This window comes from Helicoverpa armigera, chromosome 1, assembly GCF_030705265.1.
Source record: "Helicoverpa armigera isolate CAAS_96S chromosome 1, ASM3070526v1, whole genome shotgun sequence".
Taxonomy (NCBI): Eukaryota; Metazoa; Arthropoda; class Insecta; order Lepidoptera; family Noctuidae; genus Helicoverpa; species Helicoverpa armigera.
Window position 1 is genome coordinate 14417053 of NC_087120.1, and position 60204 is coordinate 14477256.

General features: G+C 37.9%; 4 protein-coding genes across 12 annotated transcripts; 3 read left to right on the forward strand and 1 right to left on the reverse strand.

Annotated features, from left to right (window-relative positions):
- Nucleotides 1–1322: 1322 nt before the first annotated feature.
- Nucleotides 1323–29164, reverse strand: LOC110373862 (uncharacterized). 6 transcript variants are annotated; one of them, XM_049836307.2, is made up of 12 exons: nucleotides 28923–29164; nucleotides 28628–28756; nucleotides 24901–25117; nucleotides 19664–19779; nucleotides 7647–7821; nucleotides 7500–7568; nucleotides 7166–7281; nucleotides 5786–5914; nucleotides 4761–4868; nucleotides 2952–3158; nucleotides 1989–2081; nucleotides 1323–1736 (listed from the first exon to the last, which is right to left on the reverse strand). In XM_049836307.2, the coding sequence occupies exons 1-12, from the start codon at nucleotides 28989–28991 to the stop codon at nucleotides 1593–1595; spliced, it is 1572 nt and encodes a 523-aa protein (XP_049692264.2). In that variant the 5' UTR covers nucleotides 28992–29164; the 3' UTR covers nucleotides 1323–1592. The 6 variants fall into 6 exon arrangements, with proteins under 6 accessions (XP_049692264.2, XP_063892049.1, XP_063892048.1 ...); XM_064035979.1 differs by having other exon boundaries at nucleotides 28628–28777; XM_064035978.1 differs by having other exon boundaries at nucleotides 28881–29164.
- Nucleotides 29165–34443: 5279 nt separating this feature from the next.
- On the forward strand, nucleotides 34444–39204 carry LOC110373870 (uncharacterized). The gene is made up of 6 exons (XM_021331293.3): nucleotides 34444–34621; nucleotides 36418–36555; nucleotides 36869–37017; nucleotides 37441–37550; nucleotides 38204–38367; nucleotides 39024–39204. Exons 1-6 carry the CDS (start codon nucleotides 34554–34556, stop codon nucleotides 39118–39120), a joined length of 726 nt encoding a protein of 241 aa, XP_021186968.2. The 5' UTR covers nucleotides 34444–34553; the 3' UTR covers nucleotides 39121–39204.
- Nucleotides 39205–40711: 1507 nt separating this feature from the next.
- On the forward strand, nucleotides 40712–46414 carry LOC110373892 (uncharacterized). 4 transcript variants are annotated; one of them, XM_021331330.3, is made up of 4 exons: nucleotides 40712–41593; nucleotides 41670–41801; nucleotides 43265–44437; nucleotides 45351–45487. In XM_021331330.3, coding segments are annotated over exons 1-4 (2040 nt in total). In that variant the 5' UTR covers nucleotides 40712–40860; the 3' UTR covers nucleotides 45353–45487. The 4 variants fall into 4 exon arrangements, with proteins under 4 accessions (XP_021187005.2, XP_063892037.1, XP_021187006.1 ...); XM_064035967.1 differs by lacking the exon at nucleotides 43265–44437 and having other exon boundaries at nucleotides 45351–46414; XM_021331331.3 differs by lacking the exons at nucleotides 43265–44437; nucleotides 45351–45487 and adding an exon at nucleotides 42021–42695.
- A 7857-nt stretch (nucleotides 46415–54271) lies between these two features.
- Nucleotides 54272–57948, forward strand: LOC110373872 (uncharacterized). The gene is made up of 4 exons (XM_021331295.3): nucleotides 54272–54498; nucleotides 55406–55573; nucleotides 55888–56115; nucleotides 57656–57948. The coding sequence occupies exons 1-4, from the start codon at nucleotides 54415–54417 to the stop codon at nucleotides 57824–57826; spliced, it is 651 nt and encodes a 216-aa protein (XP_021186970.1). The 5' UTR covers nucleotides 54272–54414; the 3' UTR covers nucleotides 57827–57948.
- Nucleotides 57949–60204: the final 2256 nt, after the last annotated feature.

Below are 60204 nucleotides of genomic sequence, written 5' to 3' on the forward strand. Positions count from 1 at the left end.
CTATTATAGATTAGAAACAGCAGGTAACATTAACTATTATACTCATTATCACGTTCGATCACATTCATGGACTCACAGTTTAAGGCTCTCAAATTGTACATACATGTAATAAGAGTATAAATACTATAGACATAGACTAGTAGAGATAACTGTTTTAGAATCGCTTGATTTATATGGTCACTGGTATATTGATTGCAGACAATAATGTTATATTTATCCCGTTATTGTATAAAACCGTTTTTTTTTTTTAAGATTTTGGAATTTCTGTTGATTTTCAGTGATATCTTTATATAAACAGTTTTCAAAAATTTCATATCAATCAAGCTATTCTGAAATACTGTAAATATTTAAGAATTATTTTGTAAACGACATAAAAATGTGCATACATTTAAAAGATGCATAATACTACCAAAACGGATGTTCTAAAAACACTACTCTACTAATCGTGGTAAAGTGATATTAATTTACGTACTTTAATACTGTTTAACAGTTTGCTTAATATTCTAATAAAATTACATTCTAACATTAAAATACACAAATATTTTTTTTAATTGAATCTCATATAATATGATAAAAGCGGTGAGCGCGCTTGTCGCTCTGTCGGTACATAGAAGCAAGAATAAGAAATCTTAAGAATCGTCATGAATATATTGCATTAATAATCATATTTTGTTATCTAACTCTAAGATGACATGTTTTCTAATGACGCACAAATGAGATATTCCATACCATAGATATGAAAGACGAAAGAATATTAACGTTTTTTTTTTCTACATTAATGTAAACACATGTCACTTATAAGTAAGGATATCAATCCTGAAGACTCTTATATAAACTATATATTTTCATTGAAATATATTTTTAAATAGATGGAGTACATAGAAGAATGTTCAATTAAATATCTATTATTTCTTAAAATCTATTTACAACATGAAATACAAAGCAGGCTTGCTTATAATAAAATTAATCATATTGGTAACAAAATTGAATAAAGGCTATAAGTAGTTCTGTCATGCATTGTAACGCAAAACGTATTAGTTCACGCTATTAAGTACACAAAACACAATACTTCAACGTTTATCTGTAAACCGAAAGTCTCTTACTATAAATAAGTTTAATATACAGACAAATCCAGCTTGTCAACCATATCATGAAAACACTGAGAGGAAGTAATCATTCATATTTACGCATATCAGAGATTATCAGAAATCTATGACATAATTACACGCATACTTGAAATGCGTTTGGAAATATTTATGGAGCTTAAACATTCAGGTTTACATTAGCCATATCATTAGTTTATCCATCCATAAGCATTGTTTTATCCATCTACAATAACTGTGAAAGCACAAATTAAAAACGTAGCAACATCCAAACCCTAACATTCAATACTTTTAAAGCTCCCGTAAACACTTTTAAAGCTTTCATAGTCTTTCTAAAATTTAAATGCCACGTCACTGGAAAATAGGATAGAGAAAGAAAATAATTCTGTTTTTGGAATTTTTGAGGCCCGTTGGTAACACGTGTCGTGTTTAGCGGCGAAACAAGGAGCTGGCGGACCTCGACCGGTCGCTCCTCGCTTGGGCTATTTGCTAGTGTTGGCAATTTCTCGAAGCCTCAGCATCCTGGCGGGTGATGTTGAAAGCCTCCGTCTTCAGGAAATCAACTGTTTTGTACGCATTTGTGTCTACTGAAGACATCGACTTACCATGAGCGATCTCAACCGGCTTGCGTGCCTAAACAAAAAGTAAGTACAGTATATTCACATGTATGTATAATCCAATAAAAAACATCTTCCCACTCGATTTTGTTTATAGGAAGTCAAAAGTATCAAGTCATAGTGTAGACTTTATAAAAATCTGTTCAGTTGATTTCGAGTTAAGCCGTTCTATACAAAAAAAAATCTAGGGTTTTGGTTGATAACATAATCCTCTTCAAAAAAAGAAGAACAACCGACCACGTATATAATATGGACTTATTTAATGTACCTGCTGTCCCTGTGGTGGCTTCGACGTGTGAAGGTCCAAATCAAGATATTGAAGAACATCTGGCTTCATCTCATCGGCTAGTTTGAGTCCGCCCTGAAGCATAACACATTGGAAATGTTAGCACAGAGGCTAAGAGACCGCCAGAATAAAAGAGACTGTGAACAGATGTATAATAACGATACTTCAGATTTTCATCAGCACTTCGCTCTTTTATTCTGACGCTGTTTCCACATACATACAAACAATAACAAATAAACTACTAATAAATAAAAACATTGATGAAAACAATGCCTATAAGTTAACATGTTTAAATCAAAATAAATGCACATCAGCTGAAATTCGAATTCCGTGCTTACATAACACTGAAAAACTAAGAGATTGTTTACCAGAGTATACAATAAATATACATGTAGTCAGTGGAATAACAAAAAGAATTCGCAAAATAATTGTATATTCTTTCGAAAAATTAAAACGCAAATCAAAATACGATAATAGCTGTAGTAGTACATCGAGGGGCATTGCAAAGAAATGTGATTTAAATACATGATACGAAAGTAGGTACGTCAAAGAAAAAACATAAATTCCCGGACTTATATTTCCTCATATTTCCATTTAACACAGCTAGAGTCGAGTTATCATGCAGCCAGAACAAACAATGTTTGAACAAGCCACGATTAAATACTAAAGTAAATGTTGCTCTCTAATAACGCAAAGAATAAATAATCAGTTAAACCAACATCAAAGTAAACGTAATAAATAGAAATAAAAACATAGATCGCAATCAATTTTGCATTCCAAACAAATAACACTGAGTTGTTTTACGTTTTATACTTCATTCTACAAACAAGACGTAGCGTAACAATTACTGCGCCACAGTACGGTAACTAATAGTGTGGTTCTTAGTAAGGGATAGGTGGTCAAGCTCAATTCTACCGTACAACCATAGCAACCGCAGATGCGTACCCGCCGCGGTTTGAGCGACCGAGATGGAACTTCCGGGGGCACCAACTGTTCGTTCTTAGGTGGCAGTTGAGGTGCCTCGTTCTCAATAATGACAGATAGTGTGGACAACTCAAGCGGCACTCTGCGACTTTTGCAAGTGCAGTGTTTGCAATGGTGTTCGGGTGATCTGTCTGTGGGTGATCTTTCTTTGGGTAGTCTTTCCGTGTACTAAAATACAACACAAAATGATAATGTTTCTGCATGTACAATGACTTATTCACAATTTGTACTTCGTGTTGGTACAACTCAATACTTCCTAGCATCAAATAGTTGTGATAAACTATATTACTCGGGAAGAGTGTACGCTTTCCTACAGTGAAAGAATTTTTCAAATCGGTTCAGCAGTTTCAGAGCCTTTAGGGTACAAACAAATAAAATTACACACTTTACTGTTAGATCTTAGTAAGTACGATACGATACGATATACCTACTGCGGATTTCTATAACCTATCTATACATGCTTGGGCTTTTTACAGATTTAGTTTTTTATCATTCACAAGCAGCTAATTCAATCATCATCTGCCTAGCCTATTCGGCTTCTATTCTAACCCGATGCAGCTGAGTACCAGTACTTCACAAGGAGCGACTGCCTACCTGCCATCCTCAACCCAGTAATCCTAGCAACAACATACCCCTACGTAAGACTGGTTGTCAGAATTACTGGCTTCTAACTACCGATAACGACTGGCAAAGATTTTCTATGAAAGCCGGAACCTACAGTTTATCGTGCCCTCCGAAACACGATCTAATATGCACTGGTACTTGACCTGGTATCGAACCCACACTCATAATTGAGCGGAAGGTTCTTTACCCACCAAGTCAACACGACAACTAATTCAATCTCTAACATCAAATCAACGGAAGGATAGGTTATAGAAATCCATAGATAGGCAACCTTTGTCTCGCTTTATCGATTAGTCTAGTCTAGAATAATCCGTTATTGAAGCTATGACACTCAATTTTGACGAAGTACGTCCAGTCGCCTCATGCGTGTTTGTTACACGTAGCAATACCGTCCCTCAGGAAATAATTCTAGCGAGGAACAAAGGCAACTACATGTTCACAACACAATAGAATGCATATTATGTTGTAGGTATTTCAGGAAATTTATGAAATCAGGAGTTCTATATATGTCCAGATACGAGATGGAAGCAACAACCAGCTTCCAACTCGCAGCTTAAAATTCCCACTAAATGCATTCAAATTCGAATATCGATCAGAATATACACATTACGTATTCATACGTTACACGGCAATACCTGAAACCTGTATTACATAAATACAATACAAGCATCTGAATAATACACAATGTACACGGTGTTCACTAATAACTTGATGGTTGAAGTGCAAGGAACATTCTAGCGCCCCTTACTTGAGCAGATCGATCGTAAAGCCGTGATTATTTTGTATGTACGTAAATGAGGTGAGTTAAAAGCTCCATTGTATTGCACGTATTGTGTGACACAACATAAAAGTCGCATTATAGTGTAACTGATCTAGTATCTCACTGCACAAAAGGTTTTTGATGCCCATCACAACACATTGAACTTAAGGGGTTAAAGTATGCAACTGCGCAGCAACCTTTTGCGAAATTATTTCTTATGCAACAAAGTAATTTTCAAAAAGACAATACAGGTCATCTTATTTACACATGATTATAAACCCTATTTGTAACGAAGTAAAGTTTTTGAACTGCTGTATTCGCATATTATTACTTAGAATATGAGTTCAGTTCTTCGTAGGTTCCAAAAAATAAGTAAAAGATTGTACCTGTGCCATAATAGAATTAATATGGCCGATGCTGTGGCTTGAATGGCGTGGCTTCAGAGCTCGGTCTACCGCCGGCGGTAAGGATGGCAGGTTGCAATACTGCAGCGACTGTGAAAAATAATTAGCTGTTACACATAGAAACTAGGATGGGTAACAAAAAGTGGCCAGAGTTGGCTGAAACTCAATTTGACGGCTGGTTACTATGGTAGGGGTTTCGTGGTAAAACATTAAAATTTAAACATCAGTTTTATATGGCTGGAAAATAAATATCACACAAGTGAAATTATATTTTAGCCATGCTGTTTTCAGAAAAAAGCAATTCATCAGGTTATAATCTTTGATGACGATATGTAACAAATGATTCAAGAATTTCCTTGGAAATATTGATAATGACTCTTTCCTTATCGACTAGCGGGTGCTTATATCAAATTAGCACTTCAACAATCTTCTATTTCTAGGAGTAAGTATTTTAATCATTTATTCATAAACAATTCCTGTGTTACTAAACGAACAAAGTTACTTGTAAAAAAACAATTAACGATAATATTTTATTAGTTCGTCATTTCAGCAGTTATAAGAATTTATTCGTAATTGTCAAGTTTTCACTCTGTTTATCAGTTTATGTTGTTGGTCGCAACTCTTTTCCGTGACGTCAATCGTCCACGCAGACAAGCTACGCGACTCATTCGACAAGTTTGTACCGAACAATACACTTTATTCGAGACTTCTAAGTTTAATTTAGCCGAAGCCATTAAACTACCTTAGACGTTAGGAGTTCAGACTAGCTGAGAGACGAAGGCTTGTAACAGTGAAGATTTTTTATAAGGTACTGAACCTGTGCTGAAATTAGCTAGCACGAATCTATAAGTGTCTGATGAATCATCACTCATAATTTATGAAAAGTGCGGCTAATACTTCAAATATCAAATCTGCCAAATAAGTCAAATTCTTAAAAAGAATATTCAGAAAAAACAACACGATAAATCCTAAATTAGTGGACACTGATACAATAGTTTGACACTTACCGCATGACCAGGTGAGAATTCCTCCTCCTCTTCAGGGCATCGTATAACGGGTATGACAAGCGGGCGCGGGGAGGCGGGCGCTCCCTGGGACATGCGGCGCTGCGTTCGCCGAATCTGACCTTGTTGGGCCTGAAAAATATACCCGTATAGGCCTTGTGTCCACGTCAACCATGGGCCATGCGCACGCTGCACTCACAGCGGGGGAAATCATTTGATGACTTCCAGACCAGAAAGACCATGCGCAAGCTATGGTCATTTGAGGTCAAAGACTCAATCAATAAACAACATTTAAAATTATAATGAGTTAGTTTTATTATTATTTATTATCTGTTAGTTAAATTTTGGAGCACCTTTATATTAGATCAACAAACAATTGAACTAATCGCGCCTAAATATAATTAAAAACATCCATGATACTGTAACGTTGCATCGGTCTTACATAAGTTGAAACTTTCTATAACTGAGTTGCATAAATTCGTAGAATGAAATGGCCGTGGACAGCAGCTCCTACAAATAGCTATAACATGCGACGTACGTCGGAACTACACGAGTCCGCCGATTGAATTACTTACATTGCAAAATAAATTAATCCTATTGGGAGATTTTCCGTTTGGATCTCCGAGGAAATGCTTGTTAGGCTGATTGAATCATGACTAGACATCGGATTATATGCATTTGCATGTTCGTATTTGCAAATGTGTAAAGCGCTTCTTGTACAATGTTACTGCATTTTGGCATTTGAAGGTCAGCTCCAGTTTTTGAGATTCAGAAAAAATCGTCCATAAACATTTTATTGCAGTGCTTATTTTGTTTATATCTCGCCCCATTTTAGTGCATTAGACATTTTGACAGTGTATTGTAATCTGATGTCTTATCATGTCACATTATATCTGCAGTACATTAGATGTTTTGGTTAAACTCGTATACTGGAGGTAGATGAAACAGCGGGGAACAGCTAGTGATTTATAAATTCATGATTCTCCTTAAGACATTTTCCTTCAAAACTTAAAGTTTGACGTAAATGACAGACTTGTGTAGTTTACTGTATTATTTCTTCGCGTTGGGTTTTCCAATTGATAGCAAATAAAACAATAAATACCAGAACCACGATAAGCAATTAGTAATGTTTATGAAGGAACAACATAATTCTGCAGTCCTGGATATCGGATTCCTATCACAATCCGATGTCGAATCACAAACTAATGCAACAGATCCCCTTGAATGAGTCCGATGACTTTATTTTTTAATGTATTTATTTTTAAGACGCAATTTTACAAACGGCAATTAGAAAAGAAAGTATGTAAACTCTGTGACTAGCCCATACACCTGCAGTTCACCGGATTAGAAGAATATTATGTAGTATAAAAAAACTAAACTTACATTGTCTGGGAACTCGACAGGCTCTTGTATCTTTGGGCCTTGGAAGATTTCCTTTGGAACGACTTCCCTAGGTCTAGTGGCAAACGTTTTAGGCGGTCTCGGTGGGACAGGTGGTCCTATAAAGAAATAATTGAATTACAGACATAGTTACGAGAAATTTTATTTCCACTATTTATCTGTCGCAATGTAGTTACAAGTTACAAGGTTCTTAGCGCCAGGAACTCTCAAGTTTTAATTCACTTGAATGGACTGATGCCGCTTATTAACGTTAACAGGAGATGTAACGAAGCTCCAATAATATGCACTCGGATGCATTTTAAAAATAATTACATACCGTCTTCGGAACCATTCTTTTTGGGTGACACAGCGAGCTTGGTAAAGGATTTGGTTACAGCCCACTCTGCTGAAAGAGAAAGGGTTATCATTTTCAATGATCTAAGGAAAGAAATGATTGTTGGTGATTTTGGAATGCACATCTTACTTAAGTTCTGGTGACTAGCGTGCAGGGAGCCATCGTCCTCGTCACTCATGTTGGAGTCGTTCTCCGAAAGCTCCGAGTTGATCCGAATGTGTGGCTGACTGGTGTACTGCTGCCCTTCGGGACGAGTGCTCACCACTATATTCTTCGTATCAAAGGTGAAAGCTCTCTGTTCGTCCTATAACAAAGAATCAATCACTACAGAACACTGTTTAAGGCATACCATAAGAAACACTTTTGTATTATATTTCATACTTTTAATACCATTCAGATCAGTCAGTCAGTTACTTAACAAACTGGATAATAAACAAATGTTACTTTGAAAGGACTTTTTTTCTCATTTTAATTCCTATTAAAGCACAAACAACATTTCTCCGAACTCCGTGTACCGCAGCGGCGACGTAACTCGGTATAAATTCTAGGATTTTCACATTTCTCATTTTTTCCTGAGGTTTGATATATCGCATTTCTTTTTAAAACCGCTTATTAATTTGCCTTATTCACACAAATAAACACTAGGGACTAGACAACAGTGAATTCCAGAAGAGCCGTAATCAATTCTGCGAGCAACTAGAACTATTTTTACATCAAACGAGACAAAACACATCGGACTTGAACCTCAACCTTTCACATTTTCTGCTAACAATGTTGAGATTCGTAAACACTAATTATACTTTAAAAGTACGCACACAGAAGTTGTAAACATAATATCTAGCATAAACAACATTATCCAGCATAAACAACGCAAGTATCTCAAGAAGAACATTCTAGACTAAGTAGTGCGATACCTATCTGCTAGGAAAACAGGCGCCCTTCGCAGAATTGCATAAAACATCACGTCTAATATCAGTTTCATGATTGAAAACAAGACATTCTTTGTTTAATCACCAAGAGATATTATGCGTTTCAATAGCTTTCGAGCCCTTTATCAACAATAAACATTGATTTAGAAATCTTTTTTTTTGTAATAATGAAGATGTAGAGACAATTAATAACTCCTTTTGTTTTTCAGTACTTTCGCAATCGGGAATTTATAATGTACTGATATTGGTTGAATGAAACCCTAATTCTCTGTGTTACCTTCCAGCCTAGCCAAACGTGCCTCAGTACCAGTGTTTTAAATGAAGTTACTTCCCATCCGACATCTCAACCGAGTTACCCGGGCTACCAGACACCCCTTGGTGAGTCTGGCTGTCGCACTTTCAGGCTTCTGACTACACCTAACAGCTGACAAAGATGTTCAACCAATTTATCGTGTTTTCGGATTCACGAAGAACACGTCATTGCCAGATGGTCACCCATCTACGGTCCGACCACGCCAAACGTTGCTTAACCTTATGAACGATCGATCCGGTCCAAGCCGCGCAACTTCAGCTTGTTAATAAATAAACTCTTGTTAATTGAATTTATTCATCCGATAGATAAAGGTAATGGCTGCATTGCAAAAAAAAACTTTATTAAAATTGCAATTCCAATTAAATCATGTTCGTCGAAATTTTTATTGAAATCAAAGCCCACGTACGTAACTGTTACGCCTCAATGCCTCATATTCACAAAGGTACCTACATTAATATCTCTGTAACATTGGAAGTGCATAGGTGCTCTTTTTATTCAATTTTAAAGGAAAATGTGATTCGTACCGAGAATTCCCAGGCCCGAAGGTCGCTCTGATACTGAATTTCAAAAGGAGTTTGAAATAGGAGTCACTAAGAAAATTACCATTCCAGCTAACAGCTACCTACATAGTATTCGTCTATTTCTTTATTATTTTAGAATTCTACTTCGCAAATAAACCTTTATAAATGTTAAGACTTCAGACATTCGAATGTAAGAATAAATACGGTAGTCTCCAACGAGTCAAATTCTTTACTTTTATCTCTATGAAATATGTATGAAAACGAGCTATTACGTCGTTTTTCATGTCAAACTGTATACTTATTTAGCTTATAATTCAATAAAAAAATGAAACAAATTATTTCATCGAAAAGATAATTGAAAGTGAGATTACTTTTAGATTTAGATTTTTAGGATTACCAAATGAATATGACAACGTAATTTATTTTTGACCTAGTCAACTACCCAATTATACTATACTATTCGTTTAAAATGTATACCTATCCACAATGGTTCATTTTCCTTGCGTGTGAGCAAGTTAGCAATTTAAAATAATACGTAGGTATAATAACTAATAATCTAATTGAGAAAAATCGAGTTTAGCTAGAGCAATACCTACATAATATTGAACATAATCATTTCTGAATGCTATATCCGGATATGCACAGATTTCCAGGGAAATGTGTCTAATTTCACACAATTAATCTCTATGATTCTAAGATCTCACAATTGCTGAGCCATCTTAGGAATTATATTCATTTCTAAGGCATCGCGTACACGTGCAGGTTACATCCATTTTCGCTGGCATCGCATTTAATCAATAATTGACAGCCTCTGTATATTAATTTTTGGATGTAAGCCTCTTCCATACTCTTCCACTTCTGTCACGACATCGAATGTCGACCTGCGTGTCTTTTGATGTCATCCTTCAACATCAACAATGGTCTACCGGATCGATTATCATTTTTACTTGCTGGATTTCTCTCATTACAGAATAGCAAAATGAATATGAAAAACAATGGACGCCGACAAAGTCTACTTTGTAGTGTTAGATTACCTTACTGTCATGTGATGTGTTAATGTTTCAGGAGTTTCTTAGTAAACTAAGTAAGGCTAAACTTGAGTAATGTAAAACTTTAAGAACCGTAAGGGGCTGGTCACCCATAAACACCCATAAAGATCAGCTGCGTACAGTGACACACCGTACGCAGTGCCAATGTTCACGGTGAATTGTAATATTTAACTACAAGATAACCAAACCATGGTTATGGTTATACTATACGTGTAACTCACCCTTAGAAATGCACCTACGCTCGTTGCGGTCTCTGACACATGTTGTCGCCGGCCGGCCGACGACATGTTGAAGTCGTAGCATTTAGACATATGAGCCACATCTCCAGTAATTTCGGACAATTGTAGCATGAAAACATTTTTGTTAAAAGAATACATTTAGCTGTTCAGTGTTTTAGCACTGAGAAAAGTATCGAATTTATTTTTTGTTTGTATAGCCCGTATTGTTTATCTACTGCTTTTGCACGCAACGCCATAGTACGCGTGAGAAGTAGACCGCTGACGTTTATATCCTAACTTTATAATGATGACGTCGATCGGAGAGTATAGACTGAAGCCGCCTAGCTTTTAATAGGAGACCGTAGTCTCACAAAAGCGGCCCGGCGTCTGATAGCCGGCAGTGCCATACCCCTGTGCCTGGGAGGACATGATAAGCCATTATCCCCCACTTCCAACAGAGCAGGAATCGTTGAATTGTCCGAGGCCGTCTTTACGACCGTCAATCGGATTTGAGGAAACTCTGACAACTACTAAGATGATGATAAGCACTGGCCTCTGAAGAACTGTCAGACTGTGCTGGTGCTATTTCAAGTTAGAGAAGTTGAATTGAAATTTTAACTGTACCTAAGTTATGTTTGCAACCTATGTATATTTTCTAAACCATCTACAAGTAAGTGAAATCGGAAATCCACTTTGAGCGAATATTGGTTAACGCTCACTTCTCATTCTCCGTACAAGTAGAGCCAGTATGCTCGGGTAATAGGATTATAAATGCAGATTTGTATCAAGAAAACCATAGAATAAAGTGCATTACTAAAGTAATCATGTACGCAATTAACTGCAATGTTGTTATTTCGAAAATGTTTATATGAAGCAAAGCTTACTGCAGTGGCATATCAAAACCACAACTCATTTATTGGTTTATCTATGTTTGATACGCATGTTCCATGATTCGGTCATAATTTGACATTGTGAACGCTTCACTAATTTGATTACATTTGATATTCACTTTGTATGTATCTGGTTTTATCAATTTTATTAATCAAGTTCATAATTATCTTTGATCTCTGATGGATAATAATTAGTTTAGCTGTCGCCAACAGCTCTGACGCAAGGTTTTAAGCACAAGGTCAATTTTTTCAAGGTTAGTCCTGGTATTGCATATGTTACTAGCAGGGACGATATTTCATAGGAATTTAAATTATAGGACCTTATCTAATGCGACATAAATTCCAATATGGACCCCGTGGTGGGTTGCCGGTGCTCGTCGCGGTATGTTGTAGCGAAGTACTTTCGAAGGTGATCTTCCAACTTTCCAATGACGTAATATCGCGGGCCGAAGAACGTGTAATGCCTAATTAAATTAGCAAACTTTCATGGCAGAAATGTCAAAAGGACCCAATAACGCCCCCTTTTACCACTTCCTTTCATTATGACTGCAAAGAAGAAGCTGTGACGAAAAAAACTTCCCAATTGTAGTCAGTCTTAAGTCTTTAATATTCGTTTTATGTATAATACGTACATATCAATCACTGCACGATTAATAAAAAACCGGCCAAGTGCGAGTCGGACTCGCGCACGAAGGGTTCCGTACCGATTTGTAAAACGGACAAAAAAATCACGTTTGTTGTATGGGGGCCCCCCGAAATATTTAATTAATTCTAGTTTTCAGTATTTGTTGTTATAGCGGCAACAATAATACATTATCTGTGAAAATTTCAGCTCTCTAACTATCACGGTTCATGAGATATAGCCTGGTGACAGACGGACGGACGGACGGACGGGCGGAGAAGCGAAAACAATAGGGTCCCGTTTTACCCTTTGGGTACGGAACCCTAAAAAAAAACAAAAATGCCCCATTGGCCCTGTGATCGTGAACCATAACTGCCGTGCATGAGTTGCTTCGACTCCCGGGTCGGTAAGAAAAACGCCCGACAATTTTTGCCAACCTTAGGGTCTGTTCAGACAGACCAGCTCGGAGAGCATTGGCGCGCATTTTCTTTTCACACAGACCGGAATCGGCTCCGATCGGCTGCGTGAGATGCAATCGAAGCCAAACGTCTGCAAGACCGAGAAAAAGCACGCGATCGGAGCCGGTCGGCTCCTCTAATTATTTCACCCCGAGCGCCTTCGGCAATTCTTAATGACAAAAGCAGTGCACATGCAAAAATAAACCTTACTTCGAATACTAAGTACCCAATTTTCAACGTGTTAAGAATTTGCTCTCCTCTCCGAGCCGGTCTGTCTGAACGGACCCTTAGTTGCATGTCATGTTCTAAGCATAATAATCTCCATGTTCGTAAGTCCTGAAGGTAATATAAAATTCATGCTATTTTTCGTTGAAAAGCTTCCTTACCAAAAAGACAAGAAGCTTGGCTTAAAGCCTTATTAAACGAACAAGTCTCTTTCAGTTTGGAACATTTTCTGGAGTACATACCTTTAACAGAAAAGAACAGTACACACGATTAAGGGCTCGTCCACACTTGCGTGTTGGACAGCCGGCGGCGCCGGTCGGCGTTCGGTCAAAGTTGCCGTCAAGTTTTAACACTGCGCGAGACGACAGTGCACGGTGGTCGTCGTCGGCGAAGTTGTTATGATGGTATTAAAGAAAATTAAGATAGACAAGTGAAAACTCTAATTGCGCGCCAGGATATGTGTGTCCGCGATTGCAGCGAGGAACGCACTGAACGGAACAAGGGACGGCGGGGAGAGGGTTGCCGGACCCGGCATCGAACAAATGTAAATAGCGTAATAACACGTGGACCAACAAGATACGAAGTACATAGTATTGATGTAGAAGACGAACAAAATAAAATCAGATGAGATCAGATTTATTTCCACGGTCACATAATATGCTCTGCCACTGAACCCCCATTAAAAATACGGATTCCAAACCGAAACAAAAAAGAACTCGCGGACGCATCGCGAGATGTTTAAGGGAATCAGGTTTTTAGAAATATCTCACTTTCCACGCTGTAGCAAAATTCTCTTTACAAAAAGAGTAAAATACATTTTTCGAAGTTTTTCCGATCATGAGATAGAAACTGAAGAACACCATGTCGGCTGAATGGTTTAGGGGCGGTTTTCAATGCTGACTGCCGACTGCAACTACCGACCGCACTTGCATAAAATCGGTCGATATCTGACTGCTGCTGCTGCCGCTTCGATCCAAAACGGTTTGATGTAAGTATATACAAACCAAGTCCAGCATAAACGTAAGTTTTTTAAACCAAGTGTTTTGCAATGGGTTCTTGGGTTCAATTTTCAAAATGAACGGTTGTTTGAAAAAAGCGTGTTAAAAATCTAGTGTTTATGTTGCCGGTCAAGTTGAGCTTTCGTTGTTAATTAACGACTTAAGCAACAATCAAATTGACTTTTGTGACCTTTTACCATCAATCACTGACCACACAGCCATCATCACTTAGAATTTTGAAGGAAGAAAAACTCAAGACGAAGGTTAGTACTAGGCTTTACTAAGTTCATTTCACTACTGGACTACTAAACTACCTTTTATAAGTAAGAATAAAACGCGCGAGCGTATTCGTGGGCGCAACTCAATTATAACATCGGTAAAAATGTTTTCATATTAATTCAATTCGCATTCAGCATTTTTTATTGGATTTTAATATTGCGTACATAAATTGCATAAATTATTCCCCAAATAGTTTCGAGTACTGTACTTCATAATTTATTCTAAATGCCCTTGATATGAATTCAATTTGTATCCGAATGTTATGAAACCAATCACACAAAATTTTATTGAAGCGAAAGTATGTAGGTATGTTTGTTACATTATACAAATTTTTATCCGGGTGCGGTTAATAGTTATTTCAGAGAAACGTGAATGTTTCAGTATTTTATTAACAATAGAGATAATACTAAAATTCAAACAAAACACAAACTAGAATGTAAAGCCGAATAAGTTCTGTTAACAATGGAATTAAAACTACAATTCGTAGCACACTGTTAAAGCGAAATATGTCACAATTAACATACACGTGTAACCGCACTCCATGCCAAGGTATTTACAGGACTGAAAACGTGAACAAAGAGGACGCTCGGTAGGAAAATGCATATCAGTGAATGTATTTTTTGATTGGACCGCAACTGTGAATCAATACGACCCAGTTGCCAGATTTTCAGGTGTTTTTTGTAGACCTGCCTGGTACGTCGTTATGTAAACTGGGATGTTTTTCTACTCCTGAACATAGTCATCTGCATAGCCTTTTCACAACTATGTGGGGGTCGATTTCTAACCGGATGCAGCTGAGTACCAGTGCTATACAAGGAACGACTTCCTATCTGACCTCCTCAACGACAACGACTGCCACATGTTCAACTGACAGGATACATCCTTTTTTCTGCTTTAGTAGCACAAAGCATTTTCTTAAAATCCGTAGTAGATTTTCAACTTTTAAACGTGCTGTTCGAAGCTCGGAAGAGTTTCGTTATGACAGGTGCACCTTTTCACAGACCGACTACGGTAAGCACAGATTTACCTAATCGATGGAAACGTGTGGCTTTAACTTAGCTTAGCAGAGCAATTCGTTATCGCTTAAATGACGCCTTTGTAGCTATAAGTTAGTCCCGTAATAGTTAGTATTTCTTGCAGTTACTGCAATGAAAGATGCTGCAGTATCATTATAGAAATAGTTGGTTATCAATATTTGAGAGAAAAAATAGAAGGAAGAAGACCTCCAATAAAATTTGAAGAATGATGATGAAATAAAACTTCAATTATCAATACCTGATTATGGTGAGTTCTTAGACATGGTAGTTTTCACACACGAGTTTGATACAAGGCCTTAATATGCACAACAGATAAATCCGCGGAAGCCGGATCTAGCCGATTCCAATAATCTACCGAACATAATATTTCCTCGAATTCAGTTAGGATACAAAGCGCATTGCAATCACTATGAGTGCGGTTAGTTCGAATCATCCGTGTTTTGATCAGGATTAGCCCTATTGGGATTATAGGTATTCTGTCGAGGCTTAATTCCTGATCTTCTATCATTAGTTCTCGATAGTAATTTTGGTGAAATGTAATTTGTCGATGGCAACTCAGTTGATCCTTGCTAATAAATCAGCTTTGAAACACATATATTTTAAGGCGTTATTATTGACTTCACAATTTTAACAAATTGCACTTATAATGGAGTACATACTTTAAGCCTTGAAATTATAATAAATTATTTCGCGGAACTACTAATTGCCTTTTCAACGTTAATGCCATGATTGAGTGGCAAGAAAATTTATTTTCGTAGCTACTCGAAAGTATAGTAAAATTATTAAATTTAATAGCAACTTTTAATTGGACCCTTTGCATGAAACGTTGTAGCACGGTATTGGTTTATTGTTCTAAAAATTCTGAAATAGAACTTCAAATATGTGTGGTTCAAGCAAAATGTAAAACAAAGCCGGAACTGAAGTTACCAAATTGCTATGCTCGAGTTTTTGTCGGCCTAACAAGTTTTCTATTCAGTTGACAACAATGTTCGTTTCATCAATACCTGGCAGCAGTCTACTAGATTTGGAGTATTTGTCAAAGTAAAGTTTGGCTAGCCATTTTGTTGCTAACAACATATTTCAATCATTAAAACCTTTTGAAACATACATAAAGTTCTTTAGGATTCATACTCAGATTTCCGTTAGGTGCTCGCTGTTTTTGCAAAAGAGTGTATTTGATAAGTGCATTAGAATACTAACAACCTCAAATTGCAGCACGTGTAAGGATTAATTGTTTCTGCTTTTATGAAAAATAAAACTGAAACAGAGGTAAAGCAGTTAGCTGTGTTAATTAAAAAGTAACTGCTGCATCAAGGTCTACGTCAGATGCATTTATTGTATAAAAGGGAAGCAAATTAAATTTCACGTGAGAACCGATGAACTAATCTGAAACTAATCCGCCGAACCACCCGCGCTCTGGTTAGGGAGGCGGGCGTGGGTGGTGCACCCAGCAATCCTGCAACTTCCGTTACATTGTGTCGCACTATACATTGTCGAATATCATTAAATCTATGCAATTATAGCCAACAAATTAATTCAGTGGAAATTACCGTTTTCCATTAAAACGACAATAGCGAAGCTTATCAGGGTCAGTATTAGTAGGCCTCATAGTTTCGTGTAATTTCGTGAACTAGATGCTGTTATGTAAGCAATACCCAAACCTCCCGAGAGCCTGCAGCTAGAAATTGCTTTTCGACAAAGCCGATTATTTTGAGGTGTAGGTGTAGGAATTGCAAACGCATAGCGGGAATCATCGCTTCATATGAATACAAAGCCTTCCACGTGTTGGTATATTCTGTCTGTTCGATTAATTCAGAAATTGCAAGCATTTACAAGCAGTTCGCTCTATGAAATAGGATTTGGGTACATGGCGTATAAAGAGGGGTTGCAATCATCAACGCAGCCCTCCCCCGGTGAGCGAGTGGGTTGCAAGCATCAGTGTTATATGTCGTTGGTAATGGATGTCAGAACTGTCAAGATACTAGCTGCAAGTGCAGTTAGTCAATGTCGGACGAGTCGGATTTCAAGGAGACACCGACAGGAGACAAGCAACTCGACACGCAACTTGACCATGTCCCAATAGATTGAAGATTCTAACATAAGTGTAAGCGTACCTATTCTTGCATAGGTTCGCATTGGCGAAAAACTAAGAAAAGTTAAACGATAAAATACCATTGTCACGGTTTTTAAATAAATAATAACATGTAATGACGCGAAATTCATATCGTAAGATCCTCGTTCAACGAAGTCATAAATATCGTCAACGACAAAGGATCGTCACGTCATAGTGGCAGCAATGCCGTGTGAACTCTGGCCTCGCCAATATTGGATTTCAAATCCAAATGATCAATAAATAATTTCTGTATAAGTTACCTATGTCTTGTCAATAAACAAACAATGAGTAGAAAGAACTTGTAAACACAATATTTTTTAATCCTGCTCTTTATACGATTAAAAAATTTGTTCATCGATACAAACCACAAGCTTTTCAATAATTGCTTTCACTGCTTTCAGGATTAACGTGTAAATCGAATTGAAGTTGTAAAGTGTTGTGATTGCGGGGCGCAATTAATTATCGGATTCGATTTGTCAGATTTCAACACAACAAACTGAAGAGTCGACTTGTCAAGAGTTAATTTTCCAAATCATGTCATTTAGGCCGTGTGATCCTGTACAGTTGCCATCATCATCATCTCAGCCATAGGACGTCCACTGCTGAACATAGGCTTCCCCCTTAGATCTCCACAGTTGTCAGGTTAATCAATTAAAATTATCTGGGATAGGTTACCCGTAAAATATCAGTTAGTTAAAGGACTCGATTATCGAATGCAAAAAGCACACCAGATTTGCATATTCGTAATGATGCAAAAAATATTCCCGCTATAACGCAATGCGCAGCGAGGCACCCCCATGCCACCCCCCTTTTCAACAACAGGAACTCAAAGAACGAAAGTAATCCTGCTGCTCCCGGATCTGTGCTTAATCAAGAGAACTTTATTTCGAACACACGTAACACGAACTAAAAAAATATGAAATCCCAAGCTTTTCGCAGAAACACACCGAAGTGCATTAAATTATTAAGGAGAGTAAAGAAAGATGAGCGGAGTTGCCATAATGCAGGTTGCCAGAGGTAGGTCAGGCGCTTTTTTCTAGGTCAAATAGGAACGGTGGGCATGACTAAAGCTTGTGGCACATTATAGCAGCACGGAAACAGCACGGCGTCGCCTCGAATTAAGACTACGGCGAGCGGACAATGCGCTGTCCGCTCGCCGTCGGCGCGCCGTCCTCTCGCCGTCGGCGCGCCGGCCGCGCGCCGGCCGCGAGGTGTAAGCTTGCTGTCACCGCAAACTCAATATTATTTTAAGACGATTATGATTGATGTTATGATTGAACACGACGTAATGACGTTGTTTCGCTGCCGGCTCGGAGTCGGCGCGCAATTAGCACGCCGTTCGGCGCGCTGTACGCATGAGGACCGCTCGCTTGCAGCACGCGGGCGGCGAGTCGAGTTGTGTGGAAGCGCAAACACGCTGACTGCTCGCCGTTGGCTTTTTCATGTTGACATTACGAAATATATTATAATATACACGATTTAATGCTCTAAATTGAATGAAAACTTAAATGCTGGTGTGGAGCCGTGCTGTTGCGGTGCTGCTGTAATGTGCCACGTCCTTTAAACGACCGGTTACGAGGGAACTAACGAGGCGTTCGGGTTCTTTCGACACATCTGTCAACGATTTTGGGTAGGTATTAAAAAAATGGGCGGTTCCAAGGAAGGCGTTTAAGGCGAAGACGGTAACGTTCCTCGTACCCTCACACGCACATTTTGGCGACTTAAGATTTTCCAAATGGCACTTCCGCTATTCATTTCGTTCTCCGTGAATGTAACTTTGTATAGTTCATCCCTACCACGGTGTGGGCGCGTTTCCTAGGATAGCGAGCGCCATTAGTTCCGTTCGCTTTTAAATTTTTAAAGTTTTATTATGTTTTACCAAATTTCTTTATTTCTTTTATTTTTAATTACTTTTAATTTTTAACTCATTTACTTTTACTTGAACAGCCTAAAAATAATGTTGAGCCTACCTTTAATTTAAGAGCATACACTAACTGTTGTTTCCTTTATTTTTAAGATTGTCTGTATGTGTCTAAGTTGGTAAGCCTAAATAAATAAATAAGTTAGAGTAGTCGTGGGTAGGCGCGAACCTCTTTTCCGGACTGACTGACCGGCTGGCTGATGCCTGATTGTCTGACTGACTGGTCAATGAAACAACGCAACGCTGAAATGACACGGCCTAGAGCAAAATAATTTTTGGAATCACCAAGTATGCGTTATCGAAACTGATTTTAAAGAGTTATAGGTACGTTTGTAAATTGTTGTGAAGGTGCGTATATTGCAGTCAAGGTCCCGAGATGTGTGCATAACAAATCTGATAAAGGAATATAACAATTGCACCGGAGCACAAATAGCCCGCCACTCCGTACCTTGATCTATTTCCAGACACATTTTCTTCGGTTGACACGAGGGGGGGACTTAAATGGAAACAAACTCTGTACGCGTCGAGAACAAATAAAATAGTTAAGATGCAGACATAAGATTTGGCACTTACCTGAGCGCGAACCCCAGTGATGCACTCCGATATCGGAATGTACGGGCCGGTACCATCGGCGCACTCGTAGTGATCATTGAAGGCGGTGGTAGCGGTGGTATTATTTTCATAGGGTTCTGTAGAAAAAAAGCCATCTGAAATAACCACTCATTTTGTATGGACCGCATTCCGACTACGTTTACTTACAATATAACTGAGTTCAATTAAGGCGTATTTGTACTAATGAAGAGTCTAAATGCAGTCCATTTTTCTCTATAAACGCCAAGAACTTACGGAGCTTATTTCACTTACTAGAGGTAATATAGCATATCGCAAGCATGTTGTAAAACATAACAAAAAAATAACATAGAAATAAGGAACATAATAGAGACGATATTTTCTTTCCCTTCTTTAATGAAAAAAAAAATCAGATCATTAACTAATGATCAGAGAAAGGTCCAATTTAAAGATTTCTATAGTTAGGACAATCGACAAGAAGTACTAGATTTCTTTCTTTATTTTTATCCCGTAATTTCTGTTGGAAATAATATCAACAGTGTAAATGGATATCTCCGCCTCTAACTATAAATTAAATAGCTTTGCAAAATAATTACAATATCATGATATAGAGCAAAGTTTATCTTAATCTGTAACTCTCTTCACCTTCAATCGGAAGGACCAGTTTTCATCGGATCGGTTGGAGGTAGGCTACCTTTCTCAACAAACATACAGAATGCGATGCCCGCGGGCGAAAGCACGAAAACAATAGCACGACCAATTTCAGGGTTATCATAATAAATGTAGTTTGTTTATTTATTTAATAAATTGGTAGTAGGTAGTTCAACAGGTGCAGTTCAAAGGATTGGGCAGAAACAATATGCAAACCACACTGTAAATTAATGACGCGAATCATTATTTGATAGCGAACTATAATAGAGGTACAATTAATTATTTCAATGATACAATGTACAATTAATGAGATACACGTGTTCTGAACACGTTGTATGGTAATAAAAGCATTTACAAATCTGAATGGTTGTGTTAAATTACCAATGAAAATTAGATTAAAGAGTTAAATCAGTTGCACTGTTGCTGTGGAGTTTGTTGCGCCACTTCTTTTTCCCAGCAAAACACATAGGAAGTGGTGAAGAGTGGGCATTTTGGGGGCTGTCTTATGTAAATTCCTGACGTTCAAAAAGTGCTGTTTTGCAGCCAGGTTTGAATAAATGATTTTTATTTTTATTTTGCAATTTTTGTAATATTTGAAGTTGATTTAACTTTTCAGTTTGGCTACAATTTTCAGTAACTACATAGTAACTACATAGGTAAGTTATGTTTCCTGATATATTAATTATTATTTTGTTTTGTTTTTATTGATTTAAGTTATGGTACTATTAATGGAATTCGCTAGCAGGCCGCAGTAGCTGAATAACCATGAAAACTGAAGTTACTGTGGGAGTATTGTGAGGCAAGAATGGGAGTTGCATACTTAGCCTTCTTTTATTTCTCGATATACATAGTATAAATAACTTTAATTGCTTCATTATGCATTGTCATTACTACTACTTCGTTTAGAAGAGATCTACAACACTTTACTTCAGAATCCTACATGTGTTGATAGTAATCATTGTAAAAATACAAACATCTACATGGCATATCTATACATTTGATTAGACTACGTGAGTTTTGGTGCTTCTTCTGAAAGCAATCACGAAAAAAAACTTCAATTACTTATTTTCAAAGTTGTAGATGCGTAAGATTGGTATTTATAACTTATCATCTATCATTTATTGCTTGGTACGACAGAAATTCTGCCATTAAGCCATTAATTAAACGTACACAGGAAAGGCGCTTCAAAGGACACAGATCTTTTCTTATTAAATTAACTCTACTTCTATTAGCAGACGAGAAGGAAATAACATTTCTATCAAAGCTGATTCAAGTCTATTTCTGTGAAAATAATTTTAAAGAGATATAAAACTCTATCAGATGCAGACGGTAATGCGGAAAATATTTTTCAAGAATAAAATAAATTGTGTACACAGAATCTTATTACGGCGTAGGTTCTCATGTTAGCTTTGATCCTTATAAATGCAACACAGTCTCATTATTTTACTTAAAATAACGTTTTCCGTAAGAACATTTTCTAGGAATACAAGGACTTTTACAAAGCCTTAAAATGAAATTACGGCTTGTTCTAGGTACACTGATGCTCCTGCATATTACATTGCTGTTTAAAGGGGTGAAATTACTAAGTAGGTATGACAGCGGGTAATTTAATTTTGATACACATGGGGAATAGTGTACTTGTTCTAGGTCATATAAACAGTCGCTCAAGGTAGAACACTGCTACTCAGGTCCATCCAGCTGAACTGATGAAAAAATACATATACGAACAAATTGAGTCGATCGATTTGTAAAAATATTAGTAGTATTTCGAGTACTTACAAACTAATGTGAGAAAACTTTAATCGAAATAGCCAAGCACATAATTCGAACACAAAGTTTTAAAAAGCACCCATACTCGACTGACCCAAAAAGAAATTGTAAATCAAAGTTTTTTTTTTTTACTTCTTTTTTTCCTACGAGTTAAAATGCACTCCCATTTGCCTCATCCCACAAAAATCCTACCTAACGAAGTTAAGATGTATAAGCTTCCATGTCGCCCACAACATACACATACAATTGTCCACTTATACGCCAGCAGAAACAAAATCATGAAACCTATAGCTTCCACAATATGCGGATTTTCAGCTCCATTGTAAGTTCTCAGCGTTGCATTTCACTATAAAATAACACAAATATCGCTGATGGCCGAATAATTAAATTAGCTTCAAAATCAATAGCTATTAGTTCAGTCGCTCAGTGCTGGTATTTGCGCAGCATCATTCATCATTCATCATAATTAATCCGAACAGGACACCAAGCACAGCTATTTTACACATAATATAATTAGGTTACTTCAGTCCAATTATGCAACTTATTTGTGACTATTTCATTTAATTATGACTGCACAGTAACAATATAATATGAATTCGACCATCTAGCTATGTGACGTTCAATGCTAACATTCAAAGCGAAAATAATATAAACGAAAAAGTATGAATATCATATAGGTATATGGGGTCATTCAAATATTACGTCGGCACACACTACATGGGGCAGGGATTTTTGCCTCCGGTAAGCAAGATTGTTCCAGATACTATGGCCTTGGTACATAAAGGCAAAAAGGCTGGAGTAGGAAGAGGTTGATTTTCAGTCAAGAGGGGGGTGGGTTTGGAGTTCATTCCATTTTGGTTTGAAACAAAATAGAAACTTGGGAAACCTTAATAATATCTGAAGGAATAAATATTACGTAAATTCGCCTCATCCAAGACCATACATCATTTGTCACGCTAATATTATAACCTGAATGGACTTTACAGTATCGCTTATTTATCAAAATAACATGTAGGCTACTTTCTACTTGGGTGCGGTAAGTACCTAGTATCAGCTATGAATCAGTACACCAATGATTGCCCAGGAAGGGATATGCAAAACCTTTCCTTATTTTTGCTGACGTAATAATTGAACGAACTTAAGCTAAATGACAATAAGAAACATATTGAAATGTATTCAAAATGAAATCTATTAAAAGGTCCACGTTGATAGATGAATTGAGGTAAAATAGTTATGAGATCACGTCAAAACAAAACATATACCTAATTATAATGAATATGACTCAACTGTACCCTACATGATAGATGCCTAAAATAAAATAAAAACATTGCATAAATAGAGAACGTGTAAAGTATATTGTTATATTTTTCGAAAATCAATAGCCAGTTTTCAAAATAGCAAGAGGGAGATATTTTCATTTCTTGACTAACAATGATTTTATTTTTTGAATATAGGGATAGTGATTCTTGTAGTTGTGAAATGTAGAACCTTACAGTCAATAGCCGAGCAATGTATTACCGTGTGATTGAGTGGCTTTATTCAGTCAAAGGACTGATTTAAAAAACTTTTCTACTTTTAGAGGAAACATGGAGACAAAAAAATAATTATTAAGAAATCAATTAAATTGCGTTTTCTCTTGCTTTCCATTTTGAGAATTGGCTATTAAACAATTCTCTGGCGGAATCTTTAAGATGGTACCATTTGCTTAAACAGCTTCTCGTCTATATAACAATTTACTTAATACCTGGTTTTAAGTTAGGTCCTAGGCTTTGCAGCTCTATCGATTCTAGGACAAAATATTTTGGTAGTTAAATAAGTTGCAAGAATATAATCAGGAAATCGGGTTAGATGTTAATTCTGTCTGCTTTTTTGGGAATCGCTACCAAGCGCAAAGGTGACTTGTCAGTGCTCATACATTTCTGAAGTTGACAGTGGAGGTAAAGCACATCCTCCTGTTTCTGAGGGAGTAAGCTCTGTCCACAAGTAGCAAATAAGGGTAGTGTGACTGTGCTAAATACATTAACAGTTCGTCATAGTCGCTCGAAATGTCAATCGTAAAAAAACAGTCATTTTAGTGCTCTTGGAAGGACTGACAAATATTACCTTTGCGCATCAAGTTTTAATTGTAAAAGAGTACAAAGGAACCTATACAGCGAGATGAATTTAAATTAACTTTTTAGGTATTTTTACCTCAGTAACATGTTAAAACGGAAAATACTTTTCCCACATAGCTAAGGAAGAATTTAATGTGACCACACGCGCGCTAAGCGAGCGAAGATTTTACAAACTGTCAGCGTAGGTCACAGATATGGGAAATTTAATTTTTCCCTATGAAACTAATGTTTTGAACCCCAACTGTTTTATTAGTACAACTTGAACGTAAGGAAGATACGCTACTGATTTACTTCTTGAGAGTGCAATTATTTTAAAATAATATTAACTTTCCAATAAATTGACCAATGTTGATATTAAGTTACCTCTGGCTCTAATTCCACTGTCACATATTAGTGTGGTTAATAAAAATCAGTAATAGTAAGTTAAATTTGACAATCTAAAATATGAAAAACAACTTTAGGACCGATTTTTCAATGGAAAGCTATCATCATTCAGCCTCAATTAATTCTGGACACAGTACATCATTTTATCATCATTCAAATTCGGTAAAATTGACGATTTTGCAATAAAACAGTTGCATATCTTCCTTTTTGTTCTGTGTCAAATTTTATTATTAGCATAGCATACTTTTTTCTATTTCATGATCTTATAGACTTCTTACGGCAAAAATAGAGCATAAGATATAGCACTTAGAGCTCGCTTACCTTGGACTCTGGTTCTAGCAGGGGTGCGGGTTGAACTTTCCGTGGCGCGCAGACCGCAGACGCGGCAGATTGCATCGACCCACTTCTCCATCTCCTGCTCGCACTCAGCCTCCAAGTGGTAGGTTCGTCGTTGTGTCTGAATCGTGAACACGGATCCACGCATGTTTGTATTGCAGGGGGCCTGGCCCTGACGTTCCATATGCAGACCAGCATCCACCTAAAACATGATACCTCTATGAAGAATTTGTTTTCTCCAAAAGTTTTCGGTCAGTGGGTCGTCTTAGGAGCTACGAAAACAATCTACAGTGTAAACTCCATATAACGACAATGAAGAGACTGTGCTTTTTTTATAGCGTTGTAAAGAGTTGGCGTTAAATGCAGAGAGTGTATCAGTGTATGGAAAACCAGCTAAACCAACTAAAGCCAATTGATTTCGACGATTTAAATTAAACTACGCACGTTACATGGAGTTTACACTGCGTAACATATATTTCGTGCATACCATGTACTCGGTCGATATCTTACCTGATTTATGGAACATAAAAAATAATAATTTCGAGTCGACAATATACCTATCTATAATCCGGAAAACTCTGATTACCGAGTATTTTGCAAAATTTTAATTGTGATGCAAAAAAAATCGCAGAAGCCATCTTTGTGACTCTAGCGAAACGTCACTGACAATTAATGGCATCTTCAGGAAAAAAAGGATTTAAGCCTGTGTACTTTTGGCAAGAACTACAACCTCTATGGTTAGAAAAATAACTGACAGTACAATTCAAAAGAGGTCGTCTATTTTAGTATAATAATAAACAAGAAACATATTTTTGTTTGTTGTAATTGTAAGTACACGGTTTTAACCAAAAAGCTGCGAAACCGCTGAACTGATTTGAAAAAATAGTCAACTTTCGGGAAACTCGGCTATCCCCAAGGGAAATAGGCTTTATATATTTTGGAATGCAGATGAAACCGCGGAAATCAGGTAGTATAAATATAATTTACGGTTAATATAATATTCATACAAAAAGGCTGTAAAGACAATATAAATGTTATGCGTCACAGTTAAGGAAAAATGCCCTGAATCGGCAAAAGTAATTCAGATTCTTAATACATATCCATATTAAAATAAAATAAATTCATCCTTCACACATGCTTGATGACATGAGTAATATGAATATACACAAGAAAAACGAGTAGTAGCGAGTGTTCATTATAGACATCCAGGGCATTGGAAACAACGTTAAGTAAAAAATATTGATCTTCCTAGTGTTCCTGTAACGCTTCCATTGTTAGTTTTTAATATAATATTGAAGGTCAGAAAGTCTTAGAACTATATGAATGTTCCATCATTTTTGCCATGACTCATTATTTATTTAAAACAATACTATTTTAATTGAAATGGCAACCATTGCAAAAACAATATTTCGTTTTTTCCCTTTGATGGTAAAACAATTTACAGTTGCAACACTGCAGAATTATTTACTGTTTTGAAATGAACGCTAACAAATCCTATACATATATTGTCTATTATTATATTGATAAGTAAACTGAAAATATTGTCAACTGTGTAATTGTTTTATGGCAAGACTTTGCATTGTAGGCATTCATCAACTTAAAAAAGTTAATCGGCTAAGTTACAGGTATATGAATTTGTAACTTTGTAAAGTCTTTAAGGGTATGATACAACATATATGCAATAACACACAGTCCCTGACGCAAAGTCAAGCAAGATAATTAAGGCATCATAATCATGAAACTTTTCATCCCTGTTCCCATTTTGTGTCCCTGCTAGGCATTGGGGTCTGCAAACAGAGAAGGATTGAGCTTTAATCAGCACACCTACTCAATGCGGGTTGCTGATTTCACATTTTAGTCTAGGTCTCTACGATATGTTTTCCTCAATGAATTTGAAATAAAGCATGAAACATAAACATGTTCATGATGAGTCTAATGAAAACATTCACAAAATCCAAGAATACATTTTGAAAAATCAGAATAAAGATCAACTTTCTTTCTAGTTGTTAGGCCCATTTTTTGAATGTATATCGTTCAAAAAGTAATATTAAATACCAATCGGCTATTGTCTGTAATTAAAAGAATTACAGTTACATACTAACATTATAATCTAAATGTTTAGCTTAATTCTTATGTTCTATGATGGCGAAACCACCATTATTTCAATTATTTACACAGATTATTATGATGATGGCAGTTTGATCATTACTTTAACCTTAAATTTTTACTAGAAAAATAATAAACTGAAACAGTGACAGTAAGTTATGACCTTTCTATCCATAGATAGTCATCACGGTCATCAGTAGCCAAAGCAGTCTGACAAACGAGGAGATTATCTGGGTAAGGAGGTATGATACGTAAAATACTAGTCTGGTTTGACTGGATACTGAGCCCAAAACAATTGGAAAAACGCTAGGCTGATGATGATGATTAAAAAAATATCGAAGTCATATTAAATTTTGATTAAGTATTAAACTGATCATTTCTGGCTGAATAGTGTTATGTAGAAACGGTCAGCTTTATGACCAGCTATGTGTTACCAATTATCGCAACATGACACTGTATTAGTTTTAAATAATATTCATGTTATATATTTAAGTTTTAATATAAATATGTAGTATTGTAAGTCATGGTGGCCTAATGGGTAGAGAACCAACCTCTCGAGTATGAAGGTGTGGGTTCGATTCTAGTTCAGGTAAGTACCAATGCAACTTTTCTAAGCTTGTATGTACTTTCTAAGTATAACTTGGACACCAATGGCTGATAAAAAGGTGAAGGAAAACATCTTAACATTTAACCTGGACTATAAAGTCTGAAATCACCAACCCGCATTGAGCAAAAGTGGTAATTAATGCTCAATACTTCTCCTTGTGAGAGGAGGCCTGTGCCAAGCAGTGGGACTATAAAAAGGCTGTAACAGTAACATGTATTGATTTGGGCCTTGATGCCTGAAATAAATGGACAAGAAATAACAATTCCCTAAATAAAAGTAAAAAAGTTGTGGAACATAAGGATACAACTTTGTGTAAGGTTGTCTAAGGTTTAGCAAAATTTGTTATTGAGTGTACATTTTCTTGGCAAGAAAAAAGCTATGATTATAAATCAAAGATTCAAATACTTTATAAGTACTTAAAAATCTTATTTCATTTATGAATACAGGCTATACACTTATCGTATAGTTTGATGAATTACCTATGCTTTTGTCAAAATAGCTATTTTTGTTGTTTTGTTAAAATCATGCAACTTTTGTGGTTCAATGTGACTAGCCTGTTATTTATGGGAATTGTATAGGCTTCAGACAATTATTATGTAGCATGAAGGAAAAAGATGGATTATTTAAATGTGTTATGTTATGTAGAACATAAGATATTCTAACAAAAGTAAGAGCTAACCGTCAAATGTAAGAATTCTTTCACATTATGATATAAGCAATCTGAACTGCTGGTTGCACAAATTGCCTTTTAGTATTTTACAATAAATGTCATGGGATTTGAAAGGTTAACAGGATAAAGATTCTCATGTGTCCAGATGTCTACAATCAATAAACACTCGAGTAACCAGGTCAAGTAAAATGGTAACAAAAACATGTCTAGCATAGAAATCAATACCTTTATAAGAAATTGGAGATTTTGTAAACATATTCACAGCTACTTTTTAGTAATTCGCTGCGTTACAGCCGTGTAAGTGTATAGTAAAGACAGTTTCCACTCACCTGCTCACATTGGTCCAGGTCGATGGTGCCCTTGAGCCGGCGACAGTTTCTATCGGCATAGTAATCTAGGAAATATTGCCCAGGCAGTTCACCCGACTGGCGCAGTGCAAACCATCTCCTTCGCCAACGCTGAATAAGCAGAAAAACACACTACACAAATTCGTCAAGTATCTGCGTTGAAAAGCCATCAATTTATGCTCATTTTTTTGAAAAAAAATTGAGCAATTTTGTTTATTCCTAGCAATTCACTTACTCTGTCAACAAAGGTAAAATGCCAAGCTAAAGTTGAGCTCACCGTTCGCCAAATACGCCTGTTCGGGGGAGATTTTGTTAACCACCCTTCAAAAACTATATTCTTCGACATGTTATCAACAGTGACAGCTTTACAATTAAAAATGAGTTACATATTTAACTGTGTTTTGCTACTGTGAGGCTGAATAAGTTACATTCACAAGCTATAAACGTTCACCTCGCCACTGCCACCAATATTTTTCTATTTTTTCCGTATTCAGTCCAGAACAAAATGTTGCAAGCATTAGCAACCACAGATACTAATCGGTCAAATTAACAATCGCCTAAAATTTACCACAGAGAATGTGACTTCTTAATGAGTAGTAAATAATAATGAATTCGTTTCGAATTCGAAATTTAAACATGAAAAGTGGATTGCATTAAAATATGTGGACAATTTAAGAATAATAGTTTGAAGTAAGAAAACTACCTTTAACTATATGTTTGAATGAGTAGACTAGATCATTTTTTTATTAAAATGCTCTAAAAAGATTTTGTTTTTAGTTCGTATTGACCAAACATTTAGAATAATAAATGTTATCAAATTATCATGTATCTTACACTGATTTCAAATAAAAAGTTTCAAATTGTGTTTTTAAATAAAAAGTTCTATCAAGATTGTTTACTTTTAGTTAAGGCGAATGCTTCAACTTGCAGCGGGAAATTCAAATATGAAATGTTTTATTTGACGTTTTTCCTAAGTTAAAATTTTTGTTATGAGGCGTGATCTTATCGATCATAGTAGTAGTATATCTAAAAGCATTTTTTAATGTCCTTGTTTCGGAGTAAAGCCAGATACGTGTATACCACAGTATCTCCCAGATGTGTCGCGAACCGCAAAGAAACACAGGTCGACGTGACTTTTTCGGGAATCGATAAAAAAATGGTGGAATTGAGGCGATGATTGCACGACGACCTCGATTGCAGTCTGCAGTAAGCTGCTGCAATTAATACCTCTTTGGTTTCTCTTCAAAACTTGGACTAATCACACCCCAAATGTGGTTCAACTGTGTGGTTCAACAAAGGTGGTAGCTTAACTTGTTGGATTTGCCAGCAAACGGTAGGACGAAAGTACAGGATTACCTGTACATGGCACGAACTAACTTCACATACTTCCCAGTCACACAATTCTCTGTCATGGCCCACCATAACAATTTCCAAGGCACCCTATCATACGCTTTCGAAAAACACCGTTTGTATTTGCAAACTCCACATGCAACAGCATGTGCATAGTCTACTCTCACTCTAACTACATGCTGTTGGATAATGCTGTACCTAAATTCATTAGCAGTTAGGGTCCGTTCAGACAGACCGGTTCGGAGAGAGAAGCAAATTCTTAACACGTTGAAAATCGAGTACTTAGTATTTGTATTAAGAAGAGCTTTTGTCATTAAGAAGGCGCTCGGTGTGAAATAATAAGAGGAGCCGACCGGCTCCGATCGCGTACTTTTTCTTGAGGTTTGGCTCCGATTGTATGGTCTTTTATGGTCGCGCAGCCGATCGGCTCCCCTCTGTGTGAAAAGAAAAATGCGCGCCCATGCTCTCCGAGCTGGTCTGTTTGAACGGACCCTTAGGGTACGTCTACACGTCTACATGTAGCTGGAGCCAGTTAACATGTGCAAGTGACAAGTGAAAAGAGCAGGCGGGTGGGTATTTTGCTTTGGAAGATGCGCGAATCGCTAGATCCATACGTTTTTAAAATACAAGTAACCTGCGCATGTGCTACAAAATGCGCAAGCTACTGGCAGCGTGTAGATGCAACCTTGATTAAGGAATCAAGCCACGGTCATTAAGTCATCCGGCATACAGCATAACTGATGACAGTAGCCAGTGCCTGCTTATATATATATGGCTCAATTGCTCAATATATTATGACAGGATCTAATAAGCCATACGAAAAAAAGTCGACGATGAAGGTAGTTGGTGGGGCCTTTGTTTATCAGTAGTTGTCTACAGCTCCCCGAATCTTGATCTGTTATTGTAATATGGAAACAGATTTGACACTCAAAGGCCTCGTTGTAACAGTGCATGGTGTCAGGGTCAATTACAAGGTCGAGCTTGAAGAGCTTTGTGAATATCTAGAAATTAGTAGAGTGGCCCAGAGTCTAATAGGCTATCCCTCTTGTTAACTTGGTGGCGTTTGTTTTGGCAGGCCTCACTATGTGATAAAATATAACTAAAGTTACCCAAACCTAATTTAAGATTAAACCAAATGAGTAAGTTAATTACATAATTTTTGGCGGAACCTAGCACTAATTGACATCATGAATTAATTGTGGGCTACGATCTATTAGTATACCACTTTTAAAGCGTCTCGAGTGTATAACTAGTTAATTAACATTTCAATGAGATGAAAAAGTTAAAAAATAAGTCAAGTGTAGCTCACCCGGAGCCAACCCTCGTCGAAGGGGCTTTTAAATGTCATCCATCCCTCCTTAATAATTCTTGATTGTGCCATTTTAAACCAGTATTTTTGAACAGACACGAAAAAAAGTTTACATTTTTCACATGCAAAGTCAAGTTCACCGCGCAAAATTGTACTCGGTGCCCGGAACTACCTGCCTCTGCAAGTAATATTTGTCAACTGTGTTTATTTACTTTTCAAGGCCAAGTTCAAGTGTTGCCAGTGTAATTTCAGCAACAAGTGAAAATGTTTCATTCTCTCTGGTAGCCATAATCGACTAAAAAGTCACGCACAGTGCACAGTCGACTAAAAACTAGACTGTGGACCTCTATGCATATTCAGAAGTGTAAAATTATGACTGCCAATAAAAACGAAGGTAATATAAGTCTGAAATCATCATAAACAAAATACAAAGATACCAATAATATTGGCAAATTTTAATAAACATAATTTACTGAGTCCTACTGGAGACTGCAAGAAAAGATATGGAGATAAAACCAGTTATAAACTATTTATTCCCTGACTGTCAAAACATGATTTTTGAAACTGTTACTTTTTTAATAGGCACTCGTGTTTCTTGTATTTCTCGTGTATCTTTTACTGTTAGAAAGCTGCACTCTTCCCGAGTAATATAGGCTATATTTTATCGCGGTACGGGAAGTTGTTCCCACGAAAACGGCTAGTATGTGATTAAATAAAAGTAAATTAACTGAGATACGTTCTCAGAGTTCAAAACTTCTTTTGCGATCTCTTCAGAACTGGCTGAAAGGACTGGCATGTACGTGAATTTCTGGCTCTTAATCAATCATTTAATAATGAGCATTATCTACCTCAGCATGTTTTTTTTTCTCATGCATAATAATGCGGTTTCAAGTCTAAAGAACAAAATTAACTAGACTCGCCAGGTTGTTTAGTAAACGATAATATTTTTTTGGTAAAAAATCTCTTTCTGTCGCAGTCGGGTAAGAATGTAGCTTTTAGTTTTTGGGTGGGTGTAGGTGAAATCTAGAAGTCTCTAGTGTTATACATCAGTCTAGAAGTATATTAGTAGTACCTACAGGAAACCATATGTACCTAATGTGTTATAAAATGTGATATTCTTGTCGAATGACCCACTACAAAGTTATTATTTTGACATTTTCGTAGGTATTTGCTAATTTATGTTATTGTAACAGCTCATTGCGAATGTTAATTAAAATAATTGCAGCCTTACTACAAAAAGTTAAACATCTGTTGAAAACTTGTCCAAAAAAATGGCTTTAAAATGGACCTTATGTCAACATCATAATCTGCCATTTTTTAGACAAGTGTTCAACAGACGTTTAATAGTTTTTCTGGTACGACGGTTAGAGATTGTCATAAAATCGACTATTTAGGGCTCTTTTCCTTCTACTGCACTAGACATTATAGCAACACTGGTCTCGCTGAAATCAATACTGCATTCGAAGTATTCAGGCATATGTTTACGAAACGTCATCTGAACGTAAACAGTATGAACCCTTGGGTTTATTAAATGTTCTTTGGAGATGGAATGACAGATACAACATACGATTAACAATATAGTGCACCTTGATAAGTTAGATTTACTAAGGGCCCATTTTCTGTCTTCTATTATTTACTTGACAATATATGCCAAACTAATGACGTGAACTACCCCTTCCACTCATCTTCCACTCCAAAGTTCTTAGGCTCAGCGCACACCGCTGGAAGCGCGTTGGACCGCATTTGAAGACAACAATTTAATATGAACCTTAACTACCTTGACATACGGTCTTCGGAAAAATGTCTCGTCTTAAGAATTAAATTTGTTATTCTGCATAAGTTGATGCAGACTACATTTTTATTGTGCATTATAATAATAGGTAAGTAGGTACAAACCTATAAAGGGGTATATTTTCGAAATTCGCGGTCTTTTCCGTGTTTAGTTACTGAGTCGTGACGGTCTTTTTCCGTCAGATGCACAAAGCTCCATTTAAGTTAAAGCTTCTTTAAATCTATTGCTAACTATTTCTTTGTCAACAAAATAAAAAGTGACAGCAATACATTTAATGAAGCTTTAACTTTAATGGAGCTTTGTGCAGCTGACGGTTTATCTGCCATACAGACATTAAAATTTGTGTGTCTTACAAAAAGTGCGTCATCTTATCTGTGTTCACAGGCTACTAAGAGTCTGTGTTGCAATAAGCGCCATGTAACGGTGTACTTTTTGAGGGGAGATGTGTTTCTTGTTTTGCTTACTAGGGGTAAGAATTTGACATTACTTCTATAGGGCCAATGTCAAAATTCTATCTCTTTAAATTATTAATCGTCTGAAATATAGAATACTGGGAATGGCGGGAAGCTTGACTTAACGACGAATGTTTTCGTGATAAGTATAAGAAAATTATTTGACTTTTTACCCCGTTTCTGAGGGTGAATGTCTTACAATGGCAACATCAAAACTCGAAATCAGTCTCAAGTCAGCAGCGAACAGCGGGAACCAAGACCAAGCAAAACCTGCAAAACTGAAAATAGATAGCTCTTCATATAGGTACATATAGACAGGTGGATCTACAATCCCTTAGTTGACCTGCTTACCACGTTCATATAATGCTTATATGGTACAGAAAACTGCCTCGTTGGTCTAGCTGCCGCAAAGTGCGGCTGCTGAGCACGAGGTCTCGGGTTCGATTCCCGAGTCGGGCCGAAATCGCTTTGTGGGTTTTAGAAGACTTTCACAAAAGCAGCCCGGAGCCTGGAAGCTGGTGATTGATACACCCGTGCATCGGAGAGCACGTAAATGTCGGTCCTGCGCCTGATCTCTCACCGGCCGTGTCGGATTGCCGTCCCTTTGGGTTATGAGAGTGAAGGAATAGGGAGTGCACCTGTGTCTGCGCAAATGCTCGTGCACTATAATGTGTCCTGCGTAGTTGGCTAATCTCCTTACATGAGAACAGCCGCCGTAGCCGATAATCGGCTAGGACATCATCATCATCATATGGTACATACGTATCTATCTCGTATTTGGTGGAAAACACGATTCTTTATTACAATAAAATTGCTTAGGTGCTTTCAAAAACACCACATGCAAATATTATATGCAGAACCTACCTCTAAAATAATTTATTCATGTTAGCAACACATTTATGATTACTGTCATCACAACTGTCAGTTTCGTTTTGGCAATAAATTCAAATGCACAAAACCATGATTTGAAACCAATTTTGAAATTAAAATTTCAAGTAGATAGCCATGGAAGTTCAGCATCCAAAAAATCCCCCAAGTAATGTTGCTAAATTTACTGGATACGATTCTGGAAAGTAATTATTGTTTTGCCAATTATCATGCTTACATAAGAACAACAAAACACTGGTAGTACTCAGCTGTATCAGATTGGAAGCTGAGCTCAACAACACATTTGGGAAAATATCATGCCCACCAGTTTCTTATTTTTAACAAAAAAAAAAGTATCTAGACTCTAGAGACCAGACTTTTATAAAGAAGTCGGTTTCTAGTCATGGGTATCTAAAACTCCGTAGTCTGAAGAAATGCATGACTCACCTATCCACATAAGTAGATAGGTAAGTCATTGTAGTCAGAGTATTTGAATGTAGCTGATTCTAGCAGTTCCCCACGGTTTCCGCAGCCCGAGGGAAATACATCCCTCAACCACAATCGGATAAAAAGCTTAGCTTAGGTATGTTTCGAGCTCCCGATTGGCAGACAGAGTTATTTTGTCATTTACAATATTAGACGAAGTAACTATTATAGTAATAATATTAGGTAGATAATATTAGTAAGAATGAAACCAGAATTCAAGGCTATTTTCAGACACATTTGATATTTATAAAATTTTCGGTCAAGCCTGGTCACAGGTATACTCACTACTCACTGAGTGGGCAATGTGGGAGTGTGATATTGTTAGGTATACAGTTAAGTATATATTATTATGTTAGGCAAGCATTCGTCTACTATCGCACCATCAAATCGATACAGATGCAGAAGCACCTAATGGACGATTCTGTTTTAAGTATGAAGTTCTTCATCAACGGTTGTGTGAAAAATTGAGGAATTCTTAAGTACTACCCGTGCCAATAAAGAATGGGATTAGAAATGGCGGCGCATCTATTCACTTCTCGCTCGCACATTATTTCCGTCTATACTCACATTCTTTGGTACCGACTGACAAAAAAATAACGACTTTGATTATGCGTCCCCCCCCTTTAGTGATATTGATACGGTAATTGCCGGCACCAGCAAGATGTGAAATTTTACTGGAAATAAACTGAATTATAATATTTATTACATCCTTTTATTTCAAAACTAGCCTTTGCCCACGTGAATGTTGCGCATGCGTAGAAAGTCGAAGAAGAATAAAAAGTAGCATATATATATGTAGTAGTAAATTAGCCTAAGCCCAAGGAAGCCCTTGGGATTCAAGCTATCTCCATACCAAATTTCATCAAAATCGGTTCAGTGGTTTAGCCGTGAAAGCATAACAGACAGACAGAGAGACAGAGTTACTTACACATTTATAGTATTAGTATGGATATTTAAGATTATTTAAAGATATGAAGCGAAAATAGTTTATATCCAACCTTACCCTCTCCGCGATTCAGGTAATGGTTTTGTTGACAATTTGTGTACCTACGTAATGTAGTCTCAAAACGATCACAAATTTAACTAACATAAGCTTTATTTTAATTCATGAAAAAACGAAACACTTTCAACGGTAACGATATTTTTTAACGTTATTCAGTTATTAGTTTTTATTGTTATTGCATTGTTATGCTGATGCTCCCAGCTCAATGAGCCGCCATTTCTAATCCCATTCTTTATCGGCACGGGTTGTAGTAGGTGGCATGGTTAAGTGGTAGGAATGGCTTGCGCTAGTAGCTCGTTTTTGTTAACTAGTTTCCTCACTTCAGGGTGTTCCGAGATTCCTCACGCTGCTCCGCTTCTGAGGATTCCAAAGAAACAATCATTTAAACAATATTAACTTCATCATCATCATCTCAGCCATAGGACGTCCACTGCTTAACATAGGCCTCCCCCTTTGATCTCCACAGATACCTGTTGGATATTTACTTACTTGGTAATATTTATTTCCTTACAGTTATGCCCTTGCCGACGTTTCTCGCACCTTCACCAATGATGAATGTATGTCCAGCTGTCGCGCCCCCTTCTTAACACAGCACAGTATTGCAAAATACTTGGTACCATTAACCAAGGAACTACAAGAAGTGCCACTAAGGTCTTTATACTTATTTTAAATACAACCATAACTCATATTCCATCTCTTCAAAGCTGATAGCAGCAGCTAATACTAATCTGCTTTATATACCTACCCATAATGTGACTAGATTTTGCTTGGAACATCGTCATTTCGAAAGAACGACTGTAAGCACCCGTTATCTACATGGATTTCATCTCAATCGGTTCAACAATTTAAGCGCGAAAGCGTATCAAAGAAATAAACGTGCTCGCACTTATGACCTTGAATCGAATAAATTCAATATGTACTAGTACTCTCCTCAAAGTTTAATAAATGTTATTTATGTGTATAGGCCGACAATAAGTGAACTACCTGATGCAGTGATAGAACATGTTGTGCAACGAGACAAAGCCTTCTGGGTGGACAAACCAGGGCTCAATGACTACACTATACACGATGCCTATTATAATTACGGCATGGTAACCAAAGTTGTAAAACCAAGTAAGAATTTTCTTCTCTAAAAAAACTGAGACATTTATTTGGACAAAGAAAACTAATAAGAGAGTATGTAAGGGAACAACCCCACATCGTCCTGCCCCAATTAGCGGCCTCACGTACCCTAATAGGCGACTTGACATGCTCTGACGACTGACTGGGGCGGTATGACCACCACAGAGCACCTTTTTTGCCGGTCAGGTAAATGTTCAATAGAAATTAAAGAATTTATGCTAGCTAACTAGCTTCTGCCCGCAGTTTCACCCGCGTCCCGGATGGTAAAAAAAATCCTATGTCCTTCTCCTGGCTCTAAGCTACCTCCCTAATTTTCAGCTAAATCGGTTCAGCTGTTCTTGAGTTATAAGTGGAGTAACTAACACGACTTTCTTTTATATATATAGGTGTATAAGAAAATGTGAATTTTCACAGCGCATCAGGACGTGTTTCCTCGTTCGTACCAGTATGACCTGGACTGCGTTAAATACAGGCGCAGTCATGCCTGTGACGGACTTAAGCAAGACGGCAGTGAAGAGAGTAAGGTGAGAAAATTTTACCTACTATGCATTATGTTACCCTTTGCTGCATGTCCTTAACGCTTCGATCGATCCCGTAATTAAAGTAGAATGAAAAATTACAAAAATATATAATGTCGTCCACGGCCGATTTCGGGCACGGCGGCTGTTCTCATTTAAGGAGATCGGCCAGCTGTGCAAGACATATTATAGTGCACGAGCATTTGCGCAGACACAGGTGCACTCCCTATTCCTTCATTCTCATAACCCGATGGGACGGCAATCCGACACGACCGGAAAGAGATCAGGCGCAGGACCGACATTTACGTGCTCTCCGATCCACGGGTGAATCAATCACCAGCTTCCAGACTACGGGCTGCTTTTTGTGAAAGTTCAAGAAAACCCACAAAGCGATTTCGGTCCTACTCGGGAATCGAACCCGAGACCTCGAGAACAGCAGCCGCGCTTACTAGACCAACGAGGAAGTCAAAAAAATATATACAGTTTACCAGTTTACCGAAGGCTATAGATTACCGAAGCTCATTTGATATGGCTTTGAGACAATGTCTACACATTATCTAAGTACCTACTTACGTCATGCAAGGTTAATCAATATCATCGGGTAACAAAAGAGCCTTTGTAAGCCTGTCTAACTAAACACCCTTAATGCATTTTTTCAGAAACCCCTGAGTGCCCATTGTCGTGACTGTCGTAATTTAAACATACCGGCCTTGACCGCCTTCCAACTGGCATGGGCAACGGATCCAGGACAAAAACGTTGGAGGAATTATCCCGATCTCACAGAAACATTGACAGCGCAAGAAATGCGAAATTCTATGAAAGAGTAAGTCTTGTAAAATCAACTAGCAACCAACTATACTTATTATCAATTAGTCACAAACTTTAAGAACTGATTTACAGAATTTTCCGTTTGTTCATGATATGTGATAAAAATATGTAATTCTTAAAAAGTCTACAGGTTGGTTTCTATGTATGATCTAATAGACACCGAGCCAGCTACGACTAAGTTTAACCGGCAAAAATTTTGTTGTTTCATCCCTCATATCTTCTTTTAGAACTGGCTGAAAACCAAAGTGCTGAACTGAATTATGTACTCCTCTTATGTACTGTCTTATATACTCTCTTATGTACTCCTCTTATGCTGTCTCTTATGTACTCCACTTATATACTCCACTTATGTACTCCTGTTATGTACCTCTACTCCCTTATGTCCTCTCTTATGTACTCCTGTTATGTACTCCCTTATGTCCTCTCTTATGTTCTCCTCTTATGTACTCGGTATGGGCTATATTCGGGAAACTATGGAACCTTACACTGAGCGTGGCACGACACGCTCGTGGCCGGTTTTTTTCTTTGTATAGGTTTAAATTGCAGTTAGAGGGCGCCGTAGAAATTTCGCCCAGGGCGCTGGTAGAGTTAAAAAAGGCATTGGCGATAACAGAAGTAGTAGGTACTTAATTTTTATAATTCCATTTTCAGAGTTGGCCGACCGTTTCGAAATGAAGCTTGTAACTGGTACTACAAGAACTACCCTCCTGTTAAATACGATTGCATTATTCGTAAATTTTCTAAATAATATTTCTAAGATAACTAATATTGCTTCAAACATAATATACACATAGTAAAAAGGTTATCTACTAAGAATAAAGATTTTACTTAAGTCCTCTCTTTACTTGAATACCCTGCTTCCCCTATAATGGTTATATTCTGTACCTACCAGTGGATCCTACAGATCTCAGCTACGTCCCGAGTTAACTACTCTCGACAATATCAGTAGCTTTGGAATGCAAGCCTTAAGGGGTCCCGGCAGCCCGGCAGCTTAATGCCGGCGGGTTAACCCGGCGGCTTCAGAATGTCCAAGCCGAACGACTTTGCCGGCGCCACGACAGACGCGGCATGTGGTGTTCTAGTAATTGCCAAATACTCTATGAAAGCCGGCGGGCTACTGACTGAGTGTGTGGAAAGGGATGCCGTCGGCATCGGCATGCTGCCCCGCCGGCTCGCCCGCGCGGGCGCAAGCCGGCGGCATGATTGTACAAAATAAGGCCGGCGGGTTGGGCCGCCGGGCTGTGCGGCTTGCGGCTTTGGTGTGTAGACCCCTTTACTGACACAGTTACTCTTACGTGTATTATATTTATGAAGGATTGCAACGATTAAGTAATCTCTGCCTCTATGGCCATCATGAAATGTAGTCTACAACATTTCATAGATCAGTTGAATCGTTCCTGATTTTTTTTTAGTACCTACTATGTAAATACAAAACTATATTAGACTTGCGCTAGAGAAAAACAAGGCAGGTAGGTAATTAGTCTTTATAATTTTCCTCTTTTGGATAAGAAATAGGTTACATATTACATATTAGTCCAATGAGCTACTCAAAAGTGTTTTTCTTAAGGCATACTGCTCGTTTCCTGCGGTTTCTCCCGAAGAAACTACGTAGGCACTACTTTGCTCAAGCGGATAAGAAGTCACCTAAAATTTTCTTTTTCAGATGGTAGCTAATTCCATGCCAGATCTCAGCTAAATCGGTTAAGCCATTAGGCTGCAAAAAAAGAAAAGCCAGTGTGTGGTTCAATACTAATTTTACTAAGTTTGCTATTCGCTAATAGATGGCGCTGTGAGCATTAATAAATATTCTACTTCGTGATGGTGCAACTCAAAAAAGTTGTTGCAAGTCCACTTCATCAGGGCTTGACCAATTAAGATGAGGTTTAAAGAAATGTAGTAGCCTGGATACGGTTATATGTTGCTTTCTTTTAACTAAAAATTGCATACTATGTAAAAGTGCATTTTTTGTTTACTTCCAAAATATATATTTAAATATTCGGTTCTTTTACGTTCTGTCTATATATTACATGATTTAAAAAGTTACCCAAAAAAATCACACGTTCTAGGTCTCTTCCTTTTCACTCTTATTTCTGAAGATGACTGTAGGTGTCTGAAGCAATAGGTATATTACGATCCGTTCCGACCGTTCTTATTTAGTACATAGGGCATATGTATTTCACAAATATTAATACATAATTAATATCATAATCTTATAAAACTATATTAGCACGATACCGTACCTTTATCACTATGAATATTTGTTTTTGTGTTTGTCCCCCTCTCTATGGTCTATAGAGATACCTCTGTGCTCCTAGCGTAAAGCAAAAAATCTATCAAAAACACTGTCAAAAAAGAAGCTGTCCACTTGAGGTTTCAGGTATTTTCCTTCTTCTTTTGTTTGTACAAAATGTCAAAATTCTAAAATATGTTTGAACACTTTTGAAAAAATATAAATCATAAAAAATCCCATCCCCTTACATAACTTACGATGGCGAAGCAGGATGATGGCCTCTTCCTCCTGGAAGTACTCATCGACAAAGTACTATTCGTGAAAAGTCCCTGCTTCTCTGACAAGGACTTTAGAACATGTGTTACCATAGAAGCACAATCAGTAGAACCACTTGAAATATGTGACGATGATCCCGGAGCGTGCTCAGCCAAAAGTGGAGGGCCTTTTGTTAAGACGTTCAATAGTGGAAAGTCTTGTTTATTTTCGCTTCAAGAAGCAGACATCCAAAAAGCAATGAGTAACTTCCCTATAAAAGTAACAGTATACAAGTCACTTCCTTGCGGTTGCCTACCAACTAAAATCATTATGGGAGAAGCGACTATAGATATGACAAAGGAATTTGTACAATCGCGTAAGAAGTTTTTGGAAGACCCCACGAATGTTAGCTACGAAGCTTTGAAAGATTCATTTCGAATTGTCGGCCCTGACAGTGGAGAGACGGGTGAAATAGTTATGTTTCTACGCATTTCTTGCTTTGGTAAATTAATAATAACAAGATTCCAAGGTACAAGCGGCCCACCTAATCTAAGAGCTGGACAAGGTCCTTCTATAATCGATCGATCTTGCAATCCTCGAAGGGAGTTTCAAACCTTTCGAGATCCTTGTGTTTGTGGCGCTGCTCATGCGGCAGCGACCAGCGGAGCATCTGGTAGCATTGCTCCCTGCAAAACGCTTGGAGGATCAGCTGGTGGTTATGGAATCTGTCCTTTAGGTAAGACTGCTAAGTTGAAAATAATCGAATTGACTTTAGTGTTGGTATAAGATGTTTCATACGTACGTCTTTTCAGCTCGAGACCCTTACAGTACTAAGCCATGTGAAGATCCAGATGATCCTTGCTTTTGTTCTGGACCAAAACCACCTCCAAAACAACCAATGGTTTGCAGAAATACGGATCCATATTGTTTGCATGTTCCCAAAGGTGAGAATAAAATTATGATGATATTTTAAATTATTGGATCAAAATTCTTTAACTTAAAACAAAATTTGATTCAATAATTCTCATAAATGTTAGCCCATTCCCCATAAGTAGGTCCCAGAATCTATTAAGGATAATATCTGGACGTGATGATTTAAAAGTATGTAAATTATGCGGGTTTGCGATATCTGAATGCATGAGAATCCATTTGTTGATGGCCAGGTCCCAGTAAACAATTTGAAGAGATAGGATCGAATTTGGGTGGCAACGAACTAAAGATAAAAGTACCAGCCAGCGCAGCAATTATCAAGAAAATCAGTCAAACCCACTGTGCAATCCAACATCCATATTCGAAAACTCACAGCGATGGGCCCTGCGTACCACCCTGCGGAAAAAATCAAATAAGTATGGCAATACCGTCTGAGGGCATATGTTGTGAAGGTCTGCGGCCACAAGGCACGCAATTTACTTGCACCACAGAAGGATGTATCCAAACAGCCAGGCATGGCCAGCAAGCAGTGTATGCCCGGGGTGATTCCAAAAATGACGCACCTAATAAAGACGTCTTCGTACTAAAAATCGCTAAAACTGCAGTACAGGGTGATAAAAAGAGTAAAATAGAATTGGAACTCGTTACTCCTAAGGGTCCGGACAAGAAGCCACCAGTTCGCAAAGTTAATATGAGAATCGCAACCGATCCAGATTGTGAATGTTGTTCGCGAAGAATAAAAAAGTGTAAAGGAAAAAGGAGAAGATGACGATGCACTAGACTAAAACCGATCACACATCACCAACTTTTTATATTTTCCAAATTAATTGTATCTCTGTGTAATATATCTGTATTATTTATCTTCTTCCAATTGCATTACGATATTCCCCCTGATAAATCACCAAATTGTGCAGATTGCTGCCCGCCGGGGAACAAGGTCATATTCCAAATGCCTTCGGACACCTGCGGTATGAACCACAAGCAACGAGCCCACTTTCACTTCACGTCTGACGGAGTGGGAGACGTTGCCCGAGACGACCCTGCCCAGCTCATGCCCACTACGGCAGAGGAATACACCGGAGTTGTGTACGACTTTCCAAATCAAGTGATCAAAATGCGTATTGGGAAAGTCATAGAGATGCCAGGACGAAAATCAAAACTGGAATACCAATTTATCACGCCCACCGGGACGCCAGAAAAAGTAGTACCCGTGATAGACACTCGCACTGCGCAATGTGTAGCCACCTGTCCAGATTGTTGTCCCTCAAAATCTTCCAAACGTAAACAATAACGTTTTAATTTTACGTTATGTAACAACCTAATGATTAAATGTTTACCCAAGTGAAGAGGTTTTGTTTTTCTTTGTCAAAGTAGCTCATAATATTCTATCAGCATCTATAATATTGGTCTTGGTGGCTAAAAGATTGTTTCCTTAACTAATTGTTTACATGAATAAAATGTCGTCAACTCATCCTAGGTGCCCTGCCGAGCTTGCCGATTTATCAAGATTTGACGGAAGATCAAATAACGGACATTAAATCAAAAAACAAGGAAGTGACACTACTTCATGTAGAAGACCATTTCATCAATTTATTAAATACCGGATCATCGATACCATGCTCTGAAACAACGACAGTAGTCGATGAGTATCCACAGTCATTTCCAGAAAAACTAAAATTCTCAACTGAATCAATGCAAACTAAATTAGACAACTCTACAGCTTCACTGTGTACCATCAGGTCTAAGAGGCGCAGCGTTTCATTTTCAGACAAAATCGATTACGTATCAAAGTCTTACAGTCATTTCTCAAATTTCCGGAAAAAATACAACAGGGACGCATCAAAAAGTATATTTGGTAAAAAGGAAACTACGGTCTACATGACGCTGTTTAATGATTTCTGCCGTCGTCGAACCTCAGGAACACAAGCAACAGCTTCCGTAAATAAATGCTTACAAGCAAAACGCAGTAATGCATCTAGCTATAATCCTTACTGTACTTCCAACCCTAGTAATAATACCTCTAACTGCCAAAGTTTAACTACGCCAAATCAAGATAGTAGGCGACAGTCATACCAAAATAATTGTGAAAGATACTCTGATGTTTACTATTTCGGAAAAAAGAAGGAGGGGATGGGATCTAGAAGACGTACATCAAGCGTTTCTGCTCAAAATGACGGAATTAAGTTGAGTACGGCATCAGTTCAAGCTCAATCGCACAGTAGTGCTTCTGGTGCACAAACTAAGAAGACCTCGGGTGGAAGCACTAACGGAAGAATGGTTTCCATCAAGGAAAATCCATGTCCAGGTGCAATTCCCAACGCAAAGGGAGAGATGGTTGCGACTGTGTCCCATATAAGAATTGGACCAAAAGATCCATGTCCTGTGCACGGAAGAGAACCATGCCAAGGACCCAGATGTATTGCTGCTGCAGCAGCCCTATCAGAAGAACAGGAACCTGTCAAGATTTCAACCGCAACAAATCCTCGACGCGGTGTTTTTGAATTAGTAATTCGTAGAATGAATGGAGCACCACTAGCAAGGAATGAACTTATGCTAGAATGGACACCGCCGCCAACTCGTCCATCTACCTGTGGATCGCCGTGTGCGACGCCTTGTATTGCCTTGAGCCCTGTCTGCCGACCTTCAAAATGTAAGATGGTAGTTTGCCGCCCCTCTCCGTGCAGGCCTGCTAGATGTTGTAAAAAACCATGTAAAAAGCCATGTGGAGAGCCTTGTCGACCCCCACCTTGTAAGAGGTGTGGCAAATGTGGTAAATCATCATGTTGCGGCAAAACGTGTCGACCTTGCAAGCCTTGCAGGCCTTGTGTACCTGCATCACTATATAGGCCATGCTCACGGCCTAAGTGTAAGCCATGTTCACCACCACGTTGCAAGCCATGCCCACCTTCGACTTGTAGGCCATGCCCACCGTCGCCTTGCAAGCCGTGCCCACCGTCACCTTGTCGGCCTTGCCCACCATCGTCTTGCAGGCCTTGCCCACCATCGCCATGCAGGCCATGCCGATCTTCACCGTGCAGGCCATGCCGATCTTCACCGTGCAGGCCACGCCGACCTTCCCCGTGCAGGCCATGCAGGCCGTGCCGATCCAAACCGTGCAGGCCATGCCGACCTAAACCGTGCAGGCCTTGCCGACCTTCACCTTGCAGGCCTTGCCGACCTTCACCTTGCAGGCCTTGCCGACCTTCACCTTGCAGGCCTTGCCGTCCGTCCCCGCGATGCAGACCATGCCCTCCACGCCCACGGTGCAAGCCCTGCCCCCCGCCGTCATGTAGACCTCCATCTTGCACAGCACCATGTGGTCCACCAAATTGCTGTCATTCGTCGTGCGGGGTATCTTGTAGCAGTTCTCCCTGCACTTCTCCTTGCAAAAGTTCACCATGCTTACGACCTTGCCCCGTGGGATACAAGAGGCCTCGCAAGATACGCAGTCAACCTAAAATAAAGGCGCACCGCAAAATTATATCTCCCTGCTATAATCGCGCAAAAAATTGCCCGGTAGTGCGCTGTCGTAGCGTACCCGAGCCGTGTGTTGGGTGTTGCAGAGTGGCTCCCTGCCCGCCCAGGAAGTGCTATTCGGTGGCTCCGTGCAGGCCTCGCAAGTGCTACCCGACATACCTGTGCTCTCCACGTAAGTGCTGCCTGTCACCCTGCGCACCTCGCCGATGCTGCACACCCGTGCCCTGCGTGCCCAACAAGTGCTGCTCCAAATCCCGCTACAAACTTCCCTATTGTTGCAAGAGTAGCTGCTCAAACTGCTGTGGAAACTAAAACTAAAGACCCGACCACTTATAAAATAGATTATACCATCACTTTAATAAACATATTTTATGAAGACATGGTGTTTCAAGTTGGGACCCTTTTTTATTTATCTGGTCATATAAAGAATATTAATTTTTGCAAATAAAGAATTGGCACGTTCGGCATGGCAAGCATGGCTTACTTTTGTGTATAATTTGTTTACTTTTGCTTGCAAAACTTAGTATGGCACTGTCATTGTTATTATGTCGTCGCATAAAAAAACAACTTCTTACATAACTGGTCTTGTATTTTAGTTTTATGTGAGTGTAATATATCTGGCAAGAGCATATTGTTCCAAGTATATACGTCATGTCAACAAAGTCGCTGTTGAAATAAAGGTTTAATTTCGTACATTTCTTCATTTTATGCCAGAGAAGATGATTACTTGCACTAAAAGGCAACTTAGGTCCGGCGCCCACTTTCAGTCGGCATCGGTGCGGGTTTGCGCGTCTTACGGGGACTTTGTGCGGCTTCGGGCGCCTAAAAGCTGCCTCGGCAGTCGTAAGCACACCTAAGAACACCGTAGCTGATTTTAGGTAGCCTCAGAATAGTTCGGGTGGCAGAATGCCCCGAGAGCGCCCGAAACCGCCCGACGACGTCGTTCGGCGCCCGAGCCGCACCGATACCGACCGATAGTGGCGCCGGGCCTTAGTAAGCATTTTAGCAGGAGACTCCAACAGCGTGGTGGCGTATTATAGGTAGACCCTAGTAAAAGGATACAGTATTAATGAAAAACAAGACCATCTGGTGATCAGGTCCGGAAATTACATCCTACAATATCACAAACTAACTAACACGATGTTAACATGGAACCTCTTTATATGTATAATAAAATATATAAATTGACCTTTATACCTTCTACGTTAAGGTGAATCTACGCTTGATGAGCCCAGCACGAGCGGAGCACAAGCCGAGCACAAATAAGAGAGTGTAATGTAAATTATAATACAAATAAAATATTTATGGAAATATCTAATAACTTTACTACCTGGGACAATAAATTGAAGTAGGTTAAATCGGTGCGGTAAGAGCACATGAGTATATCTACACTAATATTGTAAAGAGGAAACTACCGATTTGAAAAATTATTTCACTATTGAAAAGCTACATTTTTGGCGCCCACACAAATCTTCGAAGCAATGCGTTTTTTTTTCAGGAGCCCGTTAGTTACGGTTGCCATACTTTCAAGTTAGTCAGCCGTATTGAACGTGTTTTTAGGATTTGTAAGATGGATCGAGAAAAGATTTATTGCACTGCTGTTTTTGTTAAATAGATATAAAGAAAAAGAAGATTCTGGATCATCCATTTGTTACGATTATGAACTCTGATGGGAACTATTTTATTCGAAAGTACTATGGGTTGAGAACTGAAGTAGATATTTTGTTTTATTATTTTAGAATGAGCAAATCTTCATTAGAGGAGCTTTTGAGTCTATTATCAACATGCCCCATGCCCACAAAAACTATACACTTGTAGGTATGATTATCCTAATAAACTTTAGTAGGATAACCATAACCATACCTTTAAAACACTTGAAGGTAACCATACCTTTATGTGTGTCTTGAAGGTATGGTCTTATGGTTACTTATGTATGTAGCGTTCAATAACTAAACGGTTTTGTGTGGGAGCCCTATTCCCGTGTACCATATGCCATATCTACTTGTTCGCTGTAGGACAGATTCGCCTTAAGACAGAAATCAACGGGTTGGGCGAGATCTCGCACACGTCAGATTTAGGCGCGGGCTTATTATACCCTTTGGTCAAATGTTTTGGTCGATCTTACCCGATCCGGGGCTTTATGCGGGTACAATATTCCGCGGGAAAACAGCTAAGAAGTATTAATGGCTTCTGACTACCTGTAACAACTACCAAAGATGTTCAGAGGTAATAAAGTGCCTTCCGGAATCACTGAGGAGCCATGCCTATTTACCTCACACCTTCAGGATTTTCTCAGAGTACTCTAATGCGTTGGTTTGAGCTTTCTTTATGTACCTAACTCTGGGATATCTTTAGTAAGATTCTTCTTAATTAAAAGTCTAATTCAGAAAGTATTCATCAGGTACAAGGCTCACTTTACAGTAAGGGCTCATAGCCCTTACTGTAAAGCAGGAAAATCAAAAGAATACTGTAGTAAAACCTCAATAACAAAACCTATTTAAATCAGCTTCTTATCAGCTGTCTATATTCTGTCACAGGCTGTCACCGTAGCAGAATTTTTGAATATTTTCATTACCGCTTTGTGCCTCCATGGCGCTCTCAAAATTTTAAGTTTAATCTCGCGAAAATGGCTACAGATGAAAATATCAGTCCCAAGGGCTCCAAAAGTAAAGGTAGAGGTGAAAGATCTAAACCCTGCCCTTGGTTGTGTAACTTAGTTCCAACAAATGTACCTCTTCCTGGGCCAGCACAGTCCGTGTTGCATCCTAGAAAAGATGTTTTTGTACTAAAGGTAAGCAAATTAAATGTAATTGAAGTATCTGTTTGCAATATCAAGATAACCGCTTTTTACTAAGCGCAAGGCGCCAAAATATTAGAATTAAAATTTGTGAGTTAGGCCATTTTTTATCCAATTGCTGGAAATAGTTCCCTTTGGACACGAGTGGAAACAGGAGAATTTCTTTCCATACATGGAAAATAGTTAGCCTAGAGGAACGCTATTCTGATATAAAGACATATTATTGCGAAGTTTCATCAAAATACTCTGGTATTTTTTTGCGTGAAAGAATAACATACGTGTATCAACTTTCGCATTTATTAGAAGGTTTCCTCAGTCCTTTCTTCAAGTCTGATCTGCAACATAACATTTTATATACAATGCAGGTAGCAAAAGTCGGTCCTACAGGTGATCGGCGATGCAAGATGGAGTTGGAACTGGTCACTCCAAAGGGTCCAGAGAAGAAGCCACCTTGTCGAATTGACACGAGGGAGACACAATGTGACCCCGACCCACCACCATGTACCTGTATGAAAAACAAAAAGAAGAAAAAAAATGAAATCAAGCCTTAATCTGTCTTCCAGGAAGATTCTGTTGTTGTATTTAAAATCAATCAATTAATTATAAAATGTAAAATAAACAAAAACTCTGCTTGATTGCTTTTTAAATGAATAATAAAAAGTTAATCCAAAGTACGTAAATGCTTTATTACCGAGGACCGTGGACCCCTTATGGTGTTGCATATCGACCGCACGAAGCCAGAAGTACCTATATTTGTAGTTAGGTATGTTTAGTTTTTTAGTTCTCAGTTTTTGGAACCTTCAATCAGACCAGTATTAAGTCCGTTTGTTGCCCGTGGTACTACCAATAGTACTACCAGTAGTACCACGGGCATTTTTTTCTTCCCGTAGTACTACTAAGCGGTCTGGTAGTACCACGGGCAAGAAAAACTGCCCGTGGTACTACTGTCAATATTATAGCTTTTTTTCAACCCTTTTGTTGTCACAGGTGATATGATCATCCTAAAAAGAGAATTGAAATAAATATTTTTTTGAATGTGGATATATTTTGGCACTATTTCGTAAATAGATCTGGTAGTTTTCATAAATGTATTAAAGCAGATTTTGAGCATTTCACGACTGATGTGTGAAAATATTTTTCTTCCCTGGAGGAAATCCAAAATGTTTATTATTTTCACTCATAACAATAGTTGCTCCTACAAAAGGACAGCTTTCTCTTGTAGTTCTGCTACTCTTGAGTAGATGGCGTTAGTTTATCTGCATCCATGTACAGTTTACTGATCTACAGCAAGCACATGTATTGGATATGTGGCCCTAAAAGTTACATTAGAACGATCGTGAGAATATTTAAGTATTTTGAAATGAACAACATTTGAAATGATCATCGTTTGCCTAGCTTTTTCCCAACTATGTTGAAGTCGGCTGCAAGTAGCATGACAGGATTAAGCTGTGTAGCAGTGTTTAACATCGATCGATTGGCTATATATACAATACTAAAATATATAATATGTACAAGTATTGAAATTTAAAAACCAAAACCATACATGTTGTTTGCCTAGGAGTGGTCAATCCACAAAAATTAGTTATTAGTTAACCCACAACTGAACATTGTAAATGAGTAACTAAATTACCAATTGACATTCATCGGTCGTCAAGTGTTCGATACAGCCAATTGTGTTTGATTGTGGACCACGAGTGCATCATACATGCATTTGGTCCATCGTAATTATAGGTTCTGGGCGCCTTTACACTTGCATGTTTTATCAACGTAAGTAGATTACGACAAATTTGCAAAATGTTATGTTCCTTAGTCGCCTATATTCATTTCTTAACACTTCTTGCAACTTACGGTAGTTACTTACTGTTACAGCCTTTGTATCGTCCTACTGTTGGGCACAGGCCTCCTCTCACACGGAGAAGAATTGAGCATTAATCATCACGCTTGCTCAATGCGGGTTTTTGATTTCAGACTATATAGTCCAGGTTTCCTCGAGATGTTTTCCTTCACCTTTTTGTCAGCTATTGGTATCCAAGACATACTTAGAAAGTACATACAAACTTAGAAAAGTTGCATTGGTACTTGCCTGACCTGGAATCGAACCGACGCCCTCATACTTGAGAGGTTGGCTCTTTACCCACTAGGCCGCCACGACTTTACTTACGTATTATGGAAGCAACTTTTTTTAATGGCAATTTCTGCCAGACTCGCGTAGCTAGTGACGACACATAGGAAAATATGAAACAAAAAACCGGCCAAGTGCGAGTCGGACTCGTGCACGAAGGGTTCCGTAAATTACAGTTAAATCAACCTATCTCAAAAACTATAAGAGATACTTTGATCAAACCAAAAATCGTTGAAAGAGTTAATTAGCATGCATCACCTCTATTTTTTTTAGAATTTTATACCCCGTAGTTATAAAAATAGAGGGGGGGGGACATACTTTTTACGACTTTGAGAGCTGATATCTCAAAAACCGTTCACTTTAAGAAAAATGTTTTTTAGAAAACTTTATATCATTTTAAAAGACCTTTCCATTGATACCCCACACGGGTATGTACATCGAAAAAAAAAATTTCATCCCTCAGTTACATGTATGGGGGCCCCCACCCCCAATTCTTTTTTTTACTATTTAGTGTCATATTTTTGTAGCGGTTCATACAACACATATTCCCATCAAATTTCATCACTGTAGTACTTATAGTTTCCGAGTAAATCGGCTGTGACAGACGGACAGACGGACAGACGGACAGACGGACAGACGGACATGACGAAACTATAAGGGTTCCGTTTTTGCCATTTTGGCTACGGAACCCTAAAAAACGTGGAAATATAATATAATAATTCCAGCTTTTCAAGTGGAAGATATCGAGCCTGCAACAAAATACGTACACTATTATAATGAATTTGCTATAGCCGACTTAATACATTTAACATATTATATACACTTTACATATGATGGCTTTGAAACATATGAAAGCAACTTACAAGTGTAAAGTCGGGTTTATGCCATCTATGGTCTATTGATGTGTCACTGCAGGTAATATAAAGGTAGATCCACTGAGTTATATGGTAAGATTGAAGCACGTTCAAAGATCGTTCCCGGTGCGAGACTTTGCCAGAAGTGGTAGGTTTGTCACAGGATTGTAAAAATGGCCGTTAACACGTGTTGCATCCCCAAAGAGCTCACTGTAGCCCGCCGATTTCGAAAACAAGACACTATTTTATTTTCTCCGTATAGTATCTGACGTTTTAATTTTTTCCCATATTCGATGGGCGTGCCCCTGGATTCAACCAACCATATTAACGGACTAAGCTACTATCATACGCTAATCCGATATACTTAGGTAGTTTGACCTGATATTTGATACGAGGAAGTCTTAATAAAGGGGCCAATTACACAACTAACGCAGTGGTTGGTAAGTACACTAAATAACTACAATAGGTACAGAAATATGGTGCGGATGGTGTGTATCAAGCAGGGTTGCAGAATGCTGAGCGAGGGCCATATTCCCATGAGGGACCCACCATGTTCCTTCGCAAGTAACATAGATCCCCGGGATGCAAGTGAAACGACGGAAAACGAAACGAAACGAAAAAGGTCGAATTTAAGAGCCTTTTCAGCCGTTGTTTTTGAGGTGCGCTTGAGTTCAATTACCGATGAGATATGTGTTGATCTTACTCCGTCTGGCGACTGCTTCTGGGAACAGTCTCCGAGGGACGCAACTGCAAATAACAATAGTACTTAAGATAATGGGCTTCTTTCTGAGAATAACGTATCGAAATAATGGATACTTAGATGTTTTATCTCATTGTACGGTGTACCTATGCTAGGGGTTGCAAGGTTTGTTGAATGATAGAATGTTGTTTCACTAAAATGAAGTTTATTGTAGGTACTGTTCCACAATAACTTCTTAAGTATTAAAATGTTAGTAAAAACTATGTTTTGAATGCACCCGAATATCGCGGTTACCCAATGCGCTCTGACTCTATGTTATAATTTTAATACTAATAAAGTAACTGCGTAAGTCGCGTAGGCTGAGAAAATTGTTAGCAACACTCATAGTTTTAGCCATACTTGTTCATATTGACTAAGCTTTAAGCATATGCTCAGGAGTGCTCAGAGTCGTACAACGTGCATGTATATTACCACTCACGGGTATCCCAGCCAGCACAAATCTTTTGAGTAATTTTTGTTTAACAGCAGTCATAGAAGCTAATTGCAGAAAAAAAGTACTGAAAATAGCTGATATGGCGCTTACTCAGACGTTATTCAAGCAATTTGGGCACAAAATATACTGCTATTAGCTGTATAATAGCAACGTAAAAGATGAATAATTTTTGAATAATTGTACGACAAGCTGAATATCTTTTGCATAAAAAGATTTTGTTCTTTAACACAAGTATTAAAGCTCTTTTAGCCAGATGATGAGTGAATGATGAATGAACATATTATAATTGACTGAGTCCTTCAAAGCTCAGATATTCAGATCATACACAGCGTTTAGCTTATTTCAGGTATATTTTAGCAAGAAGTTGATCAAATTAAATATTGACAAATCCGAACAGAGTTATACATATTCGTATTTTACCTATCGTAATTAAGTGAATTTATGTCCCCTTATTTGGGCTTTATGAAAGAAATTGTAGGTGCGCATGCAACTTTACCGTGTATATATATATATATTTCGTGTAAATTTTTCACGCGCTTCCTGATAAGCCGGGTTTTGAAGAAATAAACAACATTTCTTCTAGTTATGTTTTTACGTGTAAAATATTTTTTTAGTTTATTTCAATGTAAGGGTTCAAAAATAACCTTGTAAAACTTTTTTAAGAATATTACATTTATTTCGTTATTAAACTTGAGTATTTGAGTATAAAATTCCACATCATTATAATTAGGTTATGTTGTTCGATAATGGCGACGCACATTCTGAATAAAATCTGATTGCACAGTGGCTTATCGTCTAATGTATGCATAACAGACCATAAGTGTCCACTTATTAAGTTGTGCTCTGGTTAAAAGTGGACTGCATTAAAGATTTTTCGACAACTGTTCTATAATAACACACATTCGTACTGTAAATCAAACAATTAGGATTCAGTCATATAATAATAAAAACCCACATCATAGGAAAGCTATATTATTTATTCTTTTTAGTTCTTATCAAATTCAGATAATTATAGAAGATTCCGATGAATTGAGAACCTCATTCTTTTAGAAGTCGGTTAAAAAATATTACGATACGAAAAATTACATACTTAATTATAACGAATCATTTTAGTACAGAATTCATAATAGTACGATACATATAAATAAGCATAGTAGATACTATATACCTACTACAAACGTGCGATGCATTTTCACGTATTAATAACCCTACAAAACAATTAGCACTTTCAGCCGGTTAAATGCTGACTAACGTTCCAGAACAGCTCTTCTGGCTTAAAAATGTCTAAGTACTTCTCATGAATACTCAGCAAACTTCTGCACATGACGGTCATTTCGTACTCAAAGCGTCATAATGTAGTTACAACAGCTATCTTTATTTCTGTTAAGTTACTATATGCTTCATAACAGAAACAACGCCTATTTTATACAGCAGCTGAATAACTGTCAAGGTGTAGTGTGTAATACAACTAAAAGAAAACAGAATATAGCTTATCCAGTATCATGCTTGATAATGGAATTTTATACCAATGTTATACAAAAGATTACACGAACTCTTGAGTAACAGGTCTTTTTATGATGATTATTCAGTTTGAAGAAATAAAATCCGCAAATTACTAAACTAATTCAGCTGATAGCATTATTATAGCAAAAAATAACTTTAATACATAATTTGGTAATACACTCAGCTTATATTCATATATAATAAAGCTTAACCCTGCATAGAGTTAAATTCTTGGCCAGTTATCTGACTTGTGTGCTGCCTGGGATGGCTCACCCGCTTACATGAGATAAAACAACTAAGTATGTGTACGAAAAAAACTATGTATATGTATAAAAAATTAACTGTCCTGCGACGTGCGACGAAATAACTACGACAAGTAGGTGCACACCGGGTGCATAGAGAAAATCATGTCTGCTAAATAGCTATCTATTTATTTATATATTAAAACAGTAAATAAGTTTTCAAAAGATTTTTTTCAAATGAAATTCTGATGTTCAAGAAGAATTTTGTCCAAAAAATGTCTACGCTAGAGTCCAACCAAAGACTACAGACCAAATAAAAAGCTGTGACAAGATGAATCTTCAAAACTTTCAAACGAGTTATCAAAATTTCCAATGAATGTGTTGGGCCAAAATTTTCGTTTTATGTAGATATCCAAATAGTACAGTATTGTAGCGTCCAATGGAAACTGAGACTGCGGCAGATCCACCTCCTAAGTCCAAAAAACCCTACGAAGAAATAAGTGCTGTTTTCAATGGCAATGAGGTACGCCATCTTTAAATATTACAGAAGCTAGTGAACCGTGAAGAAACTTGGTGCTTAATGCCTTCAAAAACCTACCCATGTTCTTCGATCCCAGCAACAATAATTGGATTACGTGCAACATAAAAAGCTTGAAAAATACACGAAAAATAATAAAACAATGCGTGAGAATGTGCAAAATTTGCGTGAGAGTTTGTAAAACATTTGGCAAATTTATTTTTATCAATTTATTTTGAGAAAGTAATATATATTTAATATTAATAAATCAGTCTCAAATTAAAGGTACTTTAGCAACTAATTAAAATTCTTTATTGTAATAACTTTCCAAACGATCATACCGGTCTACGATGAAAAACTATGAGAAGACATTCTCACTAGAGGACGCACTCTAGACCTGGAAGAAAAGATGATACAGCAAAGGTGCTTAAAACCAAGTTTGTGATATGGTTTTTCTTGTTTACAAAAGACCATCTGTTTCCCTATGTTTCATCCCCGTCCTGAGGAAACTTCCCATGCCTAGACAAATAACCGATTTTACATGAGGAGTTTAGCTTCCCGAGAGTGAAAGAATTTTTCAAATCAGTTCAGTTTTCTAGCCCACTCAATGCAAACAAACAATCAAATGTTTTCCTCTTTATGATATTACTATAGGGTTGGTATAGGTTACAGTTTTTTTTCGGCTAGTAAAAGTTACTTTTGCAGTGATATAATATTAAAGTAATCACATATGGCGAGCTTATAAAAACTTACAACGCAACAAGTAGGTATAAACCAACAATGCTACATTTTAGTACTAAAATTCAGAAGTTTCAAAAAATAAATCGACTACCATACTATTTTGGAACTCAAACCCAAAGCAGAGGAGCAATTTTAGAAAAACTAGGGGTATTTGGTATTTCTTTTTGTGCAGGTAAAAATACGGGTCCCTAAGAGTACATCGAAGCCACCGAAGCTGACTCCTTCGCAGCTGAAACTCCAGCAGAGCTGTACTTGTGATGAGTCAGGGTCGGTGTGCTCAGAAACTTGCGGCATAGCATGTGGCGAAGCGCAGTGCCCTGCCAATAGACTGGACTTTCAGGTAAGGGATTTAAAAGCAAGATTTGAATTTTTGCTCAAGACATACCTATATCATTAAAACAAGTGGATTGCCAGTACTATTTGTCAAAAAAATGGTCATGTTACAAAACATACTCGCCAATATATTTTTTGAATGCGATCGTTTGCCTGTGTGCATCCACGTCTGCAATTTTTTCTTGAGATAACTCAAGGCGATAGAACGTGTAACATCTCTGTTTTCAGTATCACCGACATTATAAAGCTTTGCTGTTAAGTTAGTTTGTCTAGTAATTTATTACTAAGTACCGATGTAATTCCTAACTTATTTGACTTTAGATTCCGGACGACATATGCGAGTCACTGACACACAGAACAGCTCTGAACTCAGAGCTGGTCTACTCGAAGACCCAGGGTAACGAGACCATGTGCAACGTATGTAATGTTACCCCGAAAGACGCCCCCAAAGGTGTGCAAGCGCAGAAGGTTCTTCACCCAGACAAAGACGTTTTCATACTCAAAATTGGGAAGCAAACTGATGAACCGAATAGGACTGGAAATATAGAGGTGAGACTTCAACATTAACTGACTAGTAGGCATTTTTCATTTGTATCATTATTGGGGTATTAGGTGATCTTCACACTGCCCCGCATCACGCTGCATCTTGCGTGTCGACGCACCTACGCGCGTTCTTGCGGGAGTGCAGATCTGCATCATCGTGCGGGTTTTTCACGCACTCACGCGCGTAGGTGCGTTTTGTAAATTCACGCACGGCGGCTTCCATTTTCAAATATACACGTCACGCCCATTCAAAATCACGCGCGTCACTGCGGGATCAGTGTGCCATAGCTTGCGTTTCGCCCCGCACCTACGCGCGGGGGTGCGTGTTTCTCCGCATGTATGTGCGTGATCCGCATGAACGCGCGTAGATGCATCTTCAGTGTGTTGGACTATGCGTGTTTTCCATACAAACGGAGATATTTCCATACAACGGAAAAAAACGCATCCACGCACTACGCTGCATCATGCGGGGCAGTGTGATAATCGCCTTAGGTTGCCCGGGTAGCTGGGTTAAGTGTCACATAGACAGTTGCTCCTTTTAAGACTCAGGTACTCAGCTGTATCAGGTGAAACTGCCGAACCTGACCCCTGACATAGTTGGGAAAACGCTAGGCAGATGATACCTAACTAAAATTATTATATAACTACTCCCGTTTGATTCCAATGTTAAAGCTATACTTACATCTATCTACAACGTCTGTGATCATAGTCCTAACTGTACGTAGTTGAATCCATAATATTTTTATTAATATTGAAACACTTCAGCAATTTACACTGCCGCTTAAAAATACAACCCATTCTTTAAAAAAAAACCTCTTCAAGGAAGGTATACAAGCCTTACTTAATATCAGATCAACCAATAGTATATTCACTGCCTTACGTACGACCCTGTAATATTTACCAGAAATACGTTCTCAGGCTTTTTGTGATTCTTGCAAATCTCAGACATGCTGTCTAACCGGCTTTGCCAAGTATCGGCAGCAATAAGAAGCTCCACAACTTGTAAGGAAGTTTGAGTGGTATGAATGCTTTGTCCAAAATGGAGCCTCGTGGACGACGTAAATGAAAACTGAGCCGGTCAGTGGCACCGTGTCGAGTTCCACAGGAATGTCATGATCAAGTAGCCTGACTATATTTGTGATTACACACAGTTTTTTAGGTTTAGACAATGAAATGAGATCTACTTAAATAGGGACGAAAATGGTAAGAGATATGAAAGAAACGTTTGTGCGATTATGTTTTTCTAGAGTTTATAGAGGATAGAGTTTTATGGCCAAGAAAATTTACAATTTTATCAGACCATTGGTTAATTCTCTATGTTCTTAATTTTTTTATTTCATTCGTATGTAAAACACAGATCTATCGAGCCACACGCGTACAGAACACACCCAAGGAATCAAATATCGCGTGTAACGGGGGCAAGTGTGCAAGATACCATGAGATTTCATGAAAATAATTCAAAAATTCGTTTCGTTTGGCTTCGATTAGGCTAAGCTTTAACACTCGAGACCTGTCCTAATCAAGTGTAACCCATCATTAATCGCAGGTGGAGTTAGTGACCCCTCGAGCTCCTTCCAAAGCACTGCCAGCCACTCACAACTGCATGCAGATCCAATGTGAAGAGGAAGACATTCCCTGCTGTCTTCCCTGCAGAACTTGCCGAGCCATCACCCCAAAGAAAAGAAAAATTAAAAGGTCCAGATGTTGCCCTTACTAACCCAACCAGTTCGAAGGTCAACAAACACCTTTACAAACTTTTTTATCCAACTTTATATTTCATACGAAACTATATCAAAATAATTCCAACTAAAAAGAATCAAATATATTATATTTATCAGTATAAAACAAAGTTTTATTCTGTAACAACCATACAGATCCATTATTATTATTTTCTTGCTAATCCCACGAACTTCGTATCGTTTAAACCTTCCTTGACCTCTACTAACATTTTAAAACCAAAATAAGCCAAATCGCTCCAGCAATTCCCGATTTTTAGTCAGAGCAACTCATTTTTATACATTACTCACTTATCTTAGGCCGCAGCGGATATTGCATCGATGGGTAAATCGTTTATTAAAGGTAACCCTTAATTCTTCTCTTAAATAATTTTCCAATAAAATTACAACTAAAATTATTTTCCATGTAAAATTACCACGCCTATCATTGCCAACGCGGCATAAAAAGTGGTTACACTATGCAAAAAAATGCATCTCATCACAGCTGTTAACAATATCGGTTAAACATTCTAATCAACAGTTTATTGGCCGTATCTAGTTGACATGTTAAACGAGGGACTTATTAGTCCCAGACCCAGTTCGTTTAAAATGATCTAGGACATAGATTGCCTTTATCGAATCGACTTCGTTACTGTTTTAATTGTTTCGTAATTTTACGACTGCTGAGCAGACCGTGGTAGGTACTTGTTGCTTTTGTTGTAAAATAGTCTTTTATGGTTTTCCTGACCTTCAAACAGTATGTCATCAATTTGTAAAGACTGATTCATTCCATCTGAGATGACAAGTTAAAAATAAAAATTAAAACCTATTATCTATACATATAATAAATCTGTAAAAAAACTGTGTCTGTACATTGAATATATTAAAAAAAAATAATTTGGTGGGGTTTAGTCATAAATATAACAAAAGTTTGTATGTATGGGTGTCTCTTCCTCTTTCTTGAAAGAACTATCGAATGGGTTTTGTTGAAACTTGGCAGTGATAGCTTACACAAAACAAAATAACACATAATAGGCTACAGTACTTACTTTATATACGGTTGAGGGAAGTAGTCGCCTAAGGACGCTGCTAGAATCACGGGTAAGAACTACAATAATTTGATGATTAATTTTTATATGTAAGTTAGTAAGTTACAGCTTTTTTATCGTCCTAATGCTGTACACAGGCCTCCTCTCAGACGGAGACGGATTGAGCGTTAATCACCACGCTCGCTCAATGCGAGTTGGTGATTTCAGATTATATAGTCAAAGAAGTCGTGGTAGCCTAGTGGGTTAAGCACCAACCTCTTATGTATGAGTGTTTGGATTCGATTCCCGGTCAGGCTATGCAACTTTTCTAAGTTTGTATTTACTTTCTAAGTATATCTTACACACCAATTACTGATAAAAAGGTAAAGGAAAACATCGCGAGGTAACCTGGACTACCTATATGTATAGGTAGGTACAATTTATTTTTCTATAAAAAAAATTATTGCAACACAAGCACCAAGATTCACATACCAGAGTAAAAATAAACAGTAAACCTAAGAATAGTGCATGGACTATGTTAATTAAGCTATTCCCAAGCCAGAGCTTGTTCCGTAGCAAGTAAAAGTGTCGTCCGTGAGTTGGCATCCATTAAGTTACGTGATCCGTGTAATCAATCAATGCATCATGCTAAGAGCTGGTGAATGTTGCATCAGCCGAGCACGCTGCATTACTCCCTCGCTTAAGGCGAGGAATTGGTCAACAATAATTCCATAACCGGCACGCCCATCTAAGGCGCCAAAAGGGGTCGGAGCGTCTGAGCGGGGCGAGGATAACAATACGCGCGCTAAACTAAAAGTCGTAAGCGACAAAATGGTTTTGTAATTTATTATTTAGAAATGATAATTTGATAAAAATTCCTTCTACAATTTTAAAGAGTATGTATATACTCAACTACTAAAAAAGTTAAGAGGCTTAAATCGGTCCCGTTTGCCCATAATATGTGAATCTCTTTTTAAAAAGAGGTATGTTTGATATATTTTTCTCTGTTATAAAAGTTACCTAATCATGTTTTGACGTCTAACAAAATAAAGTTTATATCATGAACTTTCAGGTAACTAAGTTGTATTTTGATCCGTTTTGTATTTACTGAGAAAAATTGAGATCCTTGGCGCCAAAAATTCCAATTCGTCCTCTTAAATTTCAACGACATTGAACTTGTAATACCTTGTCTCTCCTACATGTTATTACACTAGCTTACTATCTCAAACTGTAAGGCCTTTAGAATGGCCGTGATATTTAGTGTTAGTCGTAGTCCTGTTCGCATAGTTCAATGCTTGTATTAGAATATTTATTCTCAAAGTAGGGTCATTTCGCCTGTTCGCGACCATCGC

Bases quoted from the DNA above. Each gene is read 5' to 3' on its own strand.
- LOC110373862 (XM_064035971.1), bottom strand. From the start codon at position 28,991: ATGTCGAAGAATATAGTTTTTGAAGGGTGGTTAACAAAATCTCCCCCG. The intron at 7,569-7,646 runs GTAAGATGTGCA...TTTCTCTTTCAG, and splicing joins CGCTAGTCACCAGAACTTAA to CAGAGTGGGCTGTAACCAAA. The intron at 7,282-7,499 runs GTATGTAATTAT...ATTTCTTTATAG, and splicing joins AAAGAATGGTTCCGAAGACG to GACCACCTGTCCCACCGAGA.
- LOC110373870 (XM_021331293.3), top strand. From the start codon at position 34,554: ATGGAAGTTCAGCATCCAAAAAATCCCCCAAGTAATGTTGCTAAATTT. The intron at 37,018-37,440 runs GTAAGAATTTTC...GAATTTTCACAG, and splicing joins AACCAAAGTTGTAAAACCAA to CGCATCAGGACGTGTTTCCT. The intron at 38,368-39,023 runs GTAAGTCTTGTA...TTCCATTTTCAG, and splicing joins ATGCGAAATTCTATGAAAGA to AGTTGGCCGACCGTTTCGAA.
- LOC110373892 (XM_021331330.3), top strand. From the start codon at position 40,861: ATGGCGAAGCAGGATGATGGCCTCTTCCTCCTGGAAGTACTCATCGAC. The intron at 41,594-41,669 runs GTAAGACTGCTA...ACGTCTTTTCAG, and splicing joins TTATGGAATCTGTCCTTTAG to CTCGAGACCCTTACAGTACT. The intron at 41,802-43,264 runs GTGAGAATAAAA...AACTCATCCTAG, and splicing joins TTGTTTGCATGTTCCCAAAG to GTGCCCTGCCGAGCTTGCCG.
- LOC110373872 (XM_021331295.3), top strand. From the start codon at position 54,415: ATGGAAACTGAGACTGCGGCAGATCCACCTCCTAAGTCCAAAAAACCC. The intron at 55,574-55,887 runs GTAAGGGATTTA...ATTTGACTTTAG, and splicing joins CCAATAGACTGGACTTTCAG to ATTCCGGACGACATATGCGA. The intron at 56,116-57,655 runs GTGAGACTTCAA...CATTAATCGCAG, and splicing joins ATAGGACTGGAAATATAGAG to GTGGAGTTAGTGACCCCTCG.